The sequence below is a fragment of the Haliotis rubra genome, unplaced genomic scaffold (assembly GCF_003918875.1).
Source record: "Haliotis rubra isolate DU_JTF1 unplaced genomic scaffold, ASM391887v1 Scf597, whole genome shotgun sequence".
Taxonomy (NCBI): Eukaryota; Metazoa; Mollusca; class Gastropoda; order Lepetellida; family Haliotidae; genus Haliotis; species Haliotis rubra.
The window spans coordinates 84,453-156,541 of record NW_025767298.1 but is presented as its reverse complement, the minus strand read 5'-3'; the positions used below and the strand labels follow the sequence as shown (position 1 = coordinate 156,541).

The 72,089-nt window shown below is 41.6% G+C and overlaps 2 protein-coding genes and 1 long non-coding RNA gene across 4 annotated transcripts in view; 2 read left to right on the top strand and 1 right to left on the bottom strand.

Moving 5' to 3' along the window:
• LOC124255201 overlaps positions 1–5,717 on the top strand; it is a 12,958-nt gene extending 7,241 nt beyond the window's left edge. The window contains exons 2-3 of the long non-coding RNA XR_006892640.1: positions 4,544–4,553; positions 5,705–5,717. This is a non-coding gene — a long non-coding RNA (uncharacterized LOC124255201). The remainder of the gene's footprint in view (positions 1–4,543; positions 4,554–5,704) is intronic.
• A 15,799-nt stretch (positions 5,718–21,516) lies between these two features.
• Positions 21,517–37,079, top strand: LOC124255194 (CBP80/20-dependent translation initiation factor-like). 2 transcript variants are annotated; one of them, XM_046689033.1, is made up of 7 exons: positions 21,517–21,609; positions 24,324–24,347; positions 24,949–25,312; positions 29,429–29,628; positions 30,946–31,037; positions 35,170–35,340; positions 35,385–37,079. In XM_046689033.1, the coding sequence occupies exons 1-6, from the start codon at positions 21,526–21,528 to the stop codon at positions 35,303–35,305; spliced, it is 900 nt and encodes a 299-aa protein (XP_046544989.1). In that variant the 5' UTR covers positions 21,517–21,525; the 3' UTR covers positions 35,306–35,340; positions 35,385–37,079. The 2 variants fall into 2 exon arrangements, with proteins under 2 accessions (XP_046544989.1, XP_046544988.1); XM_046689032.1 differs by having other exon boundaries at positions 35,170–37,079.
• A 19,886-nt stretch (positions 37,080–56,965) lies between these two features.
• Positions 56,966–66,924, bottom strand: LOC124255179 (protein ANTAGONIST OF LIKE HETEROCHROMATIN PROTEIN 1-like). The gene is made up of 2 exons (XM_046689021.1): positions 66,895–66,924; positions 56,966–57,694 (listed from the first exon to the last, which is right to left on the bottom strand). The coding sequence occupies exons 1-2, from the start codon at positions 66,922–66,924 to the stop codon at positions 56,966–56,968; spliced, it is 759 nt and encodes a 252-aa protein (XP_046544977.1).
• Between the last annotated feature and the right edge of the window lie 5,165 nt (positions 66,925–72,089).

The window sequence follows — 72,089 nt, the reverse complement described above, 5'->3', positions numbered from 1 at the left end:
ATATGAATTTCAATTTTTGCAGTTTCCATGGAAACGTGACTTAGGCTGTGGCTATGAGGATGTCATCTTGTCCAGAGCAGATCTCCTAAATTATTCGTGATAGCTTAACCACACTTGGTACACATGTCAACCTGGGCCTAGATTTTCGAAGCTCTCTTAGCGCTAAGATAGTCGTAAGTGCCATACATTAACATTAAGTTACGACTATCTTAGCGCTAAGAGAGCTTCGAAAATCTAGGCCCATGATCCCTAGATGTGCCTTTTGGGGGTTAGACCCAGATATGAATTTAATGTTTTTGCTGTTTTCACGGAAACGTGACTATGAGGATGTCATCTTGTCCGGAGCAGATCTCCCAAACTATACATGCTAGCTTCATCAAACTTGGTACATATGTCAAGCATGAACCCTAGATGTGCCTTTTGGGGTTTAGACCCAGATATGAACTTTTTTTGTGTGGTTTCCATGGAAACGTGACTTAGGCTGTGACTATGAGGATGTCATCTTGTCCGGAGCAGATCTCCCAAACTATACATGCTAGCTTCATCAAACTTGGTACATATGTCAAGCATGATCCCTAGATGTGCCTATTGGGGGTTAGACCCAGATATGAACTTTATTTTTTGTGGTTTCCATGGAAACATGACTTAGGCTGTGACTGTGAGGATGTCATCTTGTTGCATTTCCATGGCAACAAGTTAGGCTTCAACTGATTTTGGTGGGTGTGCTCCTCTCTGAAGCAGATCTTAAAACCCTTTCAATACTCTCCTTCCACTTTGCTGTATACACTCCAAAACATTTGACATAATCATAACTAGCAGACATATTCATAAAGAGTATTTTGCCGTCGCGGGGGATATTGATGACTTTGTCTTCTTGTTGTATTGATGCCGAGCTGTCAGTCCTTTAATAATTGCTTTGTGATGGTATTATCGTTATAAGTAAGCCTAATTAAAGTTTATCCATTTTTAGTGATGTGACTAGACTATCAGCCTAAACGGGGAAGATTGGTGGTGTGATGGTAGACATTTGTGTGTACTTGCACTAGCAATAGCACTTAGCACTGGTCAGGTCAGACAGAGTACGTTTTTAGTGGGGTGGGGCGTGTCCATCTTAAATTGATTGTAAACCTGAACTTTACAAACCAACTATTGAAAAATTAGGCATACTAGTGAGGTGAGGTGAAATTGGGTTTAACGTCGTGCTTGAGAATATTTCGCTCATATGACGACGTGCATGCGTGTGTATGTGTATGTGCGGCTGCTTGTACTAGCCGAGACTGAAGCTGGTTTTATAGTGCTAGCTCACTGAGATACCATGCCGCAGTGAAGCATGAATACCCCACTCAGACACATTATACTGACTCCAAGCCGACCAGTCCTTGATGTACCCATTAATGCCGAGCGCCAGACAGGGACCAACAAGTACCATATTCTAACGTCTTTTGGTATGACGCGGTCGGGGATCGAACCTGCGACCTTCCGCTCTCCGGGCGGACACTCTAACCACTACACCATGGAGGCGGTCAGGCATACTAGTAAAGAGACCATATAGACTGTTGCTATTTTCATTTTCCTGTAAAAAATGAAAGTTAATTGGTTCCACCCAGTTTTTGAAAAGTTGTTGCAAAGGACCAGCTGACCCCCGCGGGAGATCAGGTTCTGTAGCAGCTGCCTTTATGGTGGTCACCACCGACACACCCTTGCTGCTTTTGTAATTATTCCACTGTTTTTCAGGACATTGTGCCGCAGTCTCTTCTGGAGAACTACCTAGGTATGGTTGACCCATCTCGGGCACAGACAGTGGACACAGAGATTGCCCTGCACTGGGTATACAATCTCCCTGCCGTGGCATACACTCTTGGGAGACAAAATTAGCACTGCATTAAAAACCTGTATGAAACTTTGGCCCAAGATATGCTGGTAAATGAGGTAAACTCCCTACTTACTATATTTCTAAGTATCTGCACTGTTCCTGGTTATGCGTTGTCGGTAGGGCTGCGCGATATAACCGGTTCAGACATGAAAATGATACGGTATTTTGACATGCATTCAGAAAACTTCGTAACACTCGGAAATCTTCCGATGTTTCCGTTTTTCACATAGAAAGTCAAATTCAGTTCGGTTTGAAGTTGTGTTCTTAATTTTCGTTCAAGTGTTTCGCATTGTTGTTTTTTATCTGAATGTTTTAAATATTAACTCATTAATGACCAGTGATCTCTGTTATGTCCTTTTCCTTGTTTCGTTTGTGCCAAATATTATTTACATTTTAATTTTGCCATGATTAAAAGTTTTTATTAAAGCTTAATCAAGCATTGTGATTTAGTTGTGTTTTTGCTTTATAAATCAAACATTAACTTAATTTTTTTGTTAAAAAAACCTTCTTGCAATATATTGCAATACATATCGCAATATATGCTTTCGCATCGCAATATATCGCAATATGAAAATTCTCTGCAATACCCACCTCTAGTTGTGGGTGGTCTGGTTGGTGACGTGAGCCATGACAGGTGCATGCTGAATGTTGTCTTCCCCTCTTGCTCTGTATGTATTGTGTGTTCATTGCTTTTATGGGGCGGTGGGGTAGCCTAGTGGTTAAAGCGTTGGCTCGTCACGCCGAAGACCCGGGTTCGAATCCCCACATGGGTACAATGTGTGAAGCCCATTTCTGGTGTCCCCCGTCGTGATGTTGCTGGAATATTGCTAAAAGCGGCGTAAAACCAAACTCAGTCAGTCAGTCATTGCTTTTATTTAAAGATTTAAATCTTCCTGTTTTAAAGACGCTTGACTTTGTGGATTCAGGGATGTTGAAAACCAATTGTACCATGACGTATACAGTAACAACTCACTGACACGTGCAGGGGCTTTCGGGTGTTTCCGCCACGTTCCGAACACAGCCGAGCTAATCACAAAATAATCAGTTCAATCATTTTCCTCCAATAACTGGGGCGTTTGTCTGTTACATCTCACCAGATTGCCTGAAAAATGTTATCAAAAAGTCCAGATCTAATACAGCTCCAGGGCCTGATGGCATTTGAAACCGGAACTGGAAACTGTTCCCCTGTGTCCAAACATCATTACTTCACTGTTTCAACTCTCTTGTGGACACAGGTGATGTTCCTCCATGGTTCTGCAAAGGTCGCACAATACTCCTCCCCAAAAAGGGAGACTTGACTGATCCCAAAAACTTCCGCCCTATCACATGTTTGAATAATCAATATAAAATCTTCACGGGGTGTTTAACAAGCCTCGTGTCATCTTACTGCTCTTCCAATGATATAATTTACAGAGAGCCGAAGAGAGCAAGAAAGGGATGTTTGGGGTGCAATGATCAACATCTTGTACCAAAAATTATTTTGGAAGAGGCTAAACCATATCACCGCAACCTGTCCATGTGCTGGATTGACTACAAAAAAAGCATACGACTCTGTCCGTCATGAATGGATTCTGAAGTCTCTTCGTTGTATTGACCTCCCTGAGTAAGTACTTGATTTACTCAAGTCTTTAATGAGTTGCTGGTCGACTCAACTTGAGATGTACTCGCAAGGGCAGGTGCAGACTTCGGAATCTATTCCATAGTGCAGGGGCTTATGTAGCAAAAATGCTTCCCGTGGGAAGTACATGTTAATTTTTTGGAACCACGGATAATTGTAATCAGTATTGCATATGGATTCAGAAAAAAAACATGGTTCCATTTTGTCTGATGATTATAAGTGTCATTCTGTGGTAACTAAACATCAGATCCCGTAATCGAGCTGTAACACCAATGTGAGAAAAACATATTTTTATAAACCTATCACAACATAGGCATGTAGTATATCAAAATGTACTTTGTGATGGGTGTTTTACAACTGCCATTATATATCATGAATCTCAATAATATATGTATGCATAATAATCAATATGATCATGATTGCTTCTGCCCAAACCGAAGGTTTGTTGCAGAGGGTATGCATTCAACCCTGTTGGTGTGTGTGTGTGTGTGTATATTTATGTGTTAGTATCTTTACTCAAATACTACTTGGTGGATTTCAATGAAACTTACTGGATCTCTTGAGTATGTCCCCGGGACAAATCAATTAGATGTTGAAGAAAGTACACTCTTCAAAAAAAAGAAACGCGAAAGCAAAATATCATTGACAAATTTGGTCTTATTCAATTATGTGAATCAACCAAAATAAACGGTACAGAAGGGAAATTATGTAAAGCAATACATTGGTATCTCGTGCACATTTCACAAGAATGATAGTCATCATAGTCGTTACTGCTGTCCACGAGGTGACGTTGACGTTACTACCTTGTATGACCACCTCTTACTGCTAGAACTGCACGACACCTCCATGACACAGATAGAATCAGTTGTTGGATGTTTCGATGTGGAATCCTTCTCCATTCCTCCTGCAGCATGTTGAACACATGTTACTGTTAAAGCCTCAATGGAGGATTACGACGTTGACGTACACGTTTATATGTCTGATCCCACAGGTAATCAATTGGTTTCAGATCCGTGGATCTGGATCTGGACATTGATGTTGTTACTGTCCAGGTAGTCCACTGTAGCAGGTGCTGTGTGAAGTCTGGCGTTGTCCTGTTGGTACAGCTCTCTTTGGCAGTCGACAAGGCGATGCACGTGAGGACAGAGAATCTGGTCGACATATCGAGCGGCCTTAAGATTGCCTTGGACGAGCACCAATTCCATTATACAGGTGGATGAGATGGCTCCCCACATCATCACACCATCTCCACCAAATCTGTCCACTTGCCTGATGCAGTTTGGATGCAAAACGTTCATTGCGTGGTCTGTAGACACGTTGTCTTCCGTCACGTCACTTGAGGGGATACCGTGATTCATTACTGAACCATATGTGCCTCCAGTTTCCAAGGGTCCATGGCTGCACCACGTTACTCCACCTGACTCACGGACGTTGATGTACTCGTGTCAGAGAGGGGGCAACTTTTGGACGCCTGGCACGCATACCTACCTTTCGGAGACGGTTCCTGATTGTCTGGGCGGACATTCTCCGGACTCCAAACCGTTCTTGTCCTGTGTCCCGGGCTGAGCGATGGAAGTGACGTAGGTGGGTTACCCGGATATAGCGGTCATGGGCTGGAGTGGTGACTCACGGAGTTCCTGGTCTTGGATGGTCATTTGTCGAAATGGCAATATTTCGGTGGGCACCGTTGAGACGTCCCATTTTCTCTCATCCTGTATTTGCAAGGGTCTTGGATGAATTTGCGAGATGCATTTGGGTCTTTTATAGTCTTAGGTTGTACTCATGCTTTGCACGTGAAAAGCAATAATTGCGGCTTTTGGTTGTGTTCAGTAACAGTCAAGCTCATCATGACAATCATGATCGATAAAACCATTCAAAATCATTTGTTTATGGTTGCTTTCGTTCACGCATGTTCTTCTAAACCATACCAACAATAATATTCAACCCTCAAAGCATGCTTAATTTGACATATGCGTACAAACGTTCGATCATTATTTTCAAATTATATTTTGCGTTTCTTTTTTTATATTTTTGAAGAGTGTATGTGAAAGTACATGTACACATAAGTACTTTGAAAATAATCGCAATGTTATAATAAATGGAGAATATGAATAATATCTCAACGTTATGGATGGATTTGAATGAATCTTGGTGGTTATGTTAGGTATGACACAAATACTATCTGCGTTCGGTTTGGTGAAAGTACATTAAAGTACAAGTACACAGTGAATGGAGATTGCTCTGCAAGGCGGGGGCGTGCCCTATATCACGGGCCAGACACGGTGGGTGTTGTTGTTTAAACGTCGCGTGGACGACGACTATACACAATCCATTGACATGTTGCACATCGACGTGAAGCTGGTTCCCAGGTCCAACTGGTGGTATCATCAGAAGTGACCTGTCTTTAACGGGTTCGAAGCCGAGGCGCTTTTAAGCCCGAATTGACCCGATTTACACCCGTATTTCACGCTGCAGATGCATGTCATGTTTCGTACATCGACCACAGGGCTTTGTCGTTACTATGGATCGAAAGCCCCGGGTCTTAGCTTTAACGTCATGTGCGACACGTGCGGATGTCGTCACGTTTTCCCACCCTTAAAGCCATCCCAAGCTAAGCCCCGTGCGCTCAGATTTGACTGATCTGTGCGTCCCGTTTGCACTGATCGTCTCACACGCGGAACCCTTTTGCCACTGCTGTATATCAACACAATGGGCCGAAACGACAATTATAGAGTTTGGGAATTACGATAAAATGATGATCTACCGGACAGGGCATGTGCGCTTAAACGCGATCCTACACATACACTTTACGAATGGAAAGCCAGAACTGGGCATTGGCTTTTGACGTCAAGTGGACGCCATCCTTGCCTAACAGTGCAGGTCCCATCCTCATGTGCTGGCTGTGGTCCCAAAAGGTGGCATCCAGACGGCGTCGCAACATCCTCTTCAAGCGCCGATTCGTCTCCTCCGCCTTCCGCTTGTAGGCAGAGACCGTCATGTTCCTTGGTTTTACCCTCGGGAACAGACTTCCTATCACTGCTCTGGAGCCCGGCCGTTTCCACCGAAGGTAGTCCAGAAGATCCAGCAAGTCCTCAACCAGGTTCTGAGGATCAGTTGACGCCAACACGTCGTTCTCTCCCACTTGAAGGAAAACAATGCCCTGAAACCTGCATCAAGGGCATCCACCACTGCTTTCATCCGAGCGACAGTCGCCCCTCCTATCCCACGACGGAAGTGATGATGCCACGTGGAGGGGGGACAGACTTGATCAAGTCGCCGCGCCGAAGCTATGTCCCAGGATGGCAAAGTGGACGGGCTTTGAAACAGGACCTTTAAAAGTGTGTAGGCCATGGCTTGAATGAAGTCTTCAACAATGTGTTGTGTCAAACAATGTTAGCACAAGTGCCGTGATGCTTGTATCTGACTGCTAGGTATATATAGCCCGAGCGATTGAAAAGTGTTTGTATTAAGCTCTGCATTGAGGTCACAGAGAGTCAATCAATCATTCATGGATTAAGGCTGGTTGGTAGCTTAAACCTGACACGACTCACTCATCCCATTCACATATGCGATTAAACAACCGATCAACGATTGGCTTTCAGTCGTAATTCCCGCCACTTGGTTGGCTTCCATGTCTCACTCAGAAACTCTCGGATTAGGCATTACAATCAAAACATCAGAGCAGAGCCTGTGTGCCCCACCACAACAAGTGCCTCTGCAAACGTGACGCCAATCAAGGCTCATTTGAAGACAATGAGGAGAGTAAGAACTCACTATGAAGCTACTTTAGGAATGTAATTGTGTGAAGGTGACCTTTAGTAACCAACAATAAGAATTAAATATCACAAAAAACGTGTCTCCGTTTTCTCTTCACATGGAAATAAAGACAATACCAAGGCTAAACGCAGCAAAGAAATCGTTTTATTCATCCTTCCAGACAACATCAAACCAAGTGCAAACACAGCAAAAATTCAGTTCGCCATCACACCAGGTGGAATTGAAGACAATACCACGGCTAAGCGCAGCAATGAAAAACGTTTTATTCATCCTTCCAGACAACATCAAACCAAGTGCAAACATAGCAAATTTTCAGTTCGCCATCACACCAGGTGGAATTGAAGACAAATATCCGGGCTAGTTCGTAGACATTGAAAGCATGTTCCCCTCACCTGGAAACAATACTATCAATGCCTCGGCCGGCCTACCGACTCAATTCATAGAACTTGAGCCAAGTGTAGAAAATCACTTGAGCCAAGGATTATATTTCAGTTTCACATGCCCGACTTTACCTTCGTTTTTCCCTTTAATTTTTTAGTTCTTTAATTTTATTTTACGCTTTAACCTTCTTTGTTTTAAGTTTATGTCATTGCGGTTTGGGTTATTTCATTAGTTCCTTTGTTTATGTGGTTTGGTTTTCACGTTTTATTGTTATTTTATGTCGTTTTAACCTTCTTTGTTTTATGTTTTTTTATGTCATTGCGGTTTGGGTTAGTGATTCAGCTGAAACCTTCTTTGAAGGTTATGTTACTGCGGTTTTGGTTAGTGATTCAGCTGAGAAGGCCGTAGGCTTTAATTTTATGGTTTTTTCGGTTTTTAGGTTAGCGTTTTAGATGACCTATTGCCTTTTCACGCTAGTTTTATGTTACATCGGTTTGTGGTTAGTGTTAGCTTAGAGCGAGACAGTGTTAACTTTGCATTCCCCATTTGTAAGACGAACATGATCATGACGAAGCATTTGTGCATCACAGTCATATACCCAGATGGATAACCATAGCTCACGCATTCAATACTCTAACAATTGCATAATGGACAGATGATTCAAACATGTCAGCACAAATATATAATACGAAACATTAAACCTGGAAGGATACAACTTTGATTTCAAAGTCCGATTGCTGTGATGGCGCAGTTGAGTCTACGCAGGAAGGTCGTCGTGGTAGATCAGATCTCTGTGAATTCTTCAGGTACTGTTGACAATGGCAGTGGAGCTGCTACACGTGATGAACAATACATACTACAATTTACATCAACATGCATAACAAACGTCAGAAAACGTCAATGTCCGTCTGGCGTGTAATGCCATTGCGCCTACCCATCAATTGGGTGACTCGCATACATAGCTGTAGACACTACAGCAATATACCTCTCCTTTCCCATATGCCACACCTTAGGGAATTGCAAAGATTTGACACGGCAAATCATGCACAGTTACCACCAAATCACCTCTGAGCACCTGCCGGGACTCGAACTGGTTTGCCTGCGCCAGCTACCGTTCCGCCGCTAATGCCTCTCCTCTAAGGGTCGACCCTTCACTCCCATGCAACACCATCATTTCGTCCTGCTTCCAGGAGAAATCAACCACCGTTTGCGCTTGCTTACTGCCAAGTCGCCTCTGAGCGCCTGCCGGGACTCGAACTGGTTTGCCTGCGCCAGCTACCGTTCCGCCGCTAATGCCTCTCCTCTAAGGGTCGCCCCTTCACTCCCATGCAACACCATCATTTCGTCCTGCTTCCAGGAGAAATCAACCACCGTTTGCGCTTGCTTACTGCCAAGTCGCCTCTGAGCGCCTGCCGGGACTCGAACTGGTTTGCCTGCGCCAGCTACCGTTCCGCCGCTAATGCCTCTCCTCTAAGGGTCGCCCCTTCACTCCCATGCAACACCATCATTTCGTCCTGCTTCCAGGAGAAATCAACCACCGTTTGCGCTTTTGCTTACTGCCAAGTCGCCTCTGAGCTTCGCCGGGACTCGAACTGGTTTGCCTGCGCCAGCTACCATTCCGCCGCTAATGCCTCTCCTCTAAGGGTCGCCCCTTCACTCCCATGCAACACCATCATTTCGTCCTGCTTCCAGGAGAAATCAACCACCGTTTGCGCTTGCTTACTGTCAAGTCGCCTCTGAGCGCCTGCCGGGACTCGAACTGGTTTGCCTGCGCCAGCTACCATTCCGCCGCTAATGCCTCTCCTCTAAGGGTCGCCCCTTCACTCCCATGCAACACCATCATTTCGGGATCCTGCTTCCAGGAGAAATCAACCACCGTTAAGGGTCGCCTTCACTCTTACTGCCAAGTCGCCTCTGAGCGCAACCGGGATTCGAACTGGTTTGCCTGCGCCAGCTACCGTTCCGCCGCTAATGCCTCTCCTCTAAGGGTCGCCCCTTCACTCCCATGCAACACCATCATTTCGTCCTGCTTCCAGGAGAAATCAACCACCGTTTGCGCTTGCTTACTGCCAAGTCGCCTCTGAGCGCCTGCCGGGACTCGAACTGGTTTGCCTGCGCCAGCTACCGTTCCGCCGCTAATGCCTCTCCTCTAAGGGGCGACCCTTCACTCCCATGCAACACCATCATTTCGTCCTGCTTCCAGGAGAAATCAACCACCGTTTATGCTTTTGCTTACTGTCAAATTAAGCCTCTGAGCCCCTGTCGGGACTCAATGTGTTTCAGTTCTGCTACACCGTGGCGGCATCGAACATCTTCGGGAGAACCAATGACGAATAGCATGAGCAACGTCGCGCGCCGTTACACAAGCTAAACACCAAGGCAACGAAAAGCTTGATCATGGTGGAGGTCGGAATTATCCCGCTATGCACTACCTCGGTTCCCCCATCTTTCCGACCTCCGTCGGCAGACGTGGACGGCAGCGTCGCAATTTTCACATCGCATGGCCCGTCGCATCGTCTTGCCCGGGAACATAGGCAAATTTCTGAGCCAGTGGCCAGCCTGGCTCTTGTCCCCATATAAAGAATACCCGTAAATACGTTGGATAGTTAGACTTTCGCCTGAGAGTACTATGCATTTTAAAAAGTTAATAAATACTTTATTTGAAGGGTTAGAAAAACGCCCTTTTGCATGCACCTCCGCCATTGAATGGGCTTTCTGGCAATATAAGCCAATTTGATTTCTGTCTTTGGACAGAAAAGTTATATAGGATTTCCTGCGGAAATATAGCAAAACATGACGATTTTTACAAACAAACAACAAATTTTAATTTTCAGGATAGATCCAATCTGTGTTCACCACCGTCACCGACGTCAAAAAGCTTTCTAATGATACCAATACAGGTTTGTTGCAGATAGGTATAACGGAGTTAGAAGCAAACAAAGACGCGATAAGGCAAAGACTGAACAAGGGCGCATTTGAAAGGCCGACCACACAAGAAGCGGCGGTATAAACCGGCGTGCGTAACGTCTCAGCAGAACATCGCACATGTCTGAGTTATACGTCGTTAGGAGCGTACTTTCGAGGGCTTTCGACTGCATTAGACATAGTGAAAATCGGACCATGGACATATAAATTATAGCCGAACACTACATCTGCTGATGGCACAGGTGACACGAACACCACAGACGGCGGCAATTTCAGATGTGTGGAGCACCGTTGCAAAATACTCCACATGTGCATGTTATACATCGTTAGAAGCGCACTGGAAAGGCCTTTCAAATGTAGTTATTAAGAATCGTATTATGCATAATGAATTTATATGACAAAAAACATCTTCCACTGATAGCACATGGGACATGGAAATTACCATTATATACGGGCATCTAAAGTACATTTGCGCAGCGGCGTAAGTGTGCATGTTTACATCGTTAGAAGCGCACTGGAAAGGCCTTTCAAATGCGTTATAGATATTACGAATCGTATTATGCATAATGAATTTATGCACAAAAAACATCTTCCGCCGATAGCACATGGGACCGGGAAATGACCATTATACACGAACAACACTGGTACCTTTGCGCAACTGCACAAATGTGCATGTTATACATCGTTAGAAGCGCACTGGAAAGGCCTTTCAAATGCGTTATAGATATTAAGAATCCAACTTTGCATAATGAATTTATGCACAAAAAACATCTTCCTCCGATAGCACATGGGACCGGGAAATGACCATTATACACGAACAACACTGGTACCTTTGCGCAACTGCGCAAATGTGCATGTTATACATCGTTAGAAGGGCACTGGAAAGGCCTTTCAAATGCGTTATAGATATTAAGAATCCAACTTTGCATAATGAATTTATGCGGAAAACATCTTCCGCCGATAGCACATTGGAGACGGAAATTACCATTATATACGGACATCTAAAGTACCTTTGCGCAGCGGCGTAAATGTGCATGTTATACATCGTTAGAAGCGCACTGGAAAGGCCTTTCAAATGCGTTATAGATATTAAGAATCCAACTTTGCATAATGAATTTATGCACAAAAAACATCTTCCGCCGATAGCACATGGGACCGGGAAATGACCATTATACACGAACAACACTGGTACCTTTGCGCAACTGCACAAATGTGCATGTTATACATCGTTAGAAGCGCACTGGAAAGGCCTTTCAAATGCGTTATAGATATTAAGAATCCAACTTTGCATAATGAATTTATGCACAAAAAACATCTTCCTCCGATAGCACATGGGACCGGGAAATGACCATTATACACGAACAACACTGGTACCTTTGCGCAACTGCGCAAATGTGCATGTTATACATCGTTAGAAGGGCACTGGAAAGGCCTTTCAAATGCGTTATAGATATTAAGAATCCAACTTTGCATAATGAATTTATGCGGAAAACATCTTCCGCCGATAGCACATTATGGTTTGATCATCTTTCCCTGTTACTGTTACCTTTCCCTTCCCCCTACCTTCCACTATCCACCTAATTTATTACCTTTTGGGCTTGATGAGTTTGCCTTTGCCTTTACTTTTGCCTTTTCCTTTCCCCTTACCTTTGGGGTTTGGGGGCTGGGGCGCTGTTGGAATGGACGCCGAGGCAGGTTCCTCACCGTCGTTTGATGCACTAGCTGCTTGTTTGATGACACCGGCTACAAATGCACACTCACTAGCAGCCTGTAAGGGTGTTTTTTTAGCATAATATTTATCTACTGTTTTTGGGCCATGTGCAAGATAGTCACTGGCCATCTTACGTTTTGCAGCATCATCGGGATGCTGCCTTGCCACTTCAGTCTCCAAAGCTTTTCGAACATCCGTGGCTGTAAATGTCTTACGTTTATTTCACTCGTTGGGTTTAAAGACACCTCTTTCGCCCTGGAAGCGGGCCAACTCGAGGGACATGTTACCCACTTCGGTACCATTGTCCACCTTTCTGAAGAAAGGCGACTTTTCCGGCTGGACATCTTCAGGCATGTCACCACGTATATACCGGCGGTAATCCCTGAACATGTTGTACTCCTCTTTGCACAAGGTTATGCTGACCAGGAAGCTCGTGGACGTCTTGTGGTCCATGAACGAAATTTGGTACCTGTCGCCAACGGATCGTGCCTTATCAAAGTCAGCCAACTTCATACAGGATGCCACCGAAGGTCTTTGGGCATGACCAAGTTGAATTATCCCACAGGACAGGTACCGCATCACCAGGCGCTGATCGTCATCGGATTGTCGATCTGCCTTGGCCCGATCCAGGATGTCCCTCACCTCCTGTCTGGTTGCAGGATCTGTGTATCCCTTTTGAGCAACGGAAATGGATGGCGGTTGCCTGGTTTCATCTCTGAATTCTGCAACAGATTTATTGGCTTCCTCGCGTTTATATTGTTTACTTACACCTGTATATGAACAATTTGTAGCACTTGTAAACCTACGCAAATTATCGCAAACCCTTGGTGACATTTTAACATATGTTTGACAGTAGGATTTGACTGCTGCCATGTAATTTTTAATGGCACCTGCAGAAACCCCGTTTTGCGAAAATACCATGTTGAAATGATGTATTTCATCTACGTGCTCAAATATATCAAAATTGATACAAGCCATATTACTATTTGGGAATACCTGTTTTTGGATAAAATAGAAAAACTTAGAAACGCGGCGACATGTGTCCCCAGCATTACGCCCTGCTTTTTTAAGAATATTGGTTAAATATTGCTTAAACCCTGAAAGTGTGGGTTCACTTTCAGGGAACCTATCATATAAGCCAGAGTTAGTTAGATTGACTGACTGAGTTGTGTTGGTAATTATACCGAGTACCATTTCTGGTCGACCCAGTTAAACCAGTACTGGTACTCGGCATTGGATTATTATTTGAAGGAGAGGCTACAGGTGCGTCCTCTCCTTGTATTGTGTGGCCAAAGTGTTTTAGTACCCTGATGTACTCAGGGATTTGGTTTTTGTTTATTGTGAATGTGCCACAAAATGCCAATAGAGCCGACATGGACACAAGCTGAGTAGCTGTATAAGACTCGCTTTGGCGGCGATTTTGGGTATGAATGGCGTTTATAGCAGCAGTAGAACTGTTAGGATAACATTTTTTTAAATGCGCAACGCCTTTGTAATATGTTTTGCACTTTTGACAAACCACTGATACATTTGTGGAGGGCATACTGGCAAAAGATTCACTGTACTATGTTTCTGGGAGCTACAGAAAAGGGCCTTGATGTCACAGTTTTGTACTTGGATATTTTAAGAACCCTATTTATGCTATGTATCAGTTTGATATATTGAGCAGCGTAGATGACTTATTAAAAACAAGCAAAAGGTAATAAAAGTAAAGTTCACTTGCCAATAGGGATCGTCAACGCCGACTGGTATTCGTCCACTTAGACACTCGGTCTGTGATGATGATATTGTGAGCATTCACTTATATTACCACGTCCCCGCCAGATAGCCAATGGAATGGTTTAGATGAAGGTCACTGTCATGTGACCAAGTCGGATGTTTTTAAGGGAGAGGAGGAAATTGTGAATTGCCCATCTCCATTCTATGCATGACGTCCATTTGGAGGGGCAAGGGCACGCCAAAAGGTGTGAATTGCCCATCCCAATGAAAACCAAGCATTCTATGCACATGGCCGAAATCAGTCGGGCGACAAGATTATAAAATCACAAAGCTGCTTATCAAAAGGAGGATATCTTCACGGTGACGAAATTAAATTTGCTGATTAGTGGTACATCTCCGGAAATCACCTGCCACGCCTCAGACTAAACAGTAAACACAGCAGAGTGATGGACAGCTAATGAAGTGATAATTAGATTTACAGGAAGCTAGAGATGTGCATGTATATACAACGAATCCACGAGGACAGGTCAAACAGACGTTATAAAAACAATGATGATACGTAGATGTGATATATAGAGTGTGATATAAAGCTAATTAAGTGACAATAGCGGCGGCTTTTGTGATAAAGTATAGCTGTCATAACGCCGACGGGCCGACGGAGCATGCACGCCAGATCATAGATTTGATCCGGTTTCAGCAAAATATAACGGCGCGCAGAGCCCGACTATCAGGTGTGACTCGAATGCACATTATACCTTGGCAGAACCGCATTTTCAAGGGCTTTCTGATACACTAACATTATAAATAATAACACTACAGGTATTGCTGTTATGGTTAGATTCCAAACGCTTGTCCTTTTAGTTATGTCAAGCATGTTCATTCCTGTATTGCTCAACTATCTAATGTCGCACAACAACATATTACATATTCCCAGAATCCCACATGAATGATCTTGCAAATGCACTATAGATGTAAATATTAACACCGCCGGTATAGGCGGTGTACAAATTCATCTACATTCCGCCAATCTATATCACGTCCCTTATATTTTGCAGTTCGCACATTAATACTCATATAGCTCCACCACTGAATGTGCAACATGTGCGTATTATACATTGTCTAAAACACGCCTTAATAGGCTTTCAAACGCGCTATAGAAATGTATATTCTGAGGTGATGTGTAAGAATAGTAGCCGTTATATCACGACTGCGCGATGTTGGCGAAAATTGCTATATCACAGAAGAATTGAACTTCAGTAAAATTACACAAAACATCACGTCGGAGTTTCAATCTGGACTGGTTACCAGGGGCAGCACAATATTCACGTTTGCATATTTGGAGAGAGCGTTTCCCAAGGTTTCCAAGAACGTATAACATGCATAGATATGACAAAGTAGAAGGCTTGAAAAAATGCCATGGCGCAGGCGACTTCCACCGGAGGCTGGGTGGAACAAGTTTCTTCCACCGGGGCCTACGTGGAAGAAAAACGCACAGCTTAAAATCACAGAAACCTTAATTGCTCGGCTATAAAGTTGCGTAAAACAAACGGAAACATTCTCCGTGTAGCCACAGGGCACATCTATCCAACAACGCGCGGCATGCGCGTGTAAGGCGATTTATGCAGCCCCCAAGGGAGCCGTGCTGAAATAGGTGATACAATCGCGTGTTCTCTAACGAGGCCCCTCTAGTTTCCAAATTAAGAAAAAAATATGCGTAGAATTCATGCTTGTGTTTGTATGACAAATAATGTCAAAGCATGTATTTCAACAGCATATTTTGTTCTTGCAAGTTAGTGCCGGATTGATTGACTATGCAAGTTACTTAACAATGTGAAAGTTAAAATAAATATACTTGTGCACATTATATATTGCACTTGCATACCCCACTTGTAATATGTAGTTATCTGTTCACTGTGATATAATTTCTTACTCCTGTGTTAATACATTCAGTTAAAACTTTATATTGACTGCAGATTTGGCTTTATGTCATTTGTCATTTAATTACCCAGACACGAGTGTCAGTGTGTCAATTCTGACTGTACTGGTAGTCCTGATTTGACACTTGTGCACGACTATATGATAGTCACATTAACCTTACCTGGGTACTTTCATTACTAATTAACTGTGTCATGGTAGTATATATCATGAAATGGGAGAATACATTAATTGAATCAAATGGTTTCCATTAATATAAGCCAATACTAACAATGTTGATGTCCGATGAAGGAAAGGCAATATTTGATTAATTTAAATGATTATGTCATATTTTATGTCATCAAACTGAAATTAGAAGCATATTATGTGGTTATCTCTATAGCATGCATTATAAGCTGCCATTTGATATGCTACATGACTATGTTGTGATAGGTTTATGAAAACATGTTTGTCTCGAAATGGTGTCGCCAGCAATTTTGGGAACTCATATTCAATCACCCGACAATGACACTGAGAACTGATTATGTATACGTTGGACACTTTCAATAACATGCCGTTCCCCATGTGATCTTTAGTAAATCACGGTAGTCTAAATATTCAGATGTGGTCATATGATTCAGCTAGCAGACTGAACATTTATGTTAGTTATGTATTCTTATTATTCTGTCTGAGTATTCTGTTGGGATGTAGCAAAGTCGCGCCTATCATTTACAACCTCCATAAACATAGAAGATTATTTTAGTAATTGATAGCACATGTACTACGTGTCTTACTGAAGATTTACCTGATCATTCTCTACGCATATTTCTCAGCTGCGCTGCATCACCAGTATTATGTTCTCCAATATAATATGAAGTGTCCTCACTTCCGTGTAATCTGGGCAATTGTTTATTGTAAGGTATATTGTCAGTAAGGTTTATGTAATTATTAATTCACATGATTTTCATATGTATTTAACCGCCTCCGTGGTGTAGTGGTTAGAGCGTCCGCCCGGAGAGCGGAAGGTCGCGGGTTCGATGCCCGACCGCGTCATACCAAAAGACGTTAAAATATGGTACTTGTTGGTCCCTGCCTGGCGCTCGGCATTAATGGGTACAACAAGGACTGGTCGGCTCGTAGTCAGGATAATGTGTCTGAGTGGGGTATTCATGCTTCACTGCGGCATGGTATCTCAGTGAGCTAGCACTATAAAACCAGCTTAAGTCTGGGCTCGTACAAGCAGCCGCACATACACATACATACGCATGAACGTCGTCATATGAGCGAAATATTCTCAAGCACGACGATAAACCCAATTTCACCTCACCTCACTTGTTGGTCTCTGTCTGGCGCTCGGCATTAATGGGTACAACAAGGACTGGTCGGCTCAGAGTCAGTATAATGTGTCTGAGTGGGGTATTCATGCTTCACTGCGGCATGGTATCTCAGTGGGCTAGCACTATAAAACCAGCTTCAGTCTGGGCTAGTACAAGCAGCCGCACATACACATACACACGAATACTCGTCATCATATGAGCGAAATATACTCAAGTACGACGTAAAACCCAATTTCACCTCACCTCTAAATGCCTTTCAAGAACATCATATACTTACATGTATGTATCCTCTACGTACAGTGTATATAGTAAATAGAGAATACTAAACGATCGATGTCCCGTGTAATACCATATTTTTGAAACGAGTGAATGGTTTGATATCTAACAAGCGAGAGCGAGTAAGATACCGATACCATTCACGAGTTTCATAAATATGGTATTACATGGGACACAGTTTAGTATTTTATTTATTACTCGCCCAACATGAGCAAAATAATATCGAGCACAGTACTTCTTTCCAGAGAATCCAACGAGTGTGATGACCCTCAGCTTTCCGCGAGTCCAGCAAGGTCTATAATAATACTATTGTGACACAGGTCATAGCATTGTGACGTCATAACTGTAAACGGGCGGTGGGGTAGCCTAGTGGTCAAAGCGTTGGCTCGTCACGCCGAAGACCCGGGTTCGAATCCCCACATGGGCACAATGTGTGAAGCCCATTTCTGGTGTCCCCCGCCGTGATGTTGCTGGAATATTGCTAAAAGTGGCGTAAAACTAAACTCAGTCAGTCAGTCGTCACACCGAAGACCCGGGTTCGAATCCCAACATGGGTACAATGTGTGAAGCCAATTTCTGGTGTCCCCCGCCGTGATGTTGCTGGAATATTGCTAAAGGCGGCGTAAAACCAAACTCAGTCAGTCAGTCAGTCAGTCATAACTGTAAACCAGTTTTATGTCATACGTACGGCACCACGTGATGTTATTACACAATGTGTAATAACATTGTAAAATTATTAAACAGTGATATCTTCAACGGGTGAGTAATATAATTTTTTTTTAGACTGTGGGCTAAGTTCTCTTCCAGCGGACACATATTAACATGTAGTGAATAGCGGATCTTAATATTTATGCATGTGACCTTTGACCGATTGTGAATTGACAGTTATTAATTTATCTTATTATAGGATATTTATACAGCACACATATTCACGCAACTTGTACATGCCCAGGGCGCTGGAGTGTTCCCTTGATCAACTCATTTTCTGGCATTGTTTTAACCATCTCAACTCCCTGGGGAGTATTCAACTATGCAGCCTCTTCCTCACAATGTGAACTGACAGTTAGGAATCATGGTCGGGATCCGACCATTCACTCCTTGATTTACCGGCTCCGGACCAGGCGTTACGGTTCTGTGGTACTTATCCTTCACTGACCTTTTACCATATGGTCTCTGCTTTTACAGACACACACACGAAACAAGTTGTCATAAGTACTTATGACAAAGGTAACAAGTATATCTAAATGTAATCTACGTATGTATATATATATCGTCTACGTATATGTTTTGTTTGTTGTTTAACTCCACACTCAGCAATGTACCAAATGTGATACGATGTCATGTGTCAACTAAGTCACGGGCCAGGGTCCCGTTCCTCAAAGCGCCGTAACTCTAAGATGATCGTAACTCCCATACTTTAACATAGACTTAGGACAGTCGTAGCGCTACGATCGCTTTGAGGAACGGGGCCCTGATCACCCAATCCCGTTTTTCGTCATTTACGACAAGCATGGGATGCTGAAGACCACTTCTAACCACAGGGGTTCGAATCACTGTTTGGACAATGATTTATAAAAATAAAAATCTAGACTTTTGCAATCGTATATTGTTTTGATATGTTATGATTAACGTATGTTCCAAATTTCAACGAAATCGGTGAAGAAATGATGTTTTTAGAAAATTCTACCGCTCCACTCATGACGTAAAATGTTTTTTAGAAACTTCTACCGCTACACTCATTACATAAAATTTTATGGAATGCGTGTAGTTATTATTATTTCTATAAATGTTTCAGGGTGAATTATCGACGAATAAATGGTCCTTTGTGCAATCATCATCATCATCATTACACATTTGTAATGCGCTGGTATCCATGCAGTCCATGCTCAAAGCGCAGATAACAAATTACACAGTTATAGTTGAAAAGGCTGTCCTGAACAAATATGTTTTTAACTGGGATTTGAAAGTGACAAAGTCAGTACAGTCCCTGAGATTCTATGGAAGTTTGTTCCAGGCCACTGGTGCTGCATAGGCAAAGGATCTGTTTCCATACTGCACTGTTCTAGTTTTAGGGACAAGAAGAAGACATTTACATACTGTGAACGGAGCGAACGAGAAGGCTTGTACAGAGAAAGAAGACTGGATAAATATGTTGGGGCAGTTCCACACAGACAGCGGAAGACCAGGCAGAGAAGTTTAAACTCAATTCTGAAATCCACGGGCAGCCAGTGTAGAAAGTATAGAAGAGGAGTGATATGGTCATTCTTCCTGGATCTTGTCACCACAATGCGTGTTGCTACATTCTGGACTCTTTGTAGCTTTCGTATCTGAGACTTGGTTGCACCGGCCAACAGACAGTTGCAATAGTCAAGTCTGCTCATGACAAGGGATAGAACAAGAGTTGTTGCTGTTTCAGTTGTCAGGTATTGACGGATATTGCCAATGTTCCGGAGTGAGATGAAGCAGGTCTCAACTAGATTAGAGACATGATTGTCAAGTGACAAATTTGAGTCTAGGATTACACCAAGATCTCTGACATGATCTGCGAAAGGAATATGTGAGATGTCGAACTCGAAGGAATCAATAGCACACAGATCCCTCCGTTTCACTGGACCCAGGAGAATAGATTCCGTCTGCTGCTATTCAATTTTAGTTTATTTACTAGCATCCAGGATTTGATACTGACACAGCATTGGGACATGTCTCTTGAGGCAATATCTGTTTGGTCGTTGTCAGGAGTGAAGCATCTGTAAGCCTGTGCATCATCTGCATAGTGATGACGATTCATACGGTACTCATCACTTACGCTTCCGAGCTCTGTTATGTACAATGTGAACAGGACTGGTCCTAGGACCGACCCCTGTGGAACACCATACTTGATGCTGGCCGAGTCAGAGTAATGACCATCCATGATGACGGTCTGAACACGACCCGACAGATACGACTGGAACCAAGTAAGAGCTGTTCAGTTAATCGAGAAATCACACCTGAGACGATGAATGAGTTTGTCATGGTCGATGGTATCAAAGGCACTGCTGAAATCGAGAAGGGTTAATATACCAACTTTGTGTTTATCAACACCACGCCTCAGATCATCAAGGACCTTGACTAGTGCCGTCTCAGTGCTGTGATGACCACGATATGCAGACTGGAGATTGTCATACAAGTCGTGTTGTTGGAGATGTTCTGACAGTCTAACACACACTGCACGTTCTATGAGCTTGGAGACATAGGTGAGGTTAGAAACCGGTCTATAATTGCTAAATTCATCACAATCCAGGTTTGACTTTTCAGCAATGGTTTTATAAGTGCTGATTTGAACACATGAGGCATTTCACCAGATTCAAGGCTCGTGTTGATGATAAACGTCAAGACTGGGAGAAGGACGTCAAGGTTGTTTAACAGCACGGACGTTGGTAAAGGATCGAGAGCACATGATGTGGGTTTACATCTCTTGATCAGCTTGAGTACTTCCTCCTCACTGAAAGATCTGAATTTAGTGAGCTTCTGCTGATTATAAACACTACTGTCACTGGACCGACTGATAGTTTCAAGATCAACTTCACTAGGGTCAGACACAGACATGTTTCCATCTGTCATAGAGTCACGGATCAATAGCTCACACCCGTAGCGTGTATTTGTCGTTGTGTTACGTTCACTGCCCTGCTACACTTAAATTAAAAAAAGTTGGAATTGATATTATTTTTTACAGATTTATGCAAAGAATTGTCATTTGGATATATTTTGACATTAATTAATCTTAACATGGCTTCCAAACATTTATGGCGGGAAGACTGGGTTACTTGTTGACTTGTATACATTCTTACTTCTCTGCCGGAATGAGATTGACACACTCCTACAAGCTCTCCGCAGCGAATTGCCGTAGTCTAGTAGCCCAAAAAGCATTGTCCAGAGGGTATCATCTGGTAGCATGCACAGTTGTGGAGCTGGGTCACAGCGGATACGAAACTACATCAAGTGGAGCTATTCCAAGATGGCGGGCCGAGGCTGGGGAAGGGGAAGAGGACTTCTATCAAGCAACGTGACTGCAGTCGCTCCCGGAAGTGGAGATTACCAGGTTTCGTAAAAGAATTTAACTCTGTTTTATGTACCTTTCATTTGTTATCGATGTATCATTCATTGGATCAATCGGCACATGCTACCGGCATGGGCTTTGTTCGGTTTTCGATCAGATCATTTCTTTGTTTATCATTCTGGACTCTCGTATGAACTGAATAGTGTTTTTATGATGTGATTGCCGATGTCTGTTAAGTGGATTTTCTCTTTGTTTAAGTCGTGGCGAATTGGAATCCGTTTTTATAACCACTATGATCATCATACTGATGATGATGATCATTATTTTACCAGCTGTTTACAAAACAAGAGTGAAGTTTGCTGGTCGCACGTTATCTCAGCGCTTCATACTCAGACTTCTGGGTCTGGCTTCACAGATCTCAGGTGGGGTACCCATACAGTTTGAGCGTCAACTCGCTATGCTGAAGACCTGGGTTCAATTCCCAACATTTCTGGTGTTCCCCCCTGTGATATTGCTGGAATAATTGCTAAAAGTAAAGCTGAAGGGGTCGTTGTCGGCACAGGTACTACAGATACATACCCCAGGTACCTTTCTGTATGCAGATATGTACCCTAAACAAAGTCAAAATACAGAAACGTACCCGGTACCCTAAAAGGCGGACGAGTCCATATTCCGCAATCCAAAAGCGAAACCGTATGTAGTTGTTCCCGTTCAACTGATTCCGAGTGGTATTCATGTGCATCGCAAAATATCTGTTACTGTGTATTCTCATTACTTACATAACGCAATCAAATGTATCTAATACAACAGTATGACAGTTCCGGTCAATAATACGACACAATGGGAATGGAATCGTCCTAGGGTACGTTTCTGTATTCTCATTATGGCCAAGGTACGTTTCTGTATACAGAAACGTACCTGGGGTACATATCTGTAGTACCCGTGCCGACAACGACCCCTTCAGCAAAAGTAAAAGCGCCGTGAAACCATACTCACTCACTCACAGGTCTCTGGTACCTATTTGATCTTTAGGGTTGGATATGTTAGTCAATAGTGTTAACGTAGGTTGCACTCAATGCTATCCTCATCCCATGGATCCCCTTCCAGATCGTTACAGAACCGTAGCCTAAATTCGTGGATCGCAGTAATTATTTTCTATCTGTGTAATCAAATCTGGTACCGTATGACGTCATGAAACAGTACCTTTGATGTACACACATTGCCTCGCCTCGCTGACAAAATGTTCTGAACCTCTGCATTACACTGAGATAAATAGCCCAAGATGCCTCATACCAAATTTTAGGTTTACAAAATGTCATGTAAAAAGAGATACTGTTAGCACCAGCCTTCTCACATCTCGTCGTCTGCTTTCCTAGATGTCAATAAACAATAAGTCACGTGACGTAAGGTGATGTCCTCTGTCAGAATTTTGAAAAACAAATGTTTCAATCATGAGTGAAATATTGGTCATTTTCAATTTGCTGAATCAATGAATAAAATAATCAGTGAGTATACAAATGTTAGAGGTACCCTCTCCGATTAAACATCCCCTCACAATCTTTTGGGTTGGGCACAACTTACCAATCAAACACCCCTTGACGATCCTCAGGCACCCATTTACGATCAATAGGGTAACTTGTGAGATAGTGTATGGATCAGCTACCCTTTTCAGCGAATAACTCCCAACACAATTTACAGAAATTCAATACATTTGAATCAACTTTCAATATTTGAGGAGAAAATGGCTGCATGCGCAGAAAGCTAAACAATCTGGTGCACGAGCATGGATTATTTGTGATAGAGTCCGTAGTCCTGGAGTAGGACTTGGTTTCAAGTTGTTGATTTTTGGGTCGGCAATAAAATTAGGGTCGGTCAGGCAATGAGAAACACAGAAAATATAAATGCTGCCCTATATTACAGTAATCGATCAGGATTAAATGGTTGACCATCCATGGGTAATTTTTCTTCCCCGAACATGTGTCCAAACATCATTTCAGGTAGATTTCAGATAAATATCATGTGGAGTAACATTGACTGGACCAAACATCTCTAGTCATGTGGCTGAGGATGCAGACTGTTATCGCGTTTTTGTGTGACATGCAGAATTTCTCTGTCTGTAATCAGCAGTCACGCGAATGAGTAACCCCCTCTCAGGTAGTCACTTGTACGCGTAACGGGGGACCGTCTCGCGTACACGTTTCCTCCTGTACTGGTTATAACATTTAAGAACAATGCAGCCTTGTTTTGTGACAGCATTAGTTTGTTTGGTATCTTTCGAAGTTTCATAATCTACTTAAAACATATGTTCAAACCAATCAATAGCTGTCTCATATCAGTATAGAGCGTCTGCCCAGAGAGTGGAAGGTCACGGGTTCGATCCCCGACCGCGTCGTACCAGAAAACGTTAAAATATGGTACTTGTTGGTCCCTGCCTGGCTCTCGGCATTAATGGGTACAACAAGGACTGGTCGGCTCAGAGTCAGTATAACGTGTCTGAGTGGGGTATTCATGCTTCACTGTGGCGTGGTATCTCAGTGAGCTAGCACTATAAAACCAGATTCAGTCTGGGCTAGTACAAGCAGCCGCACATACACACGCATGCACGTCGTCATATGAGTGAAATATTCTCAAGGACGACGTAAAACCCAATTTCACCTCACCTCACCTCATATCAGTAAACAAATGAAACTAATGTACAAAATATGTTTAATGGTCAATCACCTCCAGCTATGTAAATGAACTGTTCTCTTTTTCAGGCTCTTCTAGTCAAACTTGGTCATGTGAGTGTTATTTTATTTATTTTTGTTGAAACTTTTGTGTATATCCAGGCTAGTGTACTCCGGTACAGTGGCACATGTAAAATCACTTGCCCTGATAATTTTTCCACTATACCGGATGATTTTCTTGTTCAATCTTTACCCAAACAACATGATTAACATTGGAAAGTCAACTGGTTCGACTAGGCAGCATTTCCTGGGAGAACTCCCATTCGCTGTCTGGGCTGCGTGTAGAGGGGGCAAGGGCCCTGAGCTGATGATGAACCTTACCAGCCTGACTGTGCCAGGAACACCCGAACCCTCTCTGCTGTATTTTCATCTTTAATCTGTAAAACATAATAATAATAATCATCATAATGTCCATCATGTTACATGCTCTTATAGCCAGGAGTCCAGCGCTAGTAAGTGGCCATATTATTATCATTATTGTTGCTGTATTATTTTGGCAAGTAAATATTGGTATTAGAACATAAGTTTGTACAAGCTGATCTTACAAGACCGTAAGAAATTTTACTAGCCAGGGGCTACAGACCAGTGGATAAAGTCACAGGCTGAGTTTGCTCTGCTGTCAATAATGGTACTATGTGGTACAATTATGTTCCAGATTCGAACAGCCGAAGAAGAGAAGAACAAAGAACACAATGGCGATCAGAACGCCAAGTCACCATCACCCTCACCCTCCCCATCATTGTCAACAACGACCCTCAGCGACGTAGAGGAAGCGCTGCGTAGCCTACAACTGGATGCAGATGAGTCAGATCTGAAGAAAATCAACGAGCTGGCGACTGACGCCACCAAGAGTGGGGAGGACTTGAAGAAAGTTGCAGAGATGATATATAAGAAGTGCCTCGGTGACCGCGATTTCGCCAAGTCTGGTGCCATCATTTGTCACCTAATGGCTGGGATTGAAGTGGAAGGAACCAGGTTTAGAAACTGTATATTGTCACTACTGCAGAAAGATTTTAAAGGTACACATATTTTGTGTTTTGTCTGTTTGTTTGTTTAACGCCACACAAGCTACATGGTTGTGGTCTGTAAATAATCGAGTCTGGACCAGACAATTCCGTGATCAACATCATGAGCATTGATCTACACAAATGGGTTACTGAAGGCCAATTCTAACCCGGACCTTCATGGGTCTGTTTTATCCCTTATAGTCAAGCACAAAACACAACAGAAGCAAGTAGTGAAGTGAAGATCCGGGTTAGAATTGATCTTCAACAATCCATGCTCATCATAAGAGGTGACTAACGGGATCGGGTGACCAGGCTCGCTGACTTGGTTGACACATATCATCGGTTCCCAATTGTGCAGATCGATGCTCATGCCGTTGATCACTGGATTGTCTGGTCCAGACTCGACTACTTAGACCGCCACCATATAGCTGGAGTATTGCTTAGTGTGGCGTAAAACTAAACTCACTCACTCACTAAAGGGATAAAACAAGAGCTGATTGGCTTGGAGTTGGAGTCAGTATGCTGTAGGGCTGGCTATCGACACAGATGATAGATATTGATTATCATTAACTAACTGTTGATGAATCACCGATAAATATCGGAGAAGTACCTTTGAGCAAAAATGCCAACAAAGTCTGGAAGAACTGAACATGTTTCACATCACAAGTGAGTGCCAACATTTTTGGTTGCTAACAAAACCTAAACGTCCTAAACATAATTTGGAAGCATCCCAGAAATAACAACCTAACTTTGTGTATTGTGTGAGTTGGTGTTGGGAATTGGTTGAAATCTCACAATTGATGATTGTTTCATTACCAACGAACAATCATCGAAACAATTGGTCCAGGTTGTTATTGCAGATATGTATAACATGATGCAACTTGCTACTTTAAAGTGATGACTAATATATCATGAACATAAACTTCCCCGGAGTCTTCAAGAAATATTCAGTCATGGATTTTCAGTTAGTGAAGTGAGTTTTCTAAGAATTAAACACGTTTTCATGCCCTGACAACTTCAACGATATGTTCCATTGTCAAGTATTTCAAAGACTAAAACAGTAGTTCCAAAATCGTTTATGTTCGATTATGAGAAAATGTGATCGATTGCTTGGTCGTTTGGTCACTGCGATCAATCTTCGATTATTTCAATTAATCGGAACACCACTAGTGTGAGTAAATTTAAACTTTATTTTATCACAAAAGTTTGTATGATATTGTCAATAACATAATCTTCATATCATCATTAATGATTTTTCCTATTGACGATCATTTTATCCAACCCTAGTAGCTGTATCTGAGTCAGGTATCATGTTAAACTGTTGGGACCCGTGAAGATCCGGATTAGAATTGATCTTCAGCAACCCATGCTTGTCATAAGAGGTGACTAACGGGATCGGTGGTCAGGATCGCTGATGTGGTTGACACATGTCATCGTGTTCCAATTGTGTAGATTGATGCTCATGCTGTTGATCACTGGATTGTCTGGTCCAGACTTAATTATTTACTGACTGCCGCCATGTAGCTGGAATATTGCTGAGTGCGGCGTAAGACTTAACTGATTGTATGCTCGGATCGAAATAGTGCTTAATTTGTGTGCCACAGCACAGTAAATATTCAAATGGCATAAATGAATTTTTTTCTGTGTGCCCTGCGGCATGACTAAAATTATAGAAATGAAAATAACCAAAGTTCATTTAATGGAAAGTGTGATTCCTCTGATTCAAGACCTATATTAGCACCCTATCAAACAGTATATCGGTGGCGCTCTCAGTCTCACAGCTTAAAGTTAAAGGCTGGGGTTCAAATCTATACACAGATGGGGTGTGGCCTCCTTGCCTTGTCAAAGCTGTCTTTTGATACTAAGCAATGCAGTATTCAAGTACATTCCATGAAATATCACAAAATTGACTTACCGATTCAGGCTGATAAAAAGTCATGGTATAAAGAAGTATGTTATGAAGACTCACAGCAAAAAGTATGGATGCAGAGAGTCTACAAAACATACATATTGAAAAAATATTTCTCATTTTTAAATCCAGATTTGAATTTCCCACTGTGTCAGGTGGCCAGAGGAGGTGCGTTTCCATAGAAACAAGCCTTGGAGTGGGGGAAATGTTTCATTCAGGGTTTCATATTTCAGGCAGACTGGGACAATGCCCCCCTACCCCACTCCCCTGACACCATGCTGTGCAGGGCTGGGGTTGTACACTTATCTGATGCTGACATCTCTTTGCTGAAGATTGTATATTCAGAATAAGTAAAATTTGATGTTTTATATATGCTAATCTAATTAATCTCTTCAGTCATCAAATATGTAGTGAAAGGGTTGTTGGACATTTACTATAAGGCACATGTTTATTCTAGTAGTCAGGGCTACAGATAAGGGGCGTACAGGCGTAATGTACGCCTCAAAATCAATTAAGTACGACATAATATAAGATTTCAAGCGTATCGTGTACACACATAAATACATTCGTGATCGCCGTGAAGTTTCTTTTAAAAACACGATTTGACACATAAGGAAACCCCGACAGTAGGAATCCCTTACCATGCAACGATTTGCGTCACCATTTTTCGATAGGCTAAAAACTACACTGTTCCTATTTATATCCAGTCGGACCTGACATTTCGCGCATCACACTTGTCGCTCAGTTATTTCTCACGCGTCTTCAAATACAAATACATGGTTGGAAATAGTGATCGATGAATCGTCCAGACAAACCACATCAACTCGCTTAAACAAATACATGTCCGTACTCCTTAAAATTCTCAGTACACCTCCACTTGCAATATGATGTGTAAGTACACTCACACCCCCAAAAGTTATCTGGAGCCCTGAGTAGTAAATTCCAAGGTTAACCTTTGACATCGCCAGGCTCTTGCCAGGCACCCATAGCCCTTACAGCCTTGTCACTCACGGGCTGATAACATCTTCACTGCTGAGGAGTAGCAAATGGGAGACTATTTGGAAACCCACGGGAGGTTTGGAGGTTTGTGCCCGGCCTTTAACATGGGTGAATCCATTGGAATTCCAGGGATATCCTGTTTTGGATGATCACATAGTTTTTGGGGTTAGTTCATGGGTCAAGGACAAATGAAACTGAACTATTCTTGCAGTCTTAATAGTGTTCAAGAATTCCAGCTCTCAAATATACAGGATTAACTGATGTTTACTGATTTATTAAACAGTAAATTGAAATGTGAAAAGGTATGGGCATGCATATTTTCACAAGGGTATACAGGGTTCGAAATACCCCATATATTAGTGTGCCATGGCACGGTAATTATTGAAATGGCACGGCTAAAAAATGTTCTCGGTGCCCTTTTGATACACCTGATTTTTCAGAGACATAACTCACATTTAGTCATTTAATCCCCAAAACAATTATTTTTTTCCAAATTAAATAATACCATACGTATTTGAATGCTCATAAACCCATTTCTTTATTTAACAATAAATTTCAAATGATCATCATCATTGTCATTTTTTCTAAAAACGTGGGCATACTCAATTTCTGAAAGGCACACCTAAAATATTTGTCAGGTGCCCTAAGGCACACTTAGAAAAAAAAGTATTTCTATCCCTGGTATAAAAAAATTGTCGGAACCATGCATTTCTATACCTGGCATGGTGTGTCAGTGAGTCACATTGCCATATACATGATTTCTGGTGTCCCCTGCTGTGGTATTGCTGGAATATTGCTTAAAGCAGCGTAAAACCATACTCACTCACTCACTCACCATATACGTGAAATAGTCATTCTGTTACACCCTCATTATTCCAGACAAATACAGGTATACACATTGCCGGATAAGTGTAATAATCATCAATACTCAGGGGTGGAAATAACTTTAAAAATAAAATTGCTAGTGTACTCCGGTACAGTGGCACATGTGAAATCACTTGCCCTGAATTTTTTTCCACTATACCGGCCGTTTTTCTTGTTGAATTTTTTAAATAAACAACATAATTAACATTGGAAAGTCAACTGGACACCGGTACAGTGTGATATACGAATTTGCTTGCCTGACAGAAAAAAACACTGGACTCGGACGTCGGGCAATGGGTTATTTCCACCCCTGATACTCTGTAAACCTCTTTTCACCCACCTTGTGATCATCACAGATAAAGAAGAGATCAGAAAGACTTCATCTGTGAGATTCCTGGGTTTCCTGGCCACGCTGTGCCAAGTGTTCGACCACATGCGGACAGCGACGGGGGAGCTGTTCAAGCCGCTGGTCGGTCCCATCTGTGAGAGCATGGAGATGATCTTGGAGCAGGAGACGGACACCACGGCTGACGAGTGTGAATTCCTCACGTTGCAGGTGTGTATTGTACATTTAGATACATCCAGGGGTTTACCATGACTCACAGACATCTGGGTCTCGGGACCCCAAATTATTAGTTTTAATGTCAGTGTAGGAAAGATGTAGAAAATCTAGCCTGTCCACAGGACTGGCAGGTCAAATTTTTTACCAGTCCTGCCAAAATCTAGCCTGTCCTCCAAATATAAATAAAACACCTTCGGCAGTAAATATTCAAAAAGGTTATAATCATTATATATATGTCATTGGTTTGCTAAAATTGACCCGACATGAGGATGCACTAGATATTTTTTAACCCGTCCTCCACAAAATTCACCCGTCTCGGGCTATCTTTCCTACACTGTTAATGTCCTTGCAGGCAATTTGAGAGTCCTGTGAAGTAACAGTGTGGAGAACTGTACATTTTGATCATTACTTTCGAACCTGGAATGAATCATTGATAATCTGGACTGATGGCTGAAATGATGTACGTAACTGCTCTGAAAGAAACAGATAAACACAAAGTCAAAGATGTGTTGTGGGTACAAGTAATGTTGTGTGTCCTTCTGGACGCAGTTAATTTTTTTTATGTGTCCATTCTCTTCATTTGCGTGTACAGAACTCACATTTGTGCGTACATCTATATATCTCTGGGGTTCATCAAGATAGATGCAAGTGTGCATAATGCATTCAGCTACATCCATGTACATCTGGGATTTATCTGGAACATTGCATGTGTATACTTGCACTTGTGTCTCATCAGGAAGTGTCTCTGATCGTCATAATCTGACAATGGCAAAGCATGTACCCACTTTGTTCAACTCTGAGTTATACACCCATGGAGATCTGGGTTAGTTTGATCTTCAGTAACCCATGCTTGAGGTAACAGGCGACTGACGGAATCTGGGGGCCAGCATCGCTGACTTGGTTGACACATCGTTTCCAAACTGTGTAGATAGGGTCTCATGATGTTGAACCCGTGAAGGCCCTTCAGTAACCCATGCTTGTCGTAAGAGGCGATTTACGGGATTAGGTGGTCAGGCTCGCTGACTTGGTTGACACATGTCATCGGTTCCCAATCGCACAGATCAATGCTTATGCTGTTGATCACTGGATTTTCTGGTCCAGACTCTATTATTTACAGAACGCCACCATATAGCTGGAATATTGCTGAGTGCGGCGTAAAACTAAACTCACTCACTTTCACTCATGCTGTTGATCACTGGATTGTCTAGTCCAGACTCAATTATATACAGACTGCTGTCATATAGCTGGAATATTGCTGAGTGTGGCATTAAACAACAAACAAATATACAAAATCTTGATTTTTCTGTACAGTTACAAGCTGTTGGCAAGGAGATAGATGACATCGGCAGTGAAAGACTCGGAAAACTCATGGAAAAAGTCCGGACGAAGATAGTGAATAATGGGTGAGACTTGTCTTGAATTAGCTGGCTCTTGGGAGCCAAATGTCACTGAGTTTCATTTAGGAGAAAAACATCATGTGTTGGCCAATTTCCGGGTGTTATTGAGTATTTGAAGCGTGGGAATTCATTTGGAACCGACAGCGTTGAGGTTTCAAATGAAATATTTCTGTGCTTCAAATACTCAATAAGACCTGGAAATTGGCCAACACATGATGTTTATCGACATTGTAAACACAAAAGTAAACCAAAAGGCCCACATGGGTTTTACTGTCTGCACTCACTGACATCGAGTACGGGTACAGCAGTGAAGTGTCATCAGCTGGCCGTTTCAGCTGGTTACCATGGTAGCATCTGGAACTGCTCATTTGTGACATCATTCCGACTTTACGTCACAATATGATTTGAATGACGTCACCACTGCTGACGACGCAACAATACAATGGTGTGCGATATTTGTAAGTGTCAATACGCAGTGAATAGTCTTGCAATTTCCGGGCATCGAATACCATTCGATCATGTTTTTGAACCAATTTAGATTAAAAAACACGGTGACTATTGGTTTACAATTTAGCCTAGAAGTGAGTGAGTGGGTTTAGTTTTACGTTGCTTTTGGCAATATTCACCATTGTACCCACGTGGGAAATCGAACCTGGGTCTTCCACAAGACGAGCAAACACATTAACCATTAGTCTACCCCACCGCCCCTTTTTAGGCTAAGATAAGATGAGATAATTCTTTATTACCCCAGAGGTATATGACATGATGAAACAGACAGCATGATACATACAGACATACAAACATAGACAATAATATTTAAGACATAAATGTAATAAGTTTTATATCACTTTCATGTGAAATACTTTAATTTCATTGGTCAATGACGCTTTAACAGGAGGGTGACAACTGGAAAAAATATTACCCGCTGTCACGGTAACCACTAAACTCTCCGCCGAGAAGCTGTATCACTAACAATCGTATGATGTCATAATATGATGCATGCAGTACCCGAAGTTTGAAAACCGTTTGATTAGCTGTTTTTGAGTTCACAATGTACACATTTAGTTTACCGACTTTCACTGCTTTATTTCATATATTGAATCATTTGCACACTCAACTTTAACATAATTAACCATTTTTATAGCAGTTTTAAGCTTGTCAGAATATGTTTCACTGATTTTAAAAATCCAGTCGAGAGGCAGACGCCATTTGGTTTACATGTCATATAGTCGGTAGCGCTCTTTAAAATAAAATAAAAAATGATATTTTGTACATTTAATTACATGGCCGTAAGATAAATATGTTGTATGCTTCTCCCTCAGCTAGTACGGTCTGATGTACGCCTTTTTGTAGCAGTGTTATCTCTCGCCTACCGGCTCGGGTGACACTGCTACAAAGAGGCATACATAAGACCGTATATTACCCTCGAGAGAAACATACAATTTATAATGACCATAACTACAAGCCTAACACAACAGATAACAAAATCTTTAAGATTGCCTTAAAAGAGATATACCAACAGGAATAAAAGATTGCTTTGCTCTCTTAGATTTAACATTGGTAATAAGATATCTACAACCAGAGGGTAAAAGCTTATAATAAGAGTTTAAAACATGAGATAGGCCATTTAAAATTTCTGAGGTTAAGATTGAAAGTAGTTGAAATGTATGGAGTTTGTAAAATTCCAAAATAAGAAGAAGCTATTTTCCCTGCAACTTTCACACCTCTATTCAGCTTGTAACCATGGTAACACTTCTGTGAAGCTGTCACACTAGTTAAAAATCTCACCTACATACTTATTGCTGTCTCTTCAAGTCAATTAAAGCATCAGTCATCATCAGTGGTAGTTTCATTGTTTCACGCCAACAGAAATGGAATCATTGCCATGGTTACAAGCAGTACAAGGTTCTGGGCTTGGGTCATAAAACAAAGGTTTTGTTATTCTGTATAGGTGAGTGAGTGAGTGAGTTTAGTTTTACGCCGCCCTCAGCAATATTCCAGCTATATGGCGGCGGTCTGTAAATAGTCGAGTCTGGACCAGACAATCCAGTGATCAACAGCATGAGCATCGATCTGCGCAGTTGGGAACCGATGACATGTGTCAACCAAGTCAGCGAGTCTGACCACCCGATCCCGTTAGTCGCCTCTTACGACAATCGGGGTTACTGAGGATCAATATTCTAACCCGGACCTTCACAGGGTCTTATAGATTTAGGACAGTCTTGGCATAAAGATGGCAGATTCGTAGAACAGGGCTTTGGACTGGTTAATGTAAAAAATAATTATCCTCTGACTTTCAAATATCTCTATGTTTAAGAAAATGTGAACTTATTGAAAACAAATGAAATTTGTCCAATTTGCCGGCCAAGGGTACTTAGTACATCGGCATCAAAAACACTATGAGGCAAACATAATATGTATCATAAATACAAATATATATTTATGTATGCAATAACAATTCCGCAGTTGATGTATCATTTATTATTATCCCCCGCAACAACGAAGTTGTGGGGGATATAGAAACGAGTTCCGCCTGTCCGTCCGTGCGTGCATCCGTCACACTTTGTCCGAAGCATATCTCCCAAACTATTGGCGATAGCTTAACCAAACTTGGTACACGGGTCAACCATGATCCCCAGATGTGCCTTTAGGGGGTTAGACCCAGATGCAAATTTTATTTTTTGTGGTTTCCATGGAAACGGGACTTAGGCTGTGGCTACGAGGATTTCATCTTGTCCGGAGCAGATCTCCTAAACTATACGTGCTAGCTTCATCAGACTTGGTACACATGTCAAGCATGATCCCTAGATGTGCCTTTTGGGGTTTAGACCCAGATATGAATTTTATATGTATTCAGCGGCGTCTGTACGTCCGTCCGTACGTCCGTCCGCGCTTCCGTACGTACGTCCCGATTCTTGTTAACGCCATATCTCATGAACTGTTGCACCCAATGTCTTCAAATTTGGTGACAGCCTACATTGGGGGATTATGCAGACACCAGTCGAATTGGGTGACCTTGACCTTATTTTCAAGGTCACCACGACACTTTGACCACTTTTCTAACTCTTGTTAACGCGATATCTCATGAACTGTTGTACCCAATGTCTTCAAATTTGGTGACAGCCTACATTGGGGGATTACGCAGACACCAGTCGATTTGGGTGACCTTGACCTTATTTTCAAGGTCACCATGACACTGACCACTTTTCAAACTGTTGTTAACGTGATATCTCATGCACTGTTGTACCAAGTGTCTTCAAATTTGGTGACAGCCTACATTGGGGGATTACACAGACACCACTGTATTTAGGTGACCTTGACCTTATTGTCAAGGTCACCACGACACTTTGAACACTTTGTAAACTCTTCTTAACACAGCATCTCATCGACTGTTGTTCCCAATGTCTTCAAATTTGGTGACAGCCTACATTGGGGGATTACGCAGACACCAGTTGATTTGGGGTGACCTTGACCTTATTTTCAAGGTCACCACGACACTTAGAACACTTTATAAACTCTTGTAAACGCGATATCTCATGGACTGTTGTACCCAATGTCATCACATTTGGTGACAGTTTACATTGGGGTATTACACAGACACCAGTTTATTTGGGTGACCTTGACCTTATCTTCAAGGTCACCACGATACTTTGACCGCTTTTTAAAAGCGATATCTCATAAAACATTGCACCCAATGTTTTCACGTATGTTGACAGCCTACATTGGGTGATTATGCAGACACCAGTCATTTCAGGCATCTTGTATGTGACCCAAAAATAAAAAGTAGTAAATATAGATATTCCATTCTTTTAGCGGCGGGGGACATTGCCACATCAGTGGCAAACACTTGTTTTTGTGGTTTCCATGGAAACGTGACTTAGGCTGTGACTATGAGGATGTCATCTTGTTGCATTTCCATGGCAACAAGTTAGGCTTCAACTGAATTTGGTGGTAGTGCTCCTCTCTGGAGCAGATCTTAAAAACCTTTCAATTCTCTCCTTCCACTTTGTTGTATACACTCCAAAACATTTGACATAATCATAATTAGTAGACATTCATAAAGAGTATTTTGCCGTTGCGGGGGATATTGATGACTTTGTCTTCTTGTTCTAAGTGGAATGTGTTTTTTAATTTACAGCACATCACCACGAATACGGTGTACTCTCCTTGAAGTCCTGGAATGTTACTGTCGGAGGTTTGAGGAACCTCCAAATGACGTCACTCGTTTCTATTGCGACACAATGGCTGATATTCTGTCTGGAATGGTTGTTTGATCAAAGAATTGCTCATATCATTCACGGTTTTATCATTCGGTTTTATCATTCACGGTTTTATCATTCACGGTTTTATCATTCACTGTTTTATCATCAGTTTGATCATTCACGTTTGATCATTCACTGTTTTTATCATTCACTCTTTTAGCCTTCACCAACATCAATCGCTTTATCGATTTTTATGAGCAAGTAAAAGCAGTTCAACTGTCAGTTTCATCTTAAATAATTTGTTTAAAATTTTTAGCTTTGTTTCAGCCATTGGGATGAGGTATATATAGATGCAAAGAGTGAACCATTCATTTTGATAGAAGTGTCAGTGTTTCTCATTTACACTCAATGTCGGGAAGCTGACATGGATAAGTTGGAATGAGTGAGGCACTATGGTTTTTATGCCTCTTTAAACAATGTGTGACAATATCACATCCAGGGATCCCATAAATGTGCTGCAGACATGGGACCCTCATCCAGAGATGTAGTACAGGGTTTTCACAGGCTTGAAAAAGCCTGAAATATGGACATTTTATCCCAAAAGGCCCTAAATTTGTTTTAACCTTGAAAACGGCCTTATTTGCCAGTGATTTGGCCTATAATGGACATATATTTAGCTATACTTGTCAAGTTATGATTTTAGCAGGTTCTAATACATGATAAAAATACCTTGAAATGAGTGATAATGAATTTCCATCGCGAAGCAAAACTTTCCCAGTGCAGCGACGTATCTAAGACTTATTTCCGTCTGATGGTCGGTGCCACATTTGACCAACCTTGTGTGTATTCAACTACCTATGTGTTATCTATGTGTTTCTATAGTTCATTAAAATTGTTAATTGGGCCTTGAAAGCCCCTAAAAAGGCCTTAAATTTGATGACTGATAATATACTGAGGGAAAAAAATAAGGGATCACATGAAAGCACAAGTGTTCCTTTTTTTTTTTCCAAGGTTTCTTCACAAGCTTCCTATCGCATTGCTTGTGAAGAAACCTGGAAAAAAATAAAGGAACATGTGTGCTTTCATGTGGTCCCTTATTATTTTCCCTCAGTATATGTATATACATGCTTTTAGGTTTTCGGAGGACAAAAATCCGTAAAACAAGAAATAAAATTGGTCTGGCCTAATTACCCTATTGATAAATGTCTTGAAACATAAACTCACTCGCTCCACCAGAATCAAATGTGGGCAGGGTGTTTTTTCACAAAGGCTGAAGGCTGTTTCCTTTCCTAGTTTGCAATCACTGGGTTTAAATTTACAAAGTTTAATTTCTTAATTTTAAAGTTCATTTCAAGCTTATCCACTTCTCTGTGTCCAGTATCTCCTTGGTAAGACATTTGTTTTATGTTCATGTTTTTAAAGTAAGCTAGGGTTTAGATGTGTTTGTTTCAAAGTACAATGTATCTGGATACATTTTATAAATAAAAGTCTTTCTGGACACCAGTTCCACAAAGAGATCTTAGCGCTATCCGTGACTATCGTAAACCTAAGTTAAAGTATGGGAGTTACGATCATCTTATTGCTAAGATTACTTTGTGGAACTGAGCCCAGATATACCCTTTTGAGCCTTGAATGGTCAAGATGTTGACCAGTCATTGGGGTGGAGTTAGCATAAGAGGTCTTTAATGCACAGATGTACATAAACTAATATCCTTCCCCCAACGCTTGACAAATTAATTGATGAGTGAGTGAGTTAAGTCTTACGCCGCACTCAGCAATATTCCAGCTATATGGCGGCAGTCTGTAAATATTCGAGTCTGAACCAGATAATTCAGTGATCAACAGCATGAGCATCGATCTACGCAATTGGGAACCGATGATGTGTGGGTCAACCAAGTCAGCGAGCCTGACCACCCGATTCCTTCAGTCGCCTCTTACGACAACCGTGGGTTACTGAAGATGTATTCTAACCCGGATCCTCACGGGTTAATTAAATGGATGATGCTCTCATGTTCTTGTACTTTTAGATCCTCTCCTTAAAGATGAAATGCAAAAGAATGATATATTTTACACTTAATTTGTACCCACACCAAGAGACTTTCATATTTCACAAACAACCATACCACCCCAACCCCACCACCCCCCACCTCCCCATGGTAAATGTCTGGCTCCTAAGTTGTGTTTAAAAATATTTATTTCTTGGGAACCAATTCCTTGTGTCAGTTTCCATAGTGATGAATTTCTTTTCTTGTTTCCATGACAACACTAGTCTGGTCATTATAGTTGTCGAAAAGTATCTTTTAATGACCTTTCATGCTTTGTGTTTTTCCATGGGGATAATTTATTGATTCCTTTAAACATTTGTTTGTTTCTCTGTTTGTAAATGTTTGTGATATATGTATATTAAGAGATGTTGCCACAGAGGCTTTTATGCTTTTATGTAGTATTTTAAACAAATACATTAGTTTATGATGATGTTTTCTGACAGGGTTCCCACAGGCATGGCAGGCCAAAATTCCCTGACTTTTTTTTTTTTTTTCAAAAAAAATAATAAAAAAAAAATAAAAAAAAAAAAAAAAAAAATTCCCTGACTTTCCCCTGACTTTTCCCTGACAAGTACAGATTTTTCCCTGACCATTCAAGTGTAAAAACTGGCCTCCTTCCTCCATTTCAGTCAGTCCTAACCACCGTGTTAAGATATTTCCTTCACAAATATCATAAATACACACAGTATTTGTTAATTTATTACATTAACCAAAACATTGATATTTGTGATGAAGAATTTTTTCCTAGACTCTCCTGCCACAATGTCACATATTACTGTTAGTTACATGTGACTGTGACCATCAAATATATATTCTAAGGTGAAATCAGTAATATATCATCAGAAAACTTTGTAATTTTATATTAAAGGCTTTTGACAAAGAGCATAAATGTGAAACTAATGATTTAATTGAATTGTTTCATCAAAGTCAGGAACACATTTCTTCATTATCACAAAATGTTGAAATTATCAATGGCGTATTTGGAAAGAATATATATGCAAGATATAACTTTACATTCAGTACTACCATGACAACTAGATTATGAACACCATTCAACCACTTTTAATTTTGTGAATAAACAGCAAATGTCAGAACATTGGGCATATTATAAACCTATGCTGTACTTTAACAATGAAACTTATATGGGTATTTTTGGCCAAAATGGGCTTTCACAATTAGCAAGAAACCACCATAGCCATCATACTATTTATAATATTTTGGAACGGTATACAAATGAATGGAAAATTATCTGTTAAACATGCTGTTATGTTAAAAAGCATCTCTTATCTGAACTGTAATTTATTTCATGAAATGTCTGTAACATGTGCTGCATCTTTGACTTTGACTACTACCATACCTGATTAGCGACATTCTGAGTCTTATTTTTCCCTGACCAAAACCCTAAATTTCCCTGACGTAAACCCAAAATTCCCTGACTATTCCCTGACTTTTGAAAACATATCAAAATTCCCTGACTTTTCCCTGACTTTCAGAGAAATACCAAATTTCCCTGACTTTTCCCTGACTTTTGAAAACAGATCAAAATTCCTTGACTTTTCCCTGACTTTCAGAGAAATACCAAATTTCCCTGACTTTTCCCTGACCTGTGGGAGCCCTGTCTGATGTTCATGATATGTGTTCATGTGATCAATTTCATCATTTCATCATGGGACTCACGTGATTATAGGTAGGCTTACAGGCAGCTTGTATTCTCCCCAGGGAGTTGAGACCGAAAATCATATGAACACTGATCTATTGACAGGAAATAATTGTTCGCTTTGAGCTTGGTATAGGGTGTGGGTTTGGTGCATCAATCTTAATAATATTGTTATATTTTGTCACAAAACCTTCCCCAGTTGGGATTTCAGGTTTAGAACAGGTATGCAGGTACTAAACTTAGTGAATCCGATGGTTAATCTGACCTCTGCTGAATTGGACGTTGCTCTCTGCATCCGCCACTGGTTTGTCAATGGTGTAAATAATGTCTTGAGCGAAAAAAAAGTCACAAATAATTTTTTTCATTTTCTTCCTTTAAACCAAACAAACCCAGCTCGTTGGTGGGAAAACGTGCAAACCACAACCCACCACCTCAACATTTAGCTCACCTAAAGCGAAAGTTTATGTTTGACATCTCTTACATGAAATGGAGTCCCATGGTTATGATCAGTCTTTGGCCTTTGTTATTGATTATGATGATTAATTCACTTTAATGATTAATTTTGATCAACAGTGATGATCAATAATTAAACTTTGTGAATAATTATGTCCAACTTTAGAGCATTGTGTTCTAGAGGAACCCAAACTACGAACCTATGTAATGTAATGTATTATCTATGCCAGCTGAAATACACCAGTATGAAGAAGAGAGAAGTATATTTTGTGACTGTTAGATTTGCTTTGATACATAGCAGTGTAAATAAGTTTTAAATCACAAATAAATTTATAGTAAAATATTACAGTGATGTTTGTGATTTATATATACACATTGGTGATCCCAGTGACCTTTGATTGTTGCACTGGGAGTGAGTGAGATTAGTTTTATGCCACACTCAGCAATATAACAGCTGTATGGCGGCAGTCTGTAAGCAATGGAGTCTGGACCAGGCAATCCAGTGATCAACAGCATCATAGGCGGATCCAGTAGGGGGGCGCAGGGGTGCACATTTTCTGATAATCGAACTTAAACGATTTTGGAGCTACTGTTTTAGTCTTTGAAATACTTGACAATGGAACATATCTTAGAAGTTGTCAGGGCCTGGAAACATGTTTATTTCTTAGAAAACTCACTTCACCAACTGAAAAGTCATGACTGAATATTTCTCTAAGACTCCAGGAAGTTTATGTTCATGATATATTAGTCATCACTTTAAAGTAACAAGTTGCATCATGTTATACTTTTCTGCAATAACAAGCTGGATAGGAAAATCTGAAAAATGACGCTAACCAATTTTTTTCGATGATTGTTCGTTGGTAATGAAGCAATCATCGATTGTGAGATTTCAACCAATTCCCAACACTAGTGTCAACCAAGTCAGCGAGAGGAACCACCGATCCCGTTAGTGGCCTTATACAACAAGCATGGGTTACTGAAGATCAATTCTAACCCGGATCTTCACGGGTTTGCTGCATTGTGGGATGCTGGGTGAAAACTGGTTCATTGTATCCTTTGATGGTTGTTAGTGGCAACTTAACATGGTAATGGATAGTGCTGCGCAATATAACCGGTTTACCGGTATTTACCGGTTCAAACATGAAAACGATACGTATTGCGATATGCTGATCGAAAACCGGTATTTTGACATGCATTCGGAAAACTTCGTAACACTCGGAAATCTTCGGATATTTTCGTTTTTTAAGTTGTTCCTTTCCTTGTTTTATTTGTGCCAAATATTATTTACATTTGTTTTTTGTCATGATTAAAAGTTTTTATTAAATCGTAATCAAGCATAGTGATTTTGTTGTGTTTTTTGCTTTATAAATCAAGCATTAACTCGATTATACGTTGTTTTTTGTTGAAAAAACCCTTCTTGCAATATATTGCAATACATATCGCAATATACGCTTTTGCATCGCAATATGGAAATTCTCTGCAATACCCACCCTTAGTAATGGATCATAGGGGCGGTGAGGTAGCCTAGTGGTTAAAGCATTCGCTCGTCACACCGAAGGATCGGGTTTAATTCCCCTCATGGATACAATATGTAAAGGCGATATCTGGTGTCCCCTGCGGTGGTCAGTGATTGGTTTATTACCTTGTTCTTGGATCTGTCTGGTGCTCACCGTTAAAGGGGACAAAACTACGACCAGTTGGCTCAGAGTCGGAATAGGGCCGTAAGTAGGTCACCGCACTTCGCGAGACCTTATTGCTTCCGGTGACAAACAAAGTTTCCTCCCTTTTCGAATGGTCTCATGGTTGTCAGTAGACAGTAAAGAACCGTTAATCCTTGAAGAAATAACAAATTTCCGATTTAACTTAGACTAACTCTTAGCCTCTGAATATATATAGGGGAGACCGGGTCAAAGCGCACCCTTTAAATTTGTAAGGCAAATGTGATAAACCATACAGCGTTAAGAAAGATTCTTAGAGGTCTACCAGAGAAACTGGTTATCAATATTTAAATTAACCAGTTCATTTCCTTCACGTAACAATAGTTTTTAGTTTAGAACGTAAAATGTTTTTTTCAAACATTGGTCACTAAAGTACCGGGCGGTGGGGTAGCCTAGTGGTAAAAGCGTTCGCTCGTCACGCCGAAAACCCGGGTTCGATTCCCCACATGGGCACAATGTGTGAAGCCCATTTGTGGTGTCCCCCGCCGTGATATTGCTGGAATATTGCTAAAAGCGGCGTAAAACCAAACTCACTCACTCACTAAAGTACCCTTCAGTGCGCACTTTACCCCATGTTGCACATAAAGGAAAAGGACCGCCTCCGTGGTATAGTGGTTAGAGCGTCCGCCCGGAGAGCGGAAGGTCGCGGGTTCGATCCCCGACCCCGTCATACCAAAAGACGTTAAAATATAGTACTTGTTGGTCCCTGCCTGGCGCTCGGCATTAATGGGTACAACAAGGACTGGTCGGCTCGGAGTCAGTATAATGTGTCTGAGTGGGGTATTCATGCTTCACTGCCGCGTGGTATCTCAATGGGCTAGCATTATAAAACCAGCTTCAGTCTGGGCTAGTATAAGCAGCCGCACATACACACGCATGCTCTTCGTCATATGAGCGAAATATTCTCAAGCACGACGTAAAACCCAATTTCACCTCACCTCACCTCACATAAAAGAAAGGACATGTTAAAAAAAAACCGTAACAAATAAACCAATAAATATTGAAAAGGAGCCCCACTGAGACCAGAGATTCTGAACCTGGAGAAATCTAGACTTGCTTCATTTAAGGCTTTAGCATTGCAGGAAGGGCTATGCTGTAGGGAAAATAATATGGTTCAGGGGCTGTGAGACAGGCTAGCCCTATACTGTGTCTGAGAGGGTAGCCATGTAAAACTCTGGCATGTTATCCTGGTTGGATGGATTAGTACGGACTCATACAAGTATACATACACGCACATGCACACACGCATACCCTGATCTCGAACATGACGTTAATTTGAATTCACGCACATAACCTCACCTCGCTTCGCCCACCTTTGTTTGAAGTGTTCGCGCGTCACGCGGAAGACCCAGGCTCGATTCCCCACATGGGTACAATGTGGAAAGCCCATTTTTGGCGTACCCCGCTTTGGTATTGCTGGAATACTGCTAAAAGCGGCGTAAAACTAAATTCACTCACTCGCTTTCCCCGTCTCACCTCACCTCACCCACTTCACCTCACCTCACCCTTCTCACCTTGTTCCCACCTCCAACCCACCAGCGTCTCGCTTTCCCCACCTGACTTCACCACCCCTGTAACCACAATAAGAGAGCTTGTAATTAGTCAATGCAGACATTTATTTCAGCATTGCTGAAGTACCAGCTTTTCACTAAAACGACAGAAGAAAAACTAAACTTCCATCTGGGAGTCTACCGGCATTCCAGGAATAATGTCGCATCCAGATCGAAACTGAACAGCCAATGTTACTCATCATCTTTAAATTTATTCTTCATGATTTTATTATGCCTTGCATTCGCAGCTTTAAAAACATGAAGCTAATGTAAATATTGATAATATTCTTCTTCTCATTACAATATCTGACTATTTACTATTTTCTTTCAAACAAATGCCTCAATGCCTGGAAAAAGTTCAAGCATTTTATAATATAGAGGTTTCAGGGAAGTAGTATTTCTAAAAGTATCTACAACTAATCAATAGTAATGAATTTGGTGATTACGAAGTACTAAAGAAAAATATTTCGTTAATATTTGTAGCGACGTCATCAAAAACGTTTTAATTGTATTCCGTTCAGGTTGTAACCAGATGGGTCTCGAAGTTCTATCTATGTCATCGATAACTAGAAGGATTTAATGTTTGTACAATGAAACCATAAACCAGACGTACCTTTGCTTGTATGCGAATCAGATGTGATATCTTATGACATAAACGAGTAATAATTGTTGGGAATTATATAGGGAACAACTGCAACTCTCGAGCAATGCAGCAACAAACTCGGAACAACTGACATGTAGACAATGTATGAAGAACTTAAATATACAAACAGCGGCATAAATGGCACCAGAACAATTCTTAAAACACTGACGCCTGGCCAAAGTCTCCGGAACTGACCCAAGCTGACAATCGGATGAACAAACTCTGAAACCTGACTACTGAACAACGCCTGAGCAAGTGTATTGCCCTAACAAAGAACTGCGTTTCCATAGAAACGGTTGGACTACTGTATTGCGCTAGCAACGCTACTGTACAGCGTTCCCGAACAACGACTAAGTAACTTTAGCACCCGACCAACGACTAAATAACTTGAGCACCCGACCAACGACTAAATAACTTGAGCACCCGACCAACGACTAAATAACTTTAGCATCCGACCAACGACTTAATAACTTTAGCACCCGACCAACGACTAAATAACTTTAGCGCCCGACCAACGACTAAATAACTTTAGCACCCGACCAACGACTAAAACACTTTAGCGCCCGACCAACGACTAAATAACTTTAGCACCCGACCAACGACTAAATAACTTCAGCACCCGACCAACGACTAAATAATAACTTTACCAACTACCTTTAGCACCCTGACCAACCCGACCAACGACTAAAACACTTTAGCACCCGACCAACGACTAAATAACATATAGCACCCGACCAACGACTAAATAACTTCAGCACCCGACCAACGACTAAATAACTTTAGCACCCGACCAACGACTAAATAACTTCAGCACCCGACCAACGACTAAATAACTTTAGCACCCGACCAACGACTAAATACATATAGCGCCCGACCAACGACTAAATAACTTTAGCACCCGACCAACGACTAAATAACTTTACCGACCGACCAACGACTAAATAACTTCAGCACCTGACCAACGACTAAATAACTTCCAGCACCCGACCTAAATAACTTTACGACCAACGACTAAATAACTTCAGCACCCGACCAACGACTAAATAACTTCACACCCGACCTTCAGCACCATACCAACACCTGGACATCATCTGTACTCTACCAACGCCTGGAATTCCCCAGCACCCCAACAACATTTGTACAACATCTGTAGACTAGAGCATGACTGGTAAGTAAGTAGAATTTCAAAAATATGCATAGGTACTTACTAGCAAAAGGTACGCAGTTGTACGTAAAATGCGGAAAAGATATGCAGGTAATGTGAGTGAGTGGTAACAGGGAGATCATTTGGTAACAGGCGTTCATTGTTTGCTGAAAACCAAAACATGTTTGCTAAATAATCTTCCCGAAAACAAAATACTCTCATACAGAAAAATGCCCGTCCATCAGTAGTGCATTTGGCGTCTGTTAGCTGCGATAGAGGTCGCACATTGCCGTCTAGTCTGTCTCACAGTCCCTGAACCACATTATTTTCCCTACTGTCAAGCCCTCTCTGCAGTGCTACAGCCCTAAATAAAGCAAGTCTAGGTTTTATTCAGGTTCAGGAATCTCTGGTCTACCTAGGGCTCCTTTTCAATTTAAAAGGGCTTGTTTGTTACTATCAAAATTATATATATTCAGAGACTAAGCCTTAGTCTAATTGCCGTCTCACTGAGACCACACGTCTGTGGGCAAAAGAAGACTTGTTGAGTCCCACTCCACTGCAGCACCAAACATTCTTCCAGTTCCTGAAGTGTTTGAGACTGTCTTGGTTGGTGCTCATTCCGAAGACGACGAAGCACTGGGTTGGATGACGCGTGCAGGTCTCTGAATCCCGCTCCATTTCCGCACCAAACAGGCTTCCAGTACCGGAAGTGTGTGTGGATGTCTTGCAACAACCAGACGTTTCCCAGTCTCGTCCCAGACAAGCTTAGTTGACGCTATGTCCGGTGACAGAGACAGATGCCCGTGCTGTATGGGGACAAGCGTTGTGCTGCTGAGAGACCTGGAAGTTGAACCAAGAAGAGACATCTGACGCGACTACGTAGAACATCTTCGTTGTACATAACGGCCGTCAGACACTTACGGGACACGTGTTCACCGGTCGTGTGGTGCTAACTGGAGTTGCCCCACGCCATGATGCTTCCTCCTCCCCACGGGCAAGAAACAACAATCAGCGTAACCCCTCGTTACGTCGTCTCCACACTCTGACGTAGCAGCCATCGGCGTCAGAAGGTCTGACCCTTGATTGGTCTCAGAAGACAACTTGTTGCCGCTGTCGATGTCGTCAGTCGGAAATCGGGTGGTGGACGTCACCACCAACGTTGGGAGACTGAGAGAGTGAGTGGGTTGGGTTTTACGCCGTTTTTGACAATACTCCAGCAATATCACACTAGAAATGGGCTTCACACATTGTACCCATGTGGGGAATCGAACCCGGGTCTTCGGCGTGACGAGCGAACGCTTTAACAACTAGGCTACCCCACCACCCAACGTTTGGAGACTTGTTCAAGCTGCATGACAACCACAAACCATTTGGAAGCTGGAAGAGTGTTTGGCGTTGCAATGCAACGGGACTCCACGAGCCTTATTTCGCCCAAAGACTTGTCCACCCAGTGCCGGCGATGTGCGACCTCTATCGCAGCTAACGGAGGACACATGCACTACTGATGGACGGGTATTTTCCTAAATGGGGTATCCTGTTGTTAGGGAGATTTTTTAATAAACATGGTTTAGTTTTCATCAAACAATCAACGCCCGTTATCATATGATCTCCCTGTTATCTTTTCCGCATTTTACGTACAACTGCGTACATTTGCTAGTAAGTATCTATATTTATATTTGAAATTCGACCGCCTGACCGCTTCACCACTGTCTCACCACCTCATGTTCTCATAATCAAAGTAACCCTTTTATTATTAAAGGTCTAACGTTCTCAACATATTGCTGTCTTAAGTTACCCATGCTTGTCGTAAGAGGCGGCTAGCAGGACCGGGTGGTCAAGCTCGCTGACTTGGTTGACACATGTCATCGTATCCCAATAGCGTAGATTGATGCTCCTACTTTTGTTACTGTTGATCACTGGATTGTCTAGTCCAGACTCGATTATAGCTGGATATATAGCTGGAATGTTGCTGAGTATTCCTTTTTAAAAAACGTTCTTTGTGTATTTCAAAAACACAAAAACCTCGACTCGCGTCTCTGCAGTTTGGTCATTTTGGTATACATAACACGTGTGTCATAAACTATATACGCGTGATCACATGTGGAGGAATGAAAGTATCCTTTATTAGATTCTGTCAATCAATACACCCTTTTATCGGTTCTAAACATTTTACTGTCAAATCCTAACATTCTCATTGCTAAATACAGTATCTTCTCTTTCCAGTAATATTTTGTTTAATTTTATATACATATATATACACCTGGAACTTAATTAAGCACCCCCTGATATATTTCATGATGGTAGAGCAACTGTTAACCATCGTTCAACATGAATGATATCTCTGTATTACAACACATCTCTAGTAGTCTAAAAAGGTGTTTCAGTTCCATTGCACTCGTCACAACGCATCCCTTGTGCACGTGAAGCATACAACCCACACTTTTCCCAAAATTCAGTTTCTCTGACATGCAATTTATGGGCATAAAAGCAGACAAATTTGCAACTGTCTCCATTAATGAATACTGTAATGGCGAGGAGAAGACTTTCTGAAGCACTAAGGTGGCAAATTGTCGGCATGCATGCAACAGGCACGTCCTTCAAAGCTATTGGACGACAACTGGGCTACAGTCACTCGGTCATCAGCCGACTTGTCCGAAAACATCAGATGACAGATGTGAGAGATCGTCCAAGGCCTGGACAACCCAGGAAGACAACAGCCTGTGATGATCGCAGCCTGGCACGTCTGGTAAGGCGAGAACCCTTTGCCACAAGTTCGGTTTTGAAGCGCCTGTGGTTGCCCTACAGACAATTATCCTCCAGAACCGTCAGAAATCGCCTTAGGGCACTTGGTATGAGGTCCAGAAGAGTCATCAAACGTCCTGCTCTGTCTGATCTCCATAAGAGACGACGTCTGGAGTGGTGTATGGCCCGTCGGCAGTGGAACCTGATGACATGGAGGAGGGTCCACTGGTCAGATAAGAGCAGGTTCCTCCTCCACGTTACAGATGGTCGAATGAGAGTGTGGAGGCATAAAAACACTGCTTACGTGCCCAGGAATATCCACCCTACTGTTCCTTATGGTGGAGGATCGGTTATGATCTGGGGTTGTCTTTCACACGACTGTAAACTTCAAATGGTGACTGTCCGAGGAAAACTTAATGGTCAGCAGTACATCCGGGATATTCTCCATCCAGTTGTCATGAGTTTATAAATAATTCCTCTATGCCAGACCTTATCAAAGGCTTTACTTATGTCGCAGAAGACTGCTCTAACCTCGTTTCCTTCGTCAAGAGCTTTGGCTATAAAGTTGTACAAAAAGGTTAATTGATTTGTTGTGGAGTCTCCTGGCATGAATCCTGATTGTAAATTTGTCGTTAAGTCGTTATCTCTTAGGAAATTGAATACATATTTAAATACACATTTCTCAAAGACTTTCGATAAACAAGATGTGAGTGCGACAGGGCGGTAGTTAGAACAGTCATGTACGCTATCTTTCTTGTGAATAGGTATTACCGATGCTTCTTTCCATGGACTGGGAAAAATTGACAGGCTAAGGGACAAATTGAATAATTTCGTAAGTATGGATGTTAGACTATTTGCGGTATATCTAAGTATTTTATTTCCTATCCCATCCGGACCGGTCGCTTTTGATGTGTCCAGTGACATTAAATATCTCTGACGTCATCGCGGGTTAGAGTGATGTTAGTTAATTTTGGGCTGCAAGGAAACTCGGTATCGGGCAAATCTCGATTTGGATCAGCAATAGTCGACTGAGCGATAAAGTAATTGTTTAAGACGTTTGCGATTTCTTCAGGGTCATTATAGATTGTATCGTTAAAGATAATTGTCCCAAACTGATTGTCATTGTTACGTGATTTTATGCACCCTTTCGTCAGACGCCACCACGTTTTCGAACCGATCGAGGTATTAACAGAGTCTTCAATTTTAGAAACGAAAATTTGTTTAGCAGTTCTAATATCGGAAGTAACTTTATTTCTTGCTGATCTGAAGTTAGCCCACTTCGTTTGATGGTTACATTTCTTTGCAATTTTATGTAGGCGATTACGTTTCCGAATCAAAGAACGTATTTGGCTCGTCATCCAGGGCGGATCTGCAGGTCTAATAGTGACAGTCTTATTTGGTATATGTTGATCGCAGATTTTCATTATTGTCGATGTTAAATCGGTTGCAATCTTATCTATATTATTGGAAGAAAATAAAATATCACCATCAATATCATCGACACTCTTGTTCATGCTTACAGTATCAACTAACGAATAGTAATAAACTTTCCTCTTATAATTTATAAGGAGGGGAATTGGTTGTTTGATGGTCACAAATATCGGACAATGGTCACTGCAGATAGGGTCAAGGACTCCCGAGTCATTTACAGCTTTAATATTCGAAACAAAAATCAAATCTATCAGGGTACTTGAAAGTGGTGTAATTCTAGTTGGTTCGGATATAATCTGTTTAAGGTCATACATCGATTGAAGGTTATCTATTTTAGTTCGATTTTCCCGAAGGACGTCTATATTAAAGTCACCGACAACGATAGTATACATGTTCAGGTCGACGGCGTTACCGACAGATTCCTCAATCAGATCCCAGTACCCCGCGCTCTTATCTGCTCGATAGACGGATCCGATTAGGTAACAACGGTGTTTACACTTTATCTGTATCCACACCGCCTCGAGCCCGGGGGTGTCAAGGTTGTCCATATGCTTGGCGTGTAAGTTGCTTTTGACATAGATCGCGACACCGCCACCACGCGTTTGCCTATCTTTCCTGAATGGTAGGTGATATCCAGGTATTGCTATATCAACACTACGAATGTCTGCATGCAACCAGGTTTCAGTAAGACATATAACATCATAAGATCGAAATTCTGCGTCAAGTAAATCAGTTTTGTCTTTCAAACTGCGTACGTTCAAATGTATTATTTTAAGGTCTCTGAAATATTTCGGCCCAGGATTCGGATGGATATCGCCACAGCAGAGAAGGATGAGAGAGGCAATTACAGATACTTGGGTGCTGTAGAGACACAAGAACTTAAAACTGTGTATGGATTTCATAAATCGGACAGCAGATTTTGACTGTAGTTTTGCAGCAAAGGAACCCACTGCCTGTGATTTCAAAATGATTTCACCTATGACGGGTCACTAATTGATCCATGAGAGTAAGGGGTGAACAAAGCAAAGATAAGCTGGATTAACAGTTTGAGATTAACAGATTAAGATTGACTGAAACTGAGTAAACGATTATATTAAATAACTTGAGATTGGTTTGTTTAAACATATTATATTTCTAAAGAAAACTGAATTGGTGAACAAGTATGTTGGCTTATTGTAACACTGCTCCAGAAAATACAGAATGGTTTGTTGTTATAAGCTATAGGTGTCTTGGCATGTCGGCATTTTTGGAAGATAGGTGTAGGGCAATTCCCCACCAGGTCATTACCCCATCTGCCATATCCCCACCTCTTTGGAAAGCAGTGTTTTTATAACAATTACTGATCATAAGTTTTGAAATACATCTGATTGAACTTCCTACTTTTAACTGAGACTTTGATAACAAACATTAACACCTCACTGTAAACAGTATCAAAATAAAAATGGTTTGTAACACTGTATTTACATCATGAGACCAAGCTGCCAAATTTGGACTCCACTCAAAAAACAAAATACCTTACTCCAAAACAGACTTAACAAATAAAGTTAACAAGATAACAATAAGTAAGTTCAATTATAACTGGCAAATAATAGGAAAACATTATCCCCACTTATTATACTTGCTTGCATAAGCTTGCACTTGCTTGTATAGGTTATTCCATATAATCGTAGTCTCTACCAGTAGAGACTACGATTGCAATCTCTACTAGTAGGATCGGAGATTCTACCAGTAGAGACTCCGATCGCAATCTTTACTGGTAGAATCTCCGATCGCAGTCTCTACCCTGACACATATTGTTACAAAAATTCATGTCTACAGTAATCTTTGCTTCAATACAGAGATAATCAAGCTCACAGCCATCAAAGTGATTCCAGCCAAGATCCTAGCCTTATGCTGCATTTTATTAAAGTGACATACCTTTTGTACAGTCTGCATCCAAGCTACAGTTTAACAGTAATTCCAGCACAAGTAACGTCATTCATGTTTACAGTCGCCATCTTGAATTTTCTGACGTCACATTTGCGTATCATGTGACCTTACGTCACCTATAAATAGACCTGTCAAGGTTAGCGTCGGGGCGGCAATTTTGACTTTGACAAGCAAGGTAGGGTTTCAGGGTTACGTCACAGCTAATTTCTCATTTTTCCTTTATAAGACATTTTTATTGAATAACTTTTAATTAACTAGGCTATTATTAACACTTGGTCTGCTCTCTAAGTATCTAGTTGTGGTTGAGTGATATTTGGGGGGTTATTTTCAACTTTGTTGATATCCGGATTTCGTCTGACAGCTCCGAGAATCCGACAATCTATCCAGATTCATACCGACGGATTCATTCCGACGGAATATTCCCGGATCACCTGAATCAAGTGTACAGGTTACAGATACAGATACACTCACAGTCACAGTTATCAATCACAAGTCACGAGTGATTTATCGCCAGTACGAAATATTACAGTTCACAGTTTATTTCATGTTTTGACAGTCGTTGATTGTCTTTGCGATCCTGGGGGTCCCAGGTCATTCCGACATACTATGTTTGCATTATCAAGTTACAGTCTGTGCGGAGGGTTGCTACCACAGGGGATTATTGGAATCGTCTACAGTTGTACATACGTTTTTCACCTCAAGTTATAATTAGGATTTGGCCTCATTCTTACTTGTATCATTTTTTTTTATGACAGCTGTCGGAGGTGTGGCCTCCTTGGTATTCATTCCGGGTCACGTGACTTCCGGAATGTGTTGTTTACGTTATCTGGATCTAGTTCCGGTTGATGCAAGTTCATACACTTTCAAGTTTCGAAGTTTATTGTACAGTTAATTCATTTAACAGTCCAGGGATCTGAATTGATACTGGCACACAGTATTGCAAGACTGCTACAGCAACGAGGACACAGGTTGGCGAGCATGATATCCAGTCCCGAAGACAGTCCAGATGACAGTCGGTATCCTGTCGAGACCGTGTATTTTCATTTTGGTGCTTTATAAATAAAATCGTTATTGGAACTTTATCTACTTGTTGTGTGATCCTTCTGCATTTAGCCAGTTTCGACATTCACTATCTGTTAGGTCCTTGTGATATATTTTCACTAAACCTCGTCTCCGAGCTCTGGTATTTATTTTGTCACATATTGTGACTGGTGGCAACATCTATATTATTTTTTTGGTAGTTTGTCTACTAGAATTTATCGACTAGTCTTTGGCCGTTCCGTTACGGTGAATATTAAACGCTTTTAATCTTCTTGCTGTCAACCGTTTCTTAAAGATTGTCCATCCCACGACCTATGACATAGTGTATTGGAAGACGAGAAATAACGCCATTCTCATAGCTGTTGGTTGGTTGATGTACGCTGTGATCTTTATCCTGCCACTGTCCGACGTTCTGGGGCATTTTTGGTACGACCCTGACAAGAACTACTGTGCGATTGAAAGAAAAGACAAATTTGCCATGATCGTTGCTGCGTGCATTCTTTTAACGACAGTTCCAATCATCGTCGTCAGCTACGTGTCCATCTTTCGCACATATAAGAAGTCCAAGCAGAAGATAGCGGATAAGAAGGATGTGGAGCAAACGAACACAGGAATCCACTCCAAACAGGAAGTGCGACTTCTGCGCATGAACATTATGATCATGATCTGCTACTTCATATCATACGCGGACCGCCTCCGTGGTGTAGTGGTTAGAGCGTCCGCCCGAAGAGTGGAAGGTCTTGGGTTCGATCTCAGACCGCGTCATACCAAAAGACGTTAAAATATGGTACTTGTTGGTCCCTGCCTGGCGCTCGGCATTAATGGGCACAACAAGGACTGGTCGGCCCGGAGTCAGTATAATGTGTCTGAGTGGGGTATTCATGCTTCACTGCGGCATGGTATCTCAGTGGGCTAGCACTATAAAACCAGCTTAAGTCTGGACTAGTACAAGCAGCCGCACATACACTCATGCACGTCGTCATATGAGCGAAATATTATAAGCACGACGTTAAACCCAATTTCACCTCACCTCATATCATACGCGCCTGTAGCCGTGATGAACATCGTGGATCCACGCATGGAGCTTGCCGGACGATGGATCGACACCATCGCGACGTACTTGTCGCGTATGCACCTCTTCGTCAACCCGATCTTCTATACTGCGCAGAACTCCAAGATGTGAATGATTCCATGCAGACAGTGATTATTCGTATAAGGGACACAAAGAACAGATTAATGTACATTGCACGAAACATTGATACACCTCAGAGATACAGATAAGCCGTCTATCTGCGTAATTTATGCAACTATTTATGTGAAAACTCAATTCCTATTAAGTCTATTGCGTACAAGTACGCTTGAAGTTTTGTAAATACTCAGTAAATTTGATCTTACATGCGTACATAGACAAAATAGATCAAATAACTAAGGTATATTGAGAGGTTCTATTTCAGCACATGAATTTGCCAACTTGCAGTCTTTCTTATCGTTTCTCATATTACAGATCAAATATAAATAACAAACATAAAAACAAACTTTATACTTTATTATATTTTCACAATTAATGGAAAATGGCAAAATACCCAACTGTGTTTGAGTGAGGTTGGTACTATTATTTTGGTTACTCAAAAGAAAATTAGGATACCTAATTGAGATGAACACAAGAGAGTACATAAACTCATTGACCCAAAAAGTTATCTGTAGCTCTGTACACCTGAAAAAACCGTTAAGCACCCGTTCTGTTCTCAAGCACCACTGTTCAAGTTAACCTTTCGCTGGGTCTTTAAGAGAACAGTCCAGAATCCCCTAAGGAGAACCGAGTACACTTCTTGAAAGGTCAGGTGGCGGTGGGATAGCCTAGTGGTTAAAGCGTCCGCTTGTCACGCCGAAGACCCAAGTTCGATTCCCACATTGGCACATAGTGTGAGGCCCATTTCTGGTGTCCCCAGAATATTGCTAAAAGCGGCGTAAAACCATACTCACTCACTCACTCTTGAAGGGTCATCAAACGTCCTCTGCTGGCCTGTTTCCCTTTTCATGATGTCATTGATGTACACTTGGTTGTTTGGAGGCAGCGAATATGTATTGCAACGTATCAGTATCTTTGCATTAATTAATGTATATATGCACACCATTTTGATACTGTCCCAACCATAGAAGGAATGGTTATCCTCAAAATACATGCCATTATCCATGTTCTGTTAAAATTCAGTCAAACTTTCACCATTCTGTGCCTTAAGATTCAAGTACCGGTATTAACAGTATTACCGGGTTATTTTTGCATGTGCCCTAAATAAATATGCAGTATTGTGAAGGATTCTGTGGACTCCTCATATCTGCGTATGTGCATTGATTGAACAGTTTGCTCAATTTTGATGAGGATTTGATTTTTTTTTCTGATGAATAAATTTAATTTATTTGGTTTATTACTATTAGTTGTATTATATCGAACCCTGAAACTGTACTAAGTCCTTTTTTGCTTTCATATTGATTACGGGGCGGTGGGGTAGCCCAGTGGTTAAAGCGTTGGCTCGTCACGCCGAAGACCCGGGTTCGATTCCCCACATGGGCACAATGTGTTAAGCCCATTTCTGGTGTCCCCCGCCGTGATATTGCTGGAATATTGCTAAAAGCGGCGTAAAACTAAACTCAGCCAGTCAGTCATATTGATTACACCATAATATATGTGAAGATAAATCTTTTGTCACCATGTCCTTTTTTTATTTGGGAAATTATCACATTCAGTGTAATATCAAGGAGATTAATCCAGTTTCAGGGTTTTCAGCAATAGTGGAACTGCATGTCACAATATCTGAAGACAACAGGAATTATTCTAGAGTTAAACATTGATGAAAGTAAATACTTGAATATACATTTCAGCCCAACTTTCTCTAAGAAGTAATTTGTGGATCACATTTCTTTGTTACTTTACAAATGTGTTAAATTATTAACACTTACATTCTTATAAACATGTTAATGTGTGAAAAATGTGTTACCAGCAAGCGTTATCAAATAAACATGTTACTGTGTTAATCTTGTAAACACTTTAACCTGGTATTGAATTAACACTAGTGTTAAACAGTATTAACAATTTAACATGTTAATTTACTGTTACCAAGACAGTGTTAATAATAGTGTTAATTCAAAAACACTTGTTTTTACAGTGCAGCATTTGCAGCAAAGGCATTCAGCCGTTATAGCGTAGGGATGTGTCTCTCATGTCTCGTGATTTTAAACTTGACTTGGTGACAATACGTGGAATTTGAAGGAAAGGCCTGTTTATACGGCGACATTTGCACATGTGTTTATTTTTTGCATATGTGTAAATTTGCTTACAGGAGTATATTTGGTCGTATAAACGCAATTACACATATGCAAATTTTACTACCCCAAGCAAAAATACTCCTGGCCTAGACCAGGTGCAAATGTTTTACTACCGGTGAGTAAATGCTTATTTTTTGCTACCCTAAGCAAATCTGGTCGTATAAACGCATAGCAAATTTACTCAGGGTGAGTATTTTTCCCCGCCTCGATTTCATAATGGCTATTTTGGTAGTTTCCCGCGTATACTTTACGCGCCTTATTGGTCACATATCTGTCAGTTGATGTCTAGCTTCCATTAAAAACAGACACACGACAATGGCGAACCGGAAAGGAACTCGAGGTGCCAAAAGACGCGGTTCCGCTTGGAATGACGAGGAAACAAAATGCCTATTGGCAATATGGGAAGATAACAGTATAGAGGAATTACTGGAAAACCCCCAAAGCAACAATGTTTCGGTGTACAATACTGTCGCGACGGAAATGGGTACAAAAGGATTCAACAGGACATCTGACCAATGTAAAGTGAGAATCCATACCTTAAAGAGGACATACAGAGAGTGTAAATCAAACCTGAAGAAAAGTGGAAAGGGAAGGAAACTTTGTAAGTTTTTTTGAAGAACTGGACGCCATTCTTGGTACCAGACCAGCCTCGTCGCCTCTAAAGGTTATAGATACATTGACCAAGAAAGTCGAAGATGAAGGAGGGGGATTCTTGTGAACCTGATGATACAGCACAGGCAAACACACAGGCTGTTGGTGACAGTTGTGCTGACATTACACCTCTTGCTGATAATGAAACTGAAAGGGATGAAAAGGATGCATCTGACACGGAAAGCAGAAAGAATAAAAGAAAGGAATCCACTGAAGGGGAAAATGAAAAGGTGAAAAGCGAGAAGAAAAGAGCTCGGAAGACGAGGATGGAAGTAGCACTGAAATCTGTGATGGATGGATTTAGTGCAGCAAACGAGAGAGCTGATGATAAGGTTCTTGACCTTGAACGCCAGAAAATAGAACTTGAACGCCAAAAGCTTGATGTCGAGAAAGCCAAGATCGAATCAGATGAAAGACAGAAGCGTGAAGAGAGACAGCACCAGTTCAACATGATGAATATGATTATGAGAGCTGTACGGGGGACAGGACAACAGCCCCCACCTGTCCCATACAGCACGGGTCGTACAGCTCAGTATGATGGAGGTGAATCGGTAAGAGGTCCGGGCCCTTCATCACGCTATTCCTCGACAGTCAACCAACAATCTTCAAACGACGATTCTTGGATAACTGATACTGAAGACGGAACAAGTTTCTACAATTTGTAGACTTCATGAATGACACAAGACTATAAATGATACATTCATGATTATTTTAACTATTGCTCAATTCTGTTTTCTCATCAACCGCCATGAAGTTCATTGGCGTTTGGTTTCCATTTCATCCTTCGAGTTAGTTCCAGTGTGTGTCTTGAGACGTTTCCGTTCTGGTGTTTGTCCAGCCATATTCTTAGTGCTGCTGTAATCACAATGTTCATTTGAGCAATCTAGACAGCATCTAGATATAAGCCTTGTAATAATTCATGTTCTCTTATGAATAAAGGATTTTTAGATTTAGTGCACATTTCACTTTTTCCGAAAAGAAGAAAAAGCATGGTTTTCACCCTCTGTTACCAGCTTTGAATAATTACTGAAAGCTCTCGTAATTATCCTTACAGCTTTGAGGATAATGCTGTTGAAACCATGACTTGTCATTCACTAATAACGTCAAATGTTTGCGTATCTTACCGTTTCGAAAATCATGATCCTGGTTTTGAGGCTATTGAAAGTGTGTATTATAGCTAATGCAAAACGTCATGTCAAATTGTTCTCTGAGGTTATGGTCAATGTGTTGCAATATTGTATTGGTGTGTTGGCATAAAAGAAAGGATTGCTTACATCTTCACAAAATACTTTAATTTGAATTTTGAAACACGTGCATGTACAAGTTTAAATGTTTACAATAATCACCAATATGAACTATACATGGTTTACTCAAAGTAAATGTCTTCACAAATGAATAATGTCTTTAAAACACATCGTTGCAGAAAGCCAGCGCGATTTCATCACGCAGAGCTTTCGCACATTGGATCCCTTCGTCGCCCCCATCCTGTACATCCAGTTGGTAGTCATTTTCTTCTCCGTCTTCTTCGGTGTCCCAATCCTCCTTGTAGAGGTCACGTACACTCTCGCAAATGTTGTGGAGGACAACACAGCATGTAATTACCGTGCAGGCAAATTCGACGTCAACGTCCATCCTCTTCTGCAAACACCGCCAGCGTCCCTTCAAGCGACCAAACGCGTTTTCAATCGTCATCCTGGCTCGGCTGAGTCGATAGTTGAAGGTACTCTGAGCTGGAGTGAGGTTAGCTCTGCCAGTGTAGGGCTTCAATAACCATGACTTTAAGGGGTATGCTGCATCACCAAGGAGCACCAAGGGCATCTGTGTATTTCCGATGTTCTTCGACCAGTTTGGTAAGAGAGAACCATCATCACCAAGGAAATAAATGTCTGAGTTCACAAAGACACGGGCGTCATGCACTCTGCCTGGCCAGCCAATATTGATGTTTGTAAACATCTGGTTGTGGTCACATACCCCTTGAAGGATAAGAGAATAGAAACCTTTCCTGTTCAGGTAGTCACCGTGTGAAAAGTTAGGAGCTATGATAGGGATGTGACTGCCATCTATAGATCCTACACAGTTTGGAAATCCCCAACGCTCCTCATAGCCCCTGATAACATCCTTCAATGCGTCTCCCTGGGGGGAACCTGACGTATTCAGTCAGGAGAAGTTTCATGATGGCTTCGCACACTTGATGGACGCAGATACATACGGTTGCCTTCCCGACACCAAAAAAGGTTGGCCACAGTTCTATATTCTGCGGAGGAAGCCATCCAATAGATTGTTATAGCAACCTTTTTCTTCACATCCAATGGTTCCTCAACTGTATGTTCAGAGGGAGAGAGCTCATCGTTTAGTCGAGTGCAGATCAATTCATACGTTTCTCTTCGCATTCTAAAATTTTCTAACCATTCGGCATCAGTGAAATGTTTGCCAACAACTTCCGTATACCAATGACTTGATCTTGGCTTTCTTCTAGAAGTTCGATCATTGGAACATCCCAGTATCAGACCAACACTGATGTAATATGGGAAATGCCTATACCTTCTTCTTATCGCGCGTCTTACTCCATCCATTGCTAGTGCAGAAATGAACTATTATCAACATTTACTACCGCTTTGCCTAAAGTCCGTATGAACGCATAGCAAATTGCTCACCCTAGCAAATTACACTCCCTATGTAAATTTACTCATGTATGCAAATTTGCACATGTGTATATTTTCGCCGTATAAACAAGCCTTTAGTAGCAAGAGATGTATGATCCCCAGGAGTTGATTGATAATAAGATGTACCGTTGAGACATCCAATGATTGAGGGAAAAAATACCAGCGCCTTGAGCAAGCAGTAGTGCGTGGATATGTGCGCTATATAAATATCCAATAATAATAAATATCCAATAATAATAGTCATCCAAGCATGTGGAGGTACACTATATACTGATTGTACAACTATCGTATATCGTATTGTCTCATCACAGAGGCCAAGATAAGCTGCGTATCCGGGTAAAATACGCATAGAAAATTCCCATTTACGCATTGAAAAATAATTGTTGCGTACCAATTACGCATTTAAAATGTTAGATACGCAAAAAGTTTAAAACAAATGCGTACGGAATATATTTATAAAAATCGCTTGCGTAATGAAAAAGTGTTGTACTGTCAGTATAGGATGAGTGATTTTTTATGAAATAATTTCCATGATATTTAAGTTGGTTTTGATTAGGTATGACATAAGGCAGAACATACCTGCTTAGTAAACTTACTCAATGACATAATACTTAGGTGAGTAAAATGACTGAAATACGCTCATATTTGAAAGCCGTGGGTAAAGGAAATTGAAATACCCACTCAACATTCATAATACCCACTCCAAAAAAATACAGTGGGTACAGTACCCACATGAGTTAACTCTTATCTGGAGTTCTGACTCATCACATGCACGCTGTATTCCCTGATCCTCTCTCTACATGATTCGTGTATTGTGCATTATCCGGTAATTGAAACGATGAACGAAACTGTCCTCTTAATGTTTCCTTGTAGTCAGGACATGATCTTACAGAGAAACATGCAGCTTTACCAACATACTGTCGTGCACATCACTGATGTTAGCCGAAACATACAACTTTGTAAAAATTACCGGGAGTCCATGTGTATATCTGTTTTCAATTTATGTTATAATTCATACCTGCTTGAGTTAAATCAGACGACACGAACTATTTCACGACTGCATTGTGGCGCCAAGTTGACACATGTAACATATAATATTATGCTGTTTTGTACTGCCGGTTGTTGAGGTTGTCTGTCGTAAATGTTGCAACTACAATGGCACACTGCAGCCTGTGTGTATGACTGCGCGAATGTGTACGACGGAACTAGACTCTTCAGTTAAGACAGGCGAGAAGTTGATCCCGAGTCAATATACATGTATGTGTACGGTTTCTATGCCTTGAATGATTTAACTTCATGTGGCTGCTTCCAGAACATCCCACTGTCACCCGTGAAGATCCGGTTAGAATTGATGTTCAGCAACGCATGCATGTCGTAAGGTGGATCGGGTGGTCAGGCTCGCTGACTTGGTTGACACGTCATCGTATCCCAATTGCGTAGATCGATACTCACGCTGTCGATCACTGGATTGTCTGGTCCAGACTTGATTATATACAGACCGCCGGAATATTACTGAGTGCGACATTAAACGACAACAAACAAAACAAAACATTGCCCAGGAGTAACTTCCGAGTAACACATAATCCCAAGTCAACTGCTATGATTCAAACTCGAGATTGGACGCCTTGTTCATATGTCCAAAGAGGTTAACCTCTGACAAGGTAGGGATGTTACCGATGACTACGTTCTGCTACGCAAGCCTCTTCCTTTTTATCTATTGTGGGCGGTGGGGTAGCCTAGTGGTTAAAGTGTTCGCTCGCATGCCGAAGACCCGGGTTCGATTCCCCACATGGGTACAATATGTGAAGCCCATTTCTGGTGTCCCCCGCCGTGATATTGCTGTAATGTTGCTAAAAGCGGCATAAAACTAAAACCCACTCAGTCAGTTATAGCCCCTTTGGATCAAAAGCGACTGATGAATTTTGTGGTTTGTTTGCAGACTTTATGTCCTAAAATTAAAAAGTTGTTTAACAAACTATCATTAAATTTTGACACAGTTCAATATTTGTTACGAGGGAGGAGTGCAGAGAAAGGACAGCCAGGTGTAAGAGAAGCACGTGCACATGTGCCCACCAAGTTATTGATTCATTAACCTGTGCTGTGCCGTCTCCATCCTTTCTCGCACACCTGGCTGTCCCTTTCCCTGCACTCCTCCCTCGTAAGAAATAGTGAACTGTGTCAAAATGTTAATGATAGTTTGTTAAACAACTTTTTTATTTTTAGGATATAAATTCTTCAAAAACCTCACAGAGTTGGTCTGACGTTTTAATTATGATCAGTGTTTCATTGGGTATTATATGTTTATTAGTTTTCGAGTAAGATTGCAATTCATTGGTCCGCTTTTGATCCAAACGGACTATAACTGTTGTAGTAATCGCGTCCAGTGTGAGGTTCTCCATAATCCCAATTCAGGAATGTGTTTGATTTCAATTTATGTTTGTATATTCATTCGCTGCTTCCTGAACTTTTCCCTGTAATACTGTATAATCCTGAAATACACTTTGTCAGATTTTGTGATGAATAAACAAATAAAATAGAGTAGTGTTTTTAGTTGTTGTTTTTCCGTCTTTATGTTTGCTTAGGTTAGCAGTGTGTATTTAACGGGACATGATTTTCATTTGTTTAAAATTGACATCACAAAGCTCATAACATTTATATTTCATATTTAGTTAGAAGTATCGAAGGATAACATGTCATCTTCGTCTATCCGATACATTGCAAATGTTTCTATACTGAGGGAAACAAATAAGGAAACACCACGTCAAGGCAGTTTTCCTTTTTCTAATTCTCAGATTTCCTCCCCACAGCGCTATTCAAAGCTGGTGATGAAAACCGGTATGGTTTTACGCCGCTTTTACCGATATCCAGCAATATCCCGGCGGGGAACACCAGAAATGGGTTTCACACATTGTAGGGGAGACCGGGGTCAATTGTAACACGGGGCAATTGTAACAAGGGCGATTACTCTGAAAGTTTTCGCTCATAGTGTAGGTGAGTAGAATTATGTCCCTTTACTTTCCTACGGTACACATCCAGGCGTTTTTCAGCTGGTTGCTCATGGCGAGATACAATTAACGAAGAATCGTTTTTTACATGGGAAAGTAATTTTTTCACAAAACGTAATAAAAGGTTCTTAATGCAGTAAATGTTGCTTGGTATGAAACAAATTAACAAGTGTAACATTGAGGTAGTACGACATATTTTGAATTAGAAATATTTGAGAAGCCCAAGGTTGTTAACGTGTGACATAGCATGAAACATGGCTACTGCCATCGGGGGCAATTGTAACACTGTGTTACAATTGCCCCCATGTAAATTTCCCTCGTGTTAGGATAATGAAGCAAATCATGATGAAGGTTTTATGTTAGTTCTTTACTAGTTTTATCATAGTAGAACATGTTCAGTGTAATGTTGATAGTATGAGCCCTCGGGTGACACACTTTGGTGTTAGTCTTTGTATTATATTTTGGGCATACCAATACACGAATTTTAAACCAAAAACATTTTAAATGTCGATGGTGATATAGGTTTAATGTTAATCCATTTCCACCTCAATTGATCAAGATAACGTCTTTCCACATTTTATTTTGATTCTATTTGGAAAATAAACAGATTGTTACATTTGAACCTTCTTTGTTACAATTGCCCCATCCTCCTGTTTGATTGAAACATATTTTATTCAATTAAGAAACGGATTGGGCACAAGTTATCCAACTTAAATAAGCCCTCTCCACATAGTTACAGGTGTATATTACAAAAAGGTTCAACAAGAGGCAGACAAAGGGTATAGATATGTACAGACAGAGTGCTAGGGTCAATTGTAACACTTGCAGTCATGGCACTGAGGTTTAAAGCCAAGATGCCAATGTACTAGTTAGTACCGATTAACTTTGTGAGCGGTCGACTAGTATCGAATTACAAGACGTTAAGTAAAAAGTGTTACAATTGACCCCGGTCTCCCCTACCCATGTGGGGAATCGAACGTACACATAGACCCGTGAGAGTTCAGAGTCTGTGGTGTGCGGTGATGAAGATGAAGAGAAAGATGAACTACTGCCACCAAGATTGTTATAGTTATTGTTCCCCTTGGCAAACTAGGTTCGAATTTTGCGGCCCAATCGTGGTACCACCAATAGTTATTATGAGTTATGTCCCTTGATATGTCCTTTAAATTGACCAATGAAATTCCCCGTTTCATCCCACTAGTATTTGCTCAAATAAAATGGCGGGGCCCAGTCCGGATGACCTTATCGATAATAAAGAATCTTTATATTTGATAAATAGGTCTTAACTCGCAACCTATATCGAATTGTTGCAGCATCTTCATTGAAAGACATGAAGGGTATGTGCAAATCATGCATGGACCGAAATCTCCACTGTAGTCCTTGACTTGGTTGACACACGTCATCGTTCGTATCCCAATTGCGTAAATCGATGCGTACAGATTGCTAGAAAGACATCCTATCTATCCACTTACATACCCATCTACACACCCAGCTACAATCTGTACCTACCTACCTACCTACCTACCTACCCATCCACCTACCTACCTACCTTCCTGCCTATCCGCCAACCTACCCATCCATACACCTGCCTACCTAGCTACCTACCTACTCATCCACACACCTGCCTACCTATCTACATTCCTGGCTAACCACACACCCACCCATCTACCTACCTACCTACATACCTGCCTACCTACCTGCCTATCCACCTACCTACCTTCCTGCCTACCTACCTACCTACATACATACCCACCTACCTACCTGCCTATCCACCTACCTACCTCCCTTCTTGCCTATCCACCTACCTACCAATCCACACACCCACCCACCTACCTACATACATACCTACCCACCTACCTGCCTACCTACCTGCCTATCCACCTACCTACCTACCTTCTTGCCTATCCACCTACCTACCCATCCACACACCCACCCACCTACCTACCTACCTACCTACATACCTACCTACCTGCCTATCCACCTACCTACCTACCTACCTTCTTGCCTATCCACCTACCTACCCATTCACACACCACCTACCTCCCCACCCACCACCTACCAACCTACTTTCCAACCCATCCACCTACCACCTATCTATTGAATAATATAAATATGGACAAATGAAACTTCATGAAACCAGTGAAATTTATCATTGCATTAATAGAAACTCTGTAGGCGGTCTCAGTATTCACCAGATGAAGGAAAGAAATGTCCACCCGACTTCCAAATGCCAATCAAAGCCTTCTTTACATTATAAGTTGTTTGCTTCTCTCGAGGGTAATTTTATACGGTCTGATGTGCGCACCTGTGTTGCAGTGTTACCAGAAACAGCAGGCGAGGGATAACATTGCTACAAAGATGCGTTCATCAGACCGCATTACCCGAGAGAGAAGTTTACAACATAATTATCTTACAGTCATGTTAAATGTACAAAAATATCATTTTATTTTATTTGGAAGATCGAAAAACTCGCTACCAACTATATGACATGTAAACAAAATGGCCTCTGCCTCTCGACTGGATTTTTAAAATCAGTGGTACATATTCTGACAAGCTTAAAACTGCTATAAAAATGATCAAATATGTTTAAGTTTAGTGTGCAAACGATGCAATGTATAAAATAGTATGAATAAAGCAGTGAAAGTTGGTAAAATAAATGTGTACATAGTGAACTCAAAAACAGCTGATCGAACGGTTTTCCAACTCCGTGCACTGCATGCGTCATATTATGACGTCATACGATTGTTAGCGAAACAGCTTCTCGGCAGTTTGGTGGTTACCGTGGCAGCGGGTAATAATTTTTCTCGCCCAGGAAGGTGACACGGAAACTTATTACAGGTTCATCGTGTAATGAAATTAAAGTATGTTACATGGAGGTAAGATAACACAGTGTATGGACACGTCGAGTCAATAACCTTGTCCAACGATACAACACAACTTCCGACATGATATGGATGATTTAAAGGATTACCAGGGTCAGTATTACACACAAGAGTGCCCATAATGCTCGTGTCTTCACATCAAAAGATAGTCAGACTTTGCTCACGAAATCCTCTGTATTTGATGAGGGTTGCCATATTATGGTCTCGACATTTTATTGAGGCTTGATTCATTTTCCAAGCGAAAGGAGTCTGATTTTTATTTATATCAGATTCTGACTTCTAAAGGTCCTTTCTTTATGTTTCACCCGGTGAAGAATAACGTTGTTTGGAATAGCCCGACATTCCTGTATGAGTGCATTCACCAAAGCTTGTTGATTGGCGGGATGGTAGTTTACATGCACGAACTTGCCGGTTTAGTTGGTCCAACAAATGTTCACTTGGTGAGAGGTCTGGGGATCGAACTCGCCATGGCAGAACATTGTTCCTGTAGGAACAGGAGTAGAACGGGATTAAAACTTGATCAAATTAATGCCGGCCTGTTAAATTTGCGTCAAAAACAACAAGCTGTGTCGTCAAATCTCTGCATATGTCACCCCATACCATAACACTTCCCCCACCAATTGGAACTGTCTCTCTCTCAGCAGGGTGCTGTTCTCTCACCTCGAATCCGACCGTCAGCTATGAGTAACAGGAAACGGCTTTCATAAGTAAAGAGAATTTGTTGCCGGCTTCGATCCTGCCAGTCCTGCACAGTACTGGTGCACCAGAATGGTCACGTTGATGACGAGGGGCCCACGGAACGGTCGATAAGCACGAACACCTTAATGTCGTAGTCGTCGTGTAACTATTCTTCTACTGATGTTGCTGCTGTTGACGCAATGTTAAGGAGACATCCTTTGCAACTAATTTTTACAATATGGAATTGTTTTGCTTTGGGGAAATATGCGTACTTTCGCTAAATTTACCATGTCCATAATTTGTATGAACAAAGTATTCGGCATTGACTGGTTATATCTATCAACTAGCCTATGGTCCCCTTGACGCTTATTCCCCCGCAATGCTGTCTGTCGTATGGTATTCAAGCCGCAAGGTGGCGCTATTTGGTAATCGGTGATGCCCCAAAGCAGAACAGCTCGTACGTGTGTATGGTTTTATGCCGCTTTTAGTAACATTGCAGCAATGTCATGGCAGGGGGCAACAGAAATGGGCGTGGCGAGCGAACACTTTAACCACTAGGCTACCCCACCGTTTAGAAATAGCTCAGTTGCGCACTACTTTTGCACAACATCGTTTTTTATTCGGACAGCTAACAAGGAAATAAGGTCAAACCTTCAACGTGCACAGTTTATATCACAGCAGCTGGCCGAGATCCTGAAAATGGACAGGATGGTGAAATGATGAAATGCAAACGAAATGAAAAATATAATATTAATTTCTTTTTGCAAACATGTTTGGTGATTTTTTTTAAAATCTTTTTTTTTAAATGTATTTTTGCCATCTTTGCGCTCTTGCCATACAACGTCAGGCTGTAAACAAACCAAACAATTACCAAGTCATGTAATAGATAAATATGTCTTCTGAAAAAGGGTAGTGTTAGGTGGAGAGAAGTATATCTTGTGGATGTTACAGTTAGGTTTGCATGATACATAGTAATGTAGTGAGTGAGTGAGTTTAGTTTTACGCCGCACTCAGCAATATTCCAGCTATATGGCGGCGGTCTGTAAATAATCGAGTCTGGACCAGACAATCCAGTGATCAACACCATGAGCATCGATCTGCGCAATTGGGAACCGATGACATGTGTCAACCAAGTCAGCGAAACTGACCACCCGATCCCGTTAGTCTCCTCTTACGACAAGATAGTCGCCTTTTTATGGCAAGCACATGGGTTGCTGAAGACCTATTCTACCCCGGATCTTCACGGGTCACATAGTAATGTAAGTTTAAGTTACAAATAAATCTGTTATGTTTTCTGATATATGTTTCCAATGCAAAAACCGCCTCCGTGGTGTAGTGGTTAGAACGTCCGCCCGGTGAGCGGAAAGTCGCGGGTTCGATCCCCGGCTACGTCATACCAAAAGACGTTAAAATATGGTACTTGTTGGTCCCTGCCTGGCGCTCAGGATTATATCGGTACAACAAGGACTGGTCGGCTCGGAGTCAGTGTAATGTGTCTGAGTGGGGTCATGCTTCACTGCGGCATGGTATCTCAGTGAGCTAGCACTATGAACCAGCTTAAAGGCTATCACAAGCAGCCACACATACACACGCATGTACGTCGTCATATGAGCAAAATATTCTTTAGTGCGACGTTAAACCCCATTTATCCTCACCTCACCCCACCTCACCTCACCTCACCTCACCTCACCCCACCTCGAATGCAATTGGGATTTCAGTCTCCTTTGCTTGCTACACCTTGTCGCCAACAATGTTCAGTGAGATGCTTCTAATATTGATCATTGGATTGTCTGGACCATCCTTGAATATTCATAGCCAGACAGTATAACATGCATATTGCTGAGTGAAGTGTGAAACAAACACCCCTTTCCATCACATTCATATAAAATCTCGCACACACGTACACACGCACGCACACATACAAACACACACATTATTGACAGTCGTTGATTGTGTGTTATTAAACCACACCACCATCAACAAAGAATACAACAATGTGTGATACATAAAACATAATACATTCATGTCCGTCACAGAGTTGGAATATTGTTGCGTGCGACTTTAAACAACAAAGGAAAATAGTCAAATATTATGACTTTCCTCACGAACACCACACTATTGATGAAGGTCGCCATATTGTCGCTTGTACGTACTATTGAGGCGGAATTCCTTTTCCAAGTAGATGGGGGGCGGTGTGGTAGCCTAATGGTTAAAGCGTCCGCTCGTCACGCTGAAGATCTGGGTTCGATTCCCCAGATGGGTACAATGAGTGACGCCAATTTCTGGTGTCCCCCGCCGTGATATTGCTGGAATATTGCTAAAAGCGGCATCAAACCACACTCACTTACTCACTCCAAGCAGATGGGGGATGATTTTTTTCTTGCTACATATAATTTTGAGCGTTCCTTTTAAAAACAAAGAAACCAATGTCCCATAAAATCAAAACATCCCCCATTTTGTTCGCATCAAATAGCCAACATGAGTATGAAAGGGTTAAATTTTTATCAAAACGACAAATATACCAAGATTTTATTATTATATCTGGACTTTAATTTGCTTTTGAAGAATAACTTTCTCATTAAGATGGAATCTTATAAGAAAATGTCACTGATCTTTACATTCAGAAGTCGTTATCATGTAATGTCTTACATGTGCATGCTAACCAAAATGGCACTCTTATTGATGATACTTAATTTCTGCAGCTCATGCACATAGTGCAAGCGTGTGTCATTAGGAGTAGCTGCAGCCATCAATAGTAATAGATGTACTATTTACGGAGCTTCAAAGGAAGAAGAATTGATATCCGCCTCCTCGTCTCAAGATAGAAGAAATTTAGGACAATCCAATATCAAATAAGAGTTCAGAAACCTCAGTTGTCTGCCATTCTATCCTGAAGGTCTGAAGAACTGGCATCATCTGAACAACAGAATCACCCAGACTACGTCCAAACAGCTAACGACTGAAATTCGTCCGAACAACTGTCACACCGAACAACTGAAGACTAATATCAGCTTTAACAACTGTACAACTCCGACAAATCCTGAACGGTTGACACCTAAATCTCGTCTAACCCTGAAAAATCGTCACAACAACTGTATTACCAGAGCATAGTCTGACTGACTGACGCCTGAAATTCATCCTAACAATCGACGCCTGAAATTCATCCTAACAATCGACACCTGAATCCCACCCCAACAACCGACGCCTGAATTTCATCCCAACAACCGACGCCTGAATTTCATCCCAATCGACGCCTGAATTTCATCCCAACAATCGACGCCTGAATTTCATCCCAACAACCGACGCCTGAATTTCATCCCAAGAATCGACGCCTGAATTTCATCCCAAGAATCGACGCCTGAATTTCATCCCAACAGTCGACGCCTGAATTTCATCCCAACAATCAACGCCTGAATTTCATCCCAACAACCGACGCCTGGAATTCATCCCAACAATCGACGCCTGAATTTCATCCCAACAATCGACGCCTGAATTTCATCCCAGCAACCGACGCCTGAATTTCATCCCAACAATCGACGCCTGAATTTCATCCCAACAATCGACGCCTGAATTTCATCCCAGCAACCGGCGCCTGAATTTCATCCCAACAATCGACGCCTGAATTTTATCCCAACAATCGACGCCTGAATTTCATCCCAACAACCGACGCCTGGAATTCATCCCAACAACCGACGCCTGAATTTCATCCCAACAATCGACGCCTGAATTTCATCCCAACAACCGACGCCTGGATTTCATCCCAACACTCCACGCCTGAATTCATCCCAACAATCGACGCCTGAATTTCATCCCAACAATCGACGCCTGAATTTCATCCCAATAATCGATGCCTGAAATTAGTCAGCACATCTGACGCTTAACAATTTTAACAAAGTGTGACAAACTGACCAGGAATTTCGTCTGAATCGCTGAAGCTTAAATTCTTCGCAACAACCGTAGCACCAAAACCAAAGTCTGAACAACAAGCCACTGAACAACTTAACAACAGCAAAACAACTTAAAAATTAAATCGCCCGAACAAAGTCTGAGGCTAATTCAGGTGAACAGTAAGACAGGTAAGTAACATTACCGAATTTCATATATCGATATATATTTTCTTTAACACAGAAATATTGACCGTATTTCGCAACCCAAAGAGGCGTGAAGGGATTGTTTCTTTACCGTACTTAGCGATATTCCAGCTGTATGAGTGAGTGAGGTTTTACGCCGCTTTTAGCAATGTTTCCGGAAGGTACACCAGAAATGGATTTCACACATTGTACCCATGTCGGGAATCGAACCAGGAACATCGGTGTGACGAGTGAACGCTTTAACCACTAGGCTATATGACGAAATGCGTCAGCTCCTGAAAACCAGTTTTATTTAGTCCGTTAAACTGCATGTTTTGCTTTATATTATTTTGTAAAATATATATTCGAACCAGTGACTGCCACATACAAAATACCCGTGAAGATCCAGGTTAGAATTGATCTTCAGCAACCCATGCTTGTAAGAGGGGACTGACGGGAGCGGGTGGTCAGGCTCGCTGGCTTGGTTGACACATGTCATCGTATTCCGATTGTGTAGGGCGATTCTCGTGATGTTGATCACTGGATTGTCCGACTCAGACTCGATTATTTACAGACCGCCGCCATATGGCTGACATATTGCTGAAATTCCAAAAGGCCTCAAATAATGTTTCATGCTGTTACCCTCACCCGACTTTAAGTGTGTAAAATTAAAACATTTGGGCTCTGAGTCAGTAATCTGTGTTTGAGTGAGTGAGTTGCACTCAGCAATATTCCAGCTATATGACGGCGGTCTGTAAATAATCACCAGACAATCCAGTGATCAACATCATGAGTATCGATCTACACAATTGGAATATGAACGTGTATTCGGGTTTGAAATTCAAGCCCAAATGTGTCAGTACTGATACATAGTTTGAGTGAATATATTTTTCAGAACTTTAACATATTTGCCGTATGAGTATACATTCATGCTCACCGAGATCTAACTACCAAACTAAACTTTTCCCCATTAAGAACCAGGACCTAGATTTTCGAAGCTCTCTTGGCGCTAAGATAGTCGTAAGTTAATGTTAATGTATGGCACTTACGGCTATCTTAGCGCTAAGAGAGCTTCGAAATTCTAGGCCCTGCCCTTCTCCAGTCCTGGTTTTACGTTACAATATCTTCTGACAATGGGGACAATAGATGTTGATGGGGTAAAGTGTCACCGTGAGAGTGAGAACACTGGTTTGTGAGAATGAATCTGGGGGTGAGAACGTGTGGCATTAACGGTAAAATGGTGACGAGAAGGTCAGAGTGAAGGGGTGAAGTTGGTTGAGGTAACGTTTGGCCTTCAGGGTAAACTTGTGAATCTGGTGGTGGGAACGTTGGGCATTAACGGTAAAATGGTGACGAGAAGGTCAGAGTGAAGGGGTGAAGTTGGTTGAGATAACGTTTGGCCTTCACGGTAAAATGGTGACGAGAAGGTCAGAGTGAAGGGGTGAATTTGGTTGAGATAGAACGTTGGTGGAACGTTAGGCATTAACGGTAAAATGGTGACGAGAAGGTCAGAGTGAAGGGGTGAAGTTGGTTGAGATAACGTTAGGCCTTCACGGTAAACTTGTGAAGCTGGTGGTGAGAACATTAGGCATTAACGGTAAAATGGTGACGAGAAGGTCAGAGTGAAGGGGTGAAGTTGGTTGAGATAACGTTTCGCCTTCAGGGTAAACTTGTGAATCTGGTGGTGGGAACGTTGGGCATTAACGGTAAAATGGTGACGAGAAGGTCAGAGTGAAGGGGTGAAGTTGGTTGAGATAACGTTTGGCCTTCACGGTAAACTTGTGAAGCTGGTGGTGAGAACGTTAGGCATTAACGGTAAAATGGTGACGAGAAGGTCAGAGTGAAGGGGTGAAGTTGGTTGAGATAACGTTTGGCCTTCACGGTAAACTTGTGAAGCTGGTGGTGGGAACGTTAGGCATTAACGGTAAAATGGTGACGAGAAGGTCAGAGTGAAGGTGAAGTTATTGAGATAACGCTTGGCCTTCACGGTAAAATGGTGAACGTTGGAAATTAACGAAGGGTGAAGGGGTGAAGTTGGTTGAGATAACGTTTGGCCTTCACGGTAAAATGGTGACGAGAAGGTCAGAGTGAAGGGGTGAATTTGGTTGAGATAACGTTAGGCCTTCACGGTAAACTTGTGAAGCTGGTGGTGAGAACATTAGGCATTAACGGTAAAATGGTGACGAGAAGGTCAGAGTGAAGGGGTGAAGTTGGTTGAGATAACGTTTGGCCTTCAGGGTAAACTTGTGAATCTGGTGGTGGGAACGTTGGGCATTAACGGTAAAATGGTGACGAGAAGGTCAGAGTGAAGGGGTGAAGTTGGTTGAGATAACGTTTGGCCTTCACGGTAAACTTGTGAAGCTGGTGGTGAGAACATTAGGCATTAACGGTAAAATGGTGACGAGAAGGTCAGAGTGAAGGGGTGAAGTTGGTTGAGATAACGTTTGGCCTTCACGGTAAACTTGTGAAAGCTGGTGGTGAGAACGTTAGGCATTAACGGTAAAATGGTGACGAGAAGGTCAGAGTGAAGGGGTGAAGTTGGTTGAGATAACGTTTGGCCTTCACGGTAAACTTGTGAATCTGGTGGTGAGAACGTTGGGCATTAACGGTAAAATGGTGACGAGAAGGTCAGAGTGAAGGGGTGAAGTTGGTTGAGATAACGTTTGGCCTTCACGGTAAACTTGTGAAGCTGGTGGTGAGAACATTAGGCATTAACGGTAAAATGGTGACGAGAAGGTCAGAGTGAAGGGGTGAAGTTGGTTGAGATAACGTTTGGCCTTCACGGTAAACTTGTGAATCTGGTGGTGAGAACGTTAGGCATTAACGGTAAAATGGTGACGAGAAGGTCAGAGTGAAGGGGTGAAGTTGGTTGAGATAACGTTTGGCCTTCACGATAAAATTGTGAATCTGGTGGTGAGAACGTTAGGCATTAACGGTAAAATGGTGACGAGAAGGTCAGAGTGAAGGGGTGAAGTTGGTTGAGATAACGTTTGGCCTTCACGATAAAATTGTGAATCTGGTGGTGAGAACGTTAGGCATTAACAGTAAAATGGTGACGAGAAGGTCAGACTGAAGGGGTGAAGTTGGTTGAGAGAACGTTCAGCCTCAACTGTGAAAGGGTATACTGTGGTGGTTTGGAGAAGTCTTTGGAGAAGTTTGATGCTGAGAATGGAGATCTTGACGGTGAAAGGTTCAATGCTGCTGTGAAACATTTGTAATAAACCTTGATT

What these genes read in the sequence shown, in the direction of transcription:
- LOC124255194 (XM_046689033.1), top strand. Translation starts at nt 21,526, where the DNA reads ATGGCGGGCCGAGGCTGGGGAAGGGGAAGAGGACTTCTATCAAGCAAC. An exon ending in CCGGAAGTGGAGATTACCAG is followed by an intron (nt 21,610 to 24,323) that starts GTTTCGTAAAAG and finishes TCTCTTTTTCAG; the next exon opens with GCTCTTCTAGTCAAACTTGG. An exon ending in GTGAATTCCTCACGTTGCAG is followed by an intron (nt 29,629 to 30,945) that starts GTGTGTATTGTA and finishes TTTTCTGTACAG; the next exon opens with TTACAAGCTGTTGGCAAGGA.
- LOC124255179 (XM_046689021.1), bottom strand. Translation starts at nt 66,924, where the DNA reads ATGGCGACCTTCATCAATAGTGTGGTGTTC. An exon ending in TCATCAATAGTGTGGTGTTC is followed by an intron (nt 57,695 to 66,894) that starts GTGAGGAAAGTC and finishes GGTTCCCCCCAG; the next exon opens with GGAGACGCATTGAAGGATGT.